The following is a 72089-nucleotide window of genomic DNA, read 5'->3' as shown; positions in this document are numbered from 1 at the left end:
GATCAAATTAACAAGATAGTAGGATCAGATGACCACAGACCTTCCTGTTACATTTAGATTTTCTGGTTTTGTAGTTTTGGGAATGAGGACCCAAGGAAATTTTCTTTGATACAGAAATCTTGAGGACACAGTGGAACTTAATGTGAAAATGCTTTCTATCGGTCAGATGCCTTTCCTTGAAGAACATGGCTAAGTTAGGCTTCTAAGTTCTAGAATGGAGCCATTCTACTCCACCCCATTCCCATCCTGGTATTTCAATCAAAATAAAGGAATCCACACCAACATAATACTTAGGGCCATTCTCTGGCCCTTCCATAACTTAGAACCCCATAAGGAGAAAGAGGCTTATACTGCTAGTGAATTTGAAAGAGGGAATACAATGGAGCTCCTGGATGGCTCAGTAGGTTAAGTGTCCAAAGCTTAGATTTGGCTTGGTCATAATCTTGGGATCCTGGGTTTAAGCCCTGTTAGGGCTCTGCCCTTACTAGGGAAGGTCTGCTTGGGCTTCTCCCATCCTCTCCCTCTGCTCTTCCTCCAGCTCACACTTGTGTGTGCGAGCTCTCTCTCTCTCTCAATCTCTCTCTAAAACAAATAAACTCTTAAAAAAAAAAAGAGGGAATACATGAGGTATGGCCCACCTCCTCTCTCTCTCACCAGTGGGAAGTTGGCGATTGCTCTACTCTGTCTCAGGGTTTACAGTCATGCTCCCTTCAGTGATAAGTCCTATGAGTTTATTGTATTCTCAGATCCCCACATCAGATTTGAGAGTTACATGTGAAGAAATTCTGAAGAAACCAAGGCACATGGTATCTTATCTCCATGGTTTTCCTTTAAGACCTCAGTTTAATTAATACCCAGTTTAAAATAACTTCTATATGTAGTAGCCTCTGTTTGTATGTTAGTAGTCTCTGTTTTATTTCTCAGATCTACATGTCACTGAGGGATTTTTTTAAAGCTTTGAGAATGTAACTACTATCTTTCACCAGAACTGAGACAAGTTAAAAATTGTCTTCTTTAAAAATATTAACATATTCTTAAAATGATACTCCTTGTTAGTTGGTAACTATGCTTGTGAATATTGGAAATTTAAATGGTAATCATATGTACTAAAATATGATAAACTTGATTGATGAGCAGACAAATAGAAATGGAGGCCCCAGTCAGGTTTGAACATACAACCTTCCTTGGATAGAAGTAGAAAAGAGCTAATCAGAGATACTTGGGACTACCTCAATTATTATTATTCAAGAAAGCTTATGCCTCAGGTGACCTAATCTTGAGAATTAGCATGTGTTAGCATGTAATCAAAAAGTATTGGGGCAATGGAAACTGGTAGAGAACCTGAAGAATGCTTTATATAAATAGGAGATGGTATTTTAAGAAAAATCTCTTTGAAAATGACTGAAGAGGATCTAGGAGAACAAGCTAAAAGAGAAAAGGTATGTACTTCAAAGAAATTCAAGGTTTCAGAGACTGTGATTCAAATGAAAAGAAAGAAATATACGTAGGACAAAATATACCAAGATTTCACTACTTTAAAGGTTTTGGCTGGACAAAGGGAAAATATTTTGATTGATAGCCAGGCCAGAAAAAGTGATCAGGGCTTGAGAAAAACTAACGGAAAAATATGGTGAAGATCAGAGACAAGACAGCCATAATTCTCCTGGGATGAAACTAGGACTCAGACTATGGAGAAATGCCATCTCAAAGCTACAGGGAGAAGGCATAGTAAAAGAGGATGGGAAACTGCCTTACTGAAGATTGTGATGATTATAACAACAGCTCATAAACTATTTCCACAAATGTAATAGACTATAACTAGCAGTGCTGGCATAAAATCCTCAAGTTATTGTTGAGTGAGTTTCAAGGTAAATTGATTATTACAAGTAGCGACATAGGTATTAACCATTATTTCAAGGAATATGTTGTGGAAATTATGTAAAATAAGAAATCTAAGGCAAGATAAATGATGGACAATATAAACTAGGGGAAGATAGGCAGGTCTCAAAGGTAGAATCCAGACCTGGATTAGATTTGGGATTGAAAGAAGAATAACTCTCAGGCATGAACATGTACTCAGGAAAATGAAAGCAGAAATGTTTTGACAGAACCAGAAATGAAAAGCAACATATTTCTTACTATAGGGGAATCCCAGCAGGGTCTGAGGCATATATTATAAACAAAAATGTAAAAGACCATTCCACAGAGAAAATTAAGCACAAGTGCTTTCCCCCAAATCTAAACAATTAACACATTTATACATCAAGAGGGACTCCAAGGAATATTGTGAGGGCAACATCCAAGTTGGAAGAACAGACAGAATTAGGTTGATAGTTGTTTAGGGATATCAGGAAATTGAAGACATCCATATATGACTGAATGAGGTCAAGCACTATTTGGAGAGCAAATAACTGGAGTTGCCCAAATTATAAATCAATGTATTTTGCCAGTAGGATTGCCTGTCATCAGTATAAACACCCCTACTGTCAGGAGAAAGCAGCATTGGTAGAAATGCTTTACACTCAGGGCATAGAAAGAAAACTTGAAATTAGAAAAAAACAGGCACTCAGATGCTCCAAATAACAGCAGGACCAATGATAGGGAGGCTCATTACTTCCCATTCTGGTACTTGGTTAGGGCTCTGAGCAACTGAAAGAATCCTCAGAAATTAACTTTTGATGTTGTGTCCTCATTTAGTGGGATTACATCTTCGCTTCTAGAGAAGGAGAACTTAGGAACATGCTCTTCTTTTTCTTTTTTTTCCTCCTCCCCTTCTTGGTCTTCCTCCCTTCTTGTCTTCTCTCTTTTTAAGGAACACAGAAATGTGTGACTTCTTATAGTGTAATAGTGTAAGAAATGGTGACAGGGGATTTTGCTTAATTTTAACGTTTTCTTTTTTAGATTGACTAGGAAATCACATATTTTAGTTTACTTTCTTTGGCTTTGAACATAACTTTATTCTAAAAAATCCGATAATGGAAAATGATTTGTTTTCAAATTGAGGCATAATTTTATTGAAATCTACATCAATCATGATGTTGCCATTTGGTCCCATTATGGAGTCTCTGATTGACTGTTTTGGACAAAGTGGTTCAAAATAATTTGGGATGGAAAATGGGAAAATTCTGGCCTTAGATACAGTATAGATCTAGCACAGATTTGATAAGTGTGCTTTTGTTATAATTTTAGATTTTTAGGTGGCAAAATCTCTATTATCTAGTAGTAGTCCCAGGAAGATAATCAAAGAGAGTAATTGGTTTTATGGGGAAAGTGGTCTTGATGAGTAGAGCAGTAGTGTTGATCTCCTCCATGGTGGAAGAATTGCCATACTTTTGGTTGACCATAAACTTAGTGGCTAGGCCCAGAGGCAGAAATACATGGAATATTTGGAGGACACTTCCTCCCAAGCTGAGATTTTCTTACATGGGGTAAAAAACCTGTTATTGTTGCAATTCATGCCCTTTACTATTCCAGACACAAATGGAATAAATCATAATATTGGTGAGTTTGAAAGAGGAACTAGGTTCAGGTAGCCAGCCCCCTTTATCCTCTTACTGAGGGACATGCTGACTAGAGACAATACTTGCATTTCGTTGCTTTTGGTTGTGCATACAGCACCGAGAAAGCTGACTCTTTCATGAAGGTAGGATTGGGGATACAGTTCTTGCAAATAAATTCAAGTCAAGGAATTGTCAATAGTAAGAAGTTATAGAAAAGTCAAGTTCTTCTTGAAGAACATCTCTGCTCATCTTGGAACATCATGAGGAACTCTGCCTAATCAATAGAATGATGATGTAATGGGAAAGCAATGAGGACTGACTGATATAGGTACAAAACTGCGCTACTAACTCCATAGGTACTAAAGTCAGGAGCTAATTCAAACAGAGAGAGTTGACATCCCAATGCTGGAACAGGCATTCAAAAACCTTTACAATGAGCCAATTGTACAAAGAGCCAATTGGCTCTTTACAATGAGCCAATGAGGACTAAGGCAATAGTTATTTATAAGTGCTGAGTGTAATGGTGGGCATTTTAAATATATAGCCAAGTAATTACAAGTATTTTATCTTAGAAATATAGTCCATTCTTAAGGGGTCCCACTTATGGAAATTACACTAAGCAAGAAAACCAGGATCCCTTCACTTGCATGTTCTATAAAAGTCAGGCAAGTAAGGCTGCCTTGAAACTTACGAAACTTATGAGTCTCTAGTTATAGTCTTTGGATGAGTAGTAATAATTTATTAAAATGACCACTATTTTCAGAGGAATATGATTTTAATGTACTTACCCGTTGTCTTTTCATCATATCAAGAAGAGGTACCATCTATAGAGAACTGTGCACTTATTATTTATAATTCAAGTAATATCTGGGTCAGAGTTAAGACAAAGCAAATTATATACACATGATGTTAAGTTACAAAGTAATCAATAAGACAGAATTAGTCATGAGGTGTGTGAGTAGCTCAGTTGGTTAAGCGTCTGCCTCTAGCTCAGGTCATGGACTCGGGGTCCTAGGGTAGAGCCCTAGCATATGGCTCCCTGCTCAACCAGGAGAATGCTTCTCCCTCTGCCCCTCCGCCCACTTGTGCACTCACTTGTTCACTCATTGTCTCTCTTAAATAAGTAAAATCTTAAAAAATAACAATTAGTCATGATTACAAATTTTTTTTAAACATTTATTTATTTGAGAGAGAGAGAGCATGAGAGGTGAGAAGGTCAGAGGGAGAAGCAGACTCCCCCTGGAGCTGGGGGTCCGACGTGGGACTCTATCCCGGAACTCCAGGATCGTGACCTGAGCTGAAGGCAGTTGCTCAACCAACTGAACCACCCAGGCATCCCCCATGATTACAAATTTTTAAAAGCCATTAGACAATGCAGCTATATAGAAGTTTGGCTTTTGATAGTGTAAAACTTACCTACTTTGTTTAATTCAGTTAAAACTATGTTTTTACAGATGTTTTCATATTTAAAAATGCATTAGTTTGTATTTAATAAATTATCACAACAGTTTGTATTTTTATAATAAGTAAATAATAAATTCACATTGAATACAACATGAGAAACTTAACATAATTGATTCTATACCTAGCCAGTTCACCAGTTTTCTTTAGTAACTTATTCAAAAAGTGACAACAAAAAGATTAATTTGTAAGCTGTAATTTTCCATCTCTAAATGATTCCTAAGTTTATAATTAATGAGCCTAAAGAAATAACCCTTCTTTCAGTATCAGTAGATGTGTAAAGCATTAAAACATCAATCATTTAATTTACCATGTTTTCACATTATGTTTCATAGATCACTGATGAGATCCTCTAACTTAATTTTTAGCAAATATGTATTGAATGATGCCCAGAGTATATCTCAGAATTTATAGAAGAATATGTGTCAATGTCACAACTTCCTCATCCATGTCTGATTGTTCTCCATCCTTAACAATATTCAGTTTATTTTTCCTAAAGAAATTCATTCCCAGGAGAGGTCAGAACTTGACTTTAATCAGCAAACTTGATAGTTGGGTGTGTTTCTTTCACATTCACATTTTGTTATTAACAACCAATTCATTTTTACACCTAAACTTCACAGATTAGTAAGTGAAAAGGCTTTTGTTAATAATTAATGACATTTTCTTTATTTGCTGAAGACTAAAATTCAGGGAGATGAGAACTTAATCTTTTCAACAATATCTAGGAAAATTCCGAGTTCCATTATATTGTACTCCTATGATATTCTAGGGCTACATATGTCTTATAGTCAAAATATTTTGAATTAGTTAATCAAATTTATCTAGTTTTTATTAAGCCTCCATATGACAAAACAGTGTAGGATATAGAAATGGAAACTATGTGGGATTCTTTTTTTTCCCCTCAGGTATTTCTTCAAGTAGTATATCCTGATTTACTACATTTCTTCCATTAATTTATATGTTCAAGAAATACTTCCTGAACTTTTACCATGTGTCAGCATCATTCCAGAATCTGAAGATTGAGCGATGTTGAAAAGACTATTATTGTCCTCTGTGCCCTTCAAATCCAGAAGACAGTCAGGAAATAAGCAATAGATAATTTAGTTTGAAATAACACAAGAATAATGTTCTTTAAAATGAAATATATGTGAAGTTACATTTATTTGTATAGTTTTTGTGTTTGCAAGTTCTGAATGTGTATCTAAAAGATGAATCAAAACCTGTTTTTCTCAGTAGGAAAGCAATGGAAATAATTATTTAGCTTTCCAGGAGAACTATCCCAGAGGAGGAAGACTTTTACAAGCTTCCTAAAGACAATGACCAGATCTATGTGGTTCATCAGGTATTCTGCAAACACAATAAAAGATTTTAGTATAAAAAGTAAAAGTTAAATACTCTTTTGTGATTTAAAAAGTCACATTGTGGCATATTTAAATAAAATCTATGCAAATTAGTATTTTAATTCTTGCTGACATTCTTACTGGGATCTCCTTGCTCATTCACTTCCCAGATCATGGGGAAGGTCATATCATATCATTGTTTATCTCCTAAAACCCTTCAAAAGTTTTTTCCTTTCTCCATTTATAGTTGCTCTTTCTTTCCTAATTTACTGAGATAACAAAAGTGATTAAAATACACATTTCATGAGTTTCTATTTTTACATCTGGCCACCTATCTACAGCCCCATTCTAATGATCTTCCTTCTCTGGTGTTATCACAGAGGAATTCCTTCTGCTCCTAACAGAAGTTCATCAACTTCAACATGAGTTTTCATGACTTTTGCCCATTCTAGGATACTGCTTCAGGGTCTTCTCTCTCGTACCATTAAACTTTCTCTCTTCACTGCACATCTCCCATCAGCATACGCACATCCTATCCTCTTTATCCTACTTTGGTCCTGCTTTGCCTTTCGCTTTCCTTTTGAGCAAAACTTTTCACAAGTGTTGTTGTCACTACTACTTGTTTCTCCCCTCTCCTCATTCAGGATTTTACCTCCATCAGACTTCTGAAAATGTCCTTTTCAAGATCACCAATGGGAGCACCTAGGTAGCTCAGTGGGTTAAGCCTCTGCCTTTGGCTCAAGTCACGATCTCAGGGTCCTGGGATCAAACCCTGCTTCGGGCTCTCTGCTCAGTGGGGAGCCTGCTTCCCCCTCTCTCTGCCTGACTCTCTGCCTACTTGTGATCTCTCTTTCTGTCAAGTAATTTTTTTTTTAAATCTTAAAAAAAAAAAAAGATCACCAATGACCTCCACATTTCTAAATCAATAATCAAGTCTTGGGTCTTGTCTTTTTTGTCTTACTTGGCCTTTCAACAGCATTTAACAATTGACTACTGTTTCCACCTAGAAACGTGCTTTTCTTTGATCAATTTCCAGGTTACTACATCTTTTTTTCTTTCTCCCACCTCATTACCACTCCTTGGTTTCCTTAGCTGATTCTTCCCACCTTCACAAATATTTAAACTTCAATGGTCAGTTGTCTTACCATCTTTCTTTATTCTGTATATTTACTGCCTTGGTAATCATTTCAAGTTATATAATTTTGTATACCTTTTCTTCAGTATATTTCATCCCCAAGTATATTTCACTAGTCTGGACTTTATCACTGAACTCCAGACTTTTATATGCAACTGCCTACTTGACCTTACCACTTGGATTTATAACTGGTATTTCAAATTAACATGGTAAGAAATTGAATTACTGAGCTATCCATCTCTTCCTCCAGGAAAGTAAAAGCTCTTATGCAGTCTTTCTTATGCTTATTTGGTAACCTTTCTATTCATTTGTTCAGACCAAACCTTGGGATGAATTTCACTCTGCTCTTCTCTACTCCATACCTTCATTCTACCCTCTTCTTTCTCCTGCTTCTGTTCCAACAGCAAATCTATTATCTCTCCTCTCAAATTTAACTCTTTCTCACCACCCTAACTGCCCACCTTAACAAACTACCCTCATCTTTCTTTTGATAATACCAAACTGCCACTGTAGTACTATTCCACAAGCAATGTGTTCTACATTCCCATCACATTTGGTATTGTCAGTCTTTTGTTGTAGATATGCAGTGACATTTTATTTTGATTTAATTTGCATTTCCCTGATTACTAATGAGTCTTCACACATTTTCCTATTAGCCATTTGGATACCTTCTTTTGTGGAGTTTCATTTTAAACTTTTTGCTAATACTGATTTTAAGACTTTTTAAAATATATTTTGGGTATAAAACTTTGTTGATTATATGAGTTGTAAATATCTCCTACTCAGCAGCTTGATTTTTTTTTTTCTCTTTATTGTAGCTTTTGGTGAAGGTAAGTTTTTGCTTTTGGTAGTCAAATTAATTGATCTTTCTATTATAGTTAGTGGTTTTCAATTTCATTTTATTTTCCTACCCCAAGGTTATGACAATACTCTCTTATACAATCTTCTGAAAGTTGTTACTTTCACATATAGATCTATAATCTCCCAGAATTTGATTTTTTGTATACTGTGACAAAGGGACCAAACAACAGTTGTTGTTGTTGTTTTGTTGTTCTTTTCATATGGATATCTAGTCTCCGTTTAAAGTAATTTTCCCCTGGGTTTCTAATATAAACAGATGAAAAACCCAGAAGTCATAAGGAAATATTGATAAATTTTACTTGATATTATTAAAATAGATATGGCTTTAAAATTTTTATCCTGATATCTATGTCAAAATCAAAGTCAAAAGATAAGCAAGAAACAGGGAAGTATATTTGTTGTATATATTATTGACCACCAGTTAAATTTATTAAGCTAGAGAATACTTCTTTGACTCAGTATGAAAATGATGAGCAACACAATGGTAGATGGGGGAGAGGGAAAGGAGTAGAAAGTTTACCAGGAAATCAAAATCAGTACATGAACACATGAAAACTTTTATTTTCTCCATAATTAAAAAAATTAAATATAGAACAATAATGAAATGCAATTTTACTGCTATCAGAATGGCAAAGGTTATTTGTATGTTAGAGTGTTCTGTTATTGAAGATGAATGAAAGCTGGTACTTGCATATTTTAGTGCTGGGAATGGAAATAGGTAATAATTTTTAAGATCTACATCTATATTGACTTATATGTTCCACTTGCACATGTACCCATCAATTTATTTTATCCTCACAAAGTCCAGTGAAGCCAGTACAATTATAATCTCATTTTATTCATGAGGAAACTAAAACAAAGGTAAAGTAACTTTCCCAACATCAAAGCTAGTTAAAAAAGAAGAAGAAAACAGAAGAAAAAAGAAAATGGGGAGGGTGCCTGGGTGGCTCAGTCATTAAACGTCTGCGACATTTGGCTCAGGTCATAATCCCAGGGTCCTGGAATCAAATCAAGCACTGAGTGGGATTCCTGCTCAGCGGGGAGCCTGCTACTCCCTCTCCCTCTGTTGCTCCCCCTACTTGGTACTCTCTCTCTATCAAATAAACTAAAAAAAGTTTTTTTTAAAGAAGGCCTGATTTGATTCTAAATAGTCTGACTCTGGACTCCAGCCTCTTAACCAAATTTTATTAACTTATATGGATATGTGAAAATTTTCATTATAGCATTATCAACATCTTATTTGATATAGGATAAATACCACACAATATAGAAATTTATTTAAAAGTACCTTCATGCAGTGTAATACAAAGTTGTCAAAAAAAAGTTCTATAAGCCTTTAAGTACTGATTAAAAGATACATAAGAATCTTATATAACTAACTGGTTAACTTTTTGGTTAAAAAAAGTCCTGGAAATCTGGAGTTAAAGGCAGATTTATTTTTCATTACACTATATTCTTACCTGGTTTTAACATTTTTACTATAGGCGTATGAAGAAATTATTTATATATTTTTCAAGAAATAAGCGGTGTAATGATTCAAAACCTGTCTCACTAATGAGGAAATGTGATAAAAACAAATGATCAACTCTGTCTGGACCATGTCCACCCTAAGGCCTACACTAGATGTACACGCTTTGTAAAGAAAGTTTTTTACTCATCTTTGCCCATGATCATTGTGGAATCCTAGGAGCTGTGCCTAGGGCAGATTTGATATTGGAAATAGGTGGTGATTTAGCCCTTCGGTTAGTTATTAAGAGAAAAATATAAATGTAGTTGTATCCATGACGTTTGGGAGGCAGTTTGCAGAAGTGGTCCAAAGCTGTGGGGCTTCCTGCCGGGTTCTGTCATGCCTTCCAAGAACCCTAATAGTTCATTCCTCAGAAGAAATGTCAAGCTGCTTGTGCTGTCAACAGAGCAGATGCTCTGCTGACGTCTTTGGGGAACAGTGTCAAGTGACTGGAAAATGGATGCCAAAGATGAAATAAAAATTCTTACCCTCATCACTAAATTTCATGTGCCCCATGACCTGGTGTCTGGTTATCTATGCCAGGCCTCAGAGTTAGTAGCATCTCCAGTGGGGGGACTCAACCATGTTACTACTGGAACACCAGAGGTCTTAGCTTTCTGTCTTATACTTTCACAAGATGTTCTCTTAAAGAAGAGAATATGTTTATTTAATTTGCTTTGTGAAAGTTTTTCCTCTTATCTGACAACTTTTACTTGGGACATATCCTTTTTTCTTCAACATATGCCTTAAAATTATTCTGTCCTTATTTCTGTTGTCTTTTTTTTTCCCAGTTGTTCTAATAATTACAATTCTTTTCATAGAAGGCTTTTATTAGGATCCAAAATATACAATAAAAATGCAGAAATTTTAACTTTTCCGCCTGTGCTTTCTCTTGCATTGCTTTATTTGAAATTTTTAAAAAATCATAAGGCTGTTCACCTTATAGAAAGAGAAAGTGAAATCCATGATTTCAAATAACTAGTCAGCTAGTCCAAATTGACACAATAAATTGGAGATGAAGATAGGCCGAGGGCTTTGGCTGGCTTTCCCGTATGCTAAAAGTTCTGCTAGGTTCTCTGTGATTGGTATTTCATCCTCATTAGAAAGTATAGCTTAGGTTTAAAACTTCAAAAAAACTGAAGTTGTGAATGTAGTACAATCATACTGCAGAAAATTTGTAGAATTCTGGACAACAGAAGGATAATGGAAGGGGAAGAGGAGAAAAGAGAATCATGAAGCAGAAGGGGAAGGAAAAAAACAAGAGGAAGAGGACCAGGAAGGAAAGAGGAAGCAAGAAATTTAAAAAAAAAAGAAAAAAAATCAACCAAAGACAAACACTATTAACATTTTCATTCTCTTTTAGGCATGCATTCTATTTTATTTTGTAAATTATTATGGTCATATCCTTTACATCTTGATATTGTCCAGAGCTTGGTAAAATCAGTTTTATACATTGATCAATAATCCTTAAATTGTCATTTTCTACCTATATTCTTTAAATAGATCCCCCATTTCTCTGTACAGGGAATTTGATTACCTTTACTTTTGCTATTATTATTCATATAGTGATTAAGTAATATGTAGTATTTTTTGATATTATGGTATTATATTATGGTATTATAATTCACATAGTGATTAAGTAATTTATGGTATTTAAGTAATATATGGTGATAGAGGAGGAAAACCAAGAGTATGATTCCTCAAAGTCAATGGAAGAAAATGTATCAAGAAGAAAAAAAAGTAATAGTGAAAATACTGCTGACAGGTGCTGACAGATAGTTACATTGTTTACTTTGTTTTTACCATGGACACAAATCACAAAGTCTCCCTGATATTTGTAGGAGGAAAAGACACAGACCTATGATAAAATGTAATAGTCCCCATCACACAGATTATATGTTTCTAGTACCAGAAAATATGACTAGTGTCTACTTTTCATATCAAAAGTTCATAATTCCCAGAACATTTATTTCACATAAATTTTTATTGGGGCACTGGGGAAAAAAAGGACAGAATTAAAAATCATTTGCATTTCTGTTTGAACAGCATGATTAATATGTCATTCATTCATTGACATGTAATTCAATATAATTTTCTGATAATCTTTTTGAATTGACATATAATTCATAGGCCATAAGATTTACCATTTCAAAAGCACACTCTAGAGATTTTTAGGTTCTGCAATCATCACAATTGATTCCAGAGCATTTTCATCATTCCCCAAAGTAAAGCCATATCCATTAGCAGTCACTCTCTAACCTTATTTTTCACATTTTCTCCCCACCCCACCAGCCCTGGCAGCCACGAATTCCCTTTGTCTCAATGAATTTGCCTATTCCGAACTTTTCATATAAATGGAATCACAATAGGTGGCCTTTTACATCTGGCTTTGTTGACCTAGCGTATTTTCAAGGGTTGTCCATGGTGTAGCATGAACAATACTTCATTCCCTTTGAATGACTTAATAATGTTCCATTTTGTTTATCCGCTCCTTGGTTGATAGACTTTTGAATTGTTTCTATTTTTTGCTGTTATAGTGTTGTAATAAATACATATGTAATTTGTGTGTGTGTGTGTGTGTGTGTGTGTAAGTATATGTTTTTATCTTGGATGTAGAATTAGAATTGGAAATGGTAGATCATATATTGACTCAATGTTTGACTTCTAGAACAGCCACACTTGTTTCCAAAGTGGATGTAGCACTTTACATCTCTACCAGCCTGGTATAAAGATTCGAACTTCTTTATCCCACAATACTTGTTACTGTCTGTGCTCTTTATTTTAGTCATCCTGATGGTGACAACTGGTTTTGACTTGTATTTTCTTTTTTTTTTAAATTTTTTTTTAGATTATTTATTTATTTATTTGACAGAGAGAGAGAGAGAGAGAAATCACAAGTAGGCAGAGAGAGAGGGGGTGGGGAAGCAGGCTCCCTGCTGAGCAGAGAGCCCGATGCGGGGCTCGATCCCAGGACCCTGAGATCATGACCTGAGCCGAAGGCAGAGGCTTAACCCACTGAGCCACCCAGGCACCCCAATGACTTGTATTTTCATAATGATAAGTGATGTTGAGTAGTTTTGACTTGTATTTTTTTAATATTTTATTTTATTTTATTTTAAAGATTTTATTTATTTATTTGTCAGAGAGAGAGAGAGAGCGCGAGCACAGGCAGACAGAGTGGCAGGCAGAGGCAGAGGGAGAAGCAGGCTCCCCACAGAACAAGGAGCCCGATATGGGACTCGATCCCAGGACGCTGGGATCATGACCTGAGCTGAAGGCAGCAGCTTAACCAACTGAGCCATCCAGGCGTCCCGACTTGTATTTTTTTAATAATAAATGATGTTGAGTAGCTTTTCTCATGCTTATTGGCCACTTATACATCTTCTTTAGAGAAGAGTGATTTCAAGTTCTTTGTTTACTTTAAAAATTGAGGGTTTTTTTGTTTGAATGACAGTATATAAACATATCTTCCCTTTATACTAGAGTTTATCAGATACATGATTTGCAATTACTTTTCTCTCATCCTAGATGTTGCCCCTCTATTTTCTTGAGAGTATTCCTTGAAATACAAATAGTTTTAATTTTGAAAAAGTCTGTTATTTATTTTTTCTTTGGTTGCTTTTACTTTAGATGTCATAACCAAGAAACAATTGTCAAATACAAGATTTTCACCAGTTTTATTCTAACAATTTATCGTTTCAACCCATCTAACTATTTCTTCAAGCCATTTTGAGTTAATTTTTGTATATTGTATGAAGTAGAATTCCAGCTTCATCCTTTTGCATGTGAATATCCAGTCATCCTCCTACCAATTTTTAAAAAGATACTTCTCCTTATTAAATTGGCTTGGCAGGGGCACCTGGGTGGCTCAGTGGGTTAAAGCCTCTGCTTTTGGATCAGGTCATGGTCTCAGGGTCCTGGGATCGAGCCCCGCATTGGACTCTCTGCTCAGCGGGGAGCCTGTTTCCCCCTCTCTCTCTGTCTGCCTCTCTGCCTACTTATGAACTCTCTCTCTCTCTCTGTGTCAAATAAATAAATAAAATCTTTAAAAAAAAATAAAAAATTGGCTTGGCATTCTTTTCAAAATCAATTGGCCATAAATGTATGGGTTCATTTCTGGAGTCCCAAGACTATCTGTATGTCTGATCTATATGTTCATCCTTAAACCAGTACCACACTGCCTTGATTACTGTAGAGTTGTAACAAGTTTTGAAAACAGAAGTGTAAGTCTTTCAACTCCGTTCTTTTTCATGTTTGTTTTAGCTATTCTGAGTCACTTGAATTTTCATATGTATTTTTGGAATAGCCGAAAATTTCTGGAAAATCTCTAGCTTAGGTTCTAGTAAGAATTGCAGATTCAATGTAGATCAATATGGGGAATATTGACTTCTAATCCATGAACACAAAACGTCTTTCCATTTATTTAGGACTTTGATTTCTTTCAACATGTTTTGTAGTTTTCTGTGTAGCAGTCTTACACTTTTTTGTTAAATGTATTCCTAACATATGCTAGATTTTTTATGCTATTGTAAATGAATTTATTTTCTTAATTTCATCTTGAATTGTTCTTTGCTACTGTGTAGGAATACAGTTGGATCTTACAACAATGGCTAATTACCAGAAACTAACCAAAATTTTCCCTTTCCCTCAATTTTTATTTTTATTTTTATTTTTGTTTTTTAAGTCAAAACCCTACCCCTAAATGTGATGGTATTAGGAGGTGGGATCTTTTTTTTTTTTTTAATTTTCTTTATTTATTTGACAGAGAAATCACAAGTAGGCAGAGAGGCAAGCAGAGAGAGAAGGGGAAGCAGGCTCGCCACTGAGCAGAGAGCCCGATGTGGGGCTCGATCCCAGGACCCTGGGATCATGACCTGAGCCGAAGGCAGAGGCTTTAACCCACTGAGCCACCCAGGCACCCCTCCCTCAATTTTTAACTAAAAGTTGCATTTGCCTGAACATGTATGTCTTTGCTTAATTTCTTTCTAAAATGAAAGAGAAATTCCTACTAAAATTATCAAGTATTTGGCTCAATTCCTCACTGGAAAGATGTTTCTTTTACCCCACCTCCTGAATGATGGCAGAAACATTAATCCTGGAAAGAAACCTTCGATTTCAAATGAGGATTTTCTATTTTCTCTTAGCCTACTTGTTTCTTATTTGAAGCCTACCTAAACCATGATTCCTGTAGCTGCTGGAAATACAGAGATGGAGATGGGAGATGGTTTGGAGTGGGGTGCATGTGTGTGTATTTGCACATGCGTGCACACTTATGCACAGGCAAATCTTTGATGATTTTTCATTTGAATATTAATAACAATTGTCAATCTGAAATTCTAACAGAATTTTTCCAGACACCACTAGGAATAGGGCTGACTTTGAGAAAAGCAATATTTCCTATAACAATTTTGCTGAGAAGGAAAGTTTATTTAAGCCAGTGACAAGGTAGATAAATGAAGAATGCATCTGTTTTAACTCTAATACCAGCAAGAAACCCATTAATTTTTATGGATTACAGAAGGATGTTAAAACAAAATAAAATTTGTTTTCCTCTTCTAAGAAGCTACTGGAATTTTTCTCTCTCAGCCTGCTTTAATTATGTGTGTGTGTGGAGCGTGATGGACTATTGAATCCTGACAACCTGTTGGATGAGATCCAACAACAACCAGTCAGATCAATGCAACCCAGACTGCCCTCATGGGACATGACAAGAGATTCGGCTGTTGTTTAGGATGCAATTACCCTGCTGGTTGCTGTAGAGAGTGACCTCCTTTACTCTGGTATTTACTGAAGCCAGACCTAATGTCTGGTCTCATTTCAAAGTCCTTGTCTGCAATGCCTATCCCAAGGCCAAGTACAGTAGACAGTGAACCACCATAGCTGCCAAGATTCAGTACTTTGAAAAGTGTCTTTGCCAGGAGATTATCATGCCTGTTCCCGTTAGAATCAACATTGCTTTTTCTGGCTCATTTACTGTAAAATGCAATTCAGCTTCAAAGATAACTACTTAAATTCACAAATGGTTGACAGCAGTAGGATTATAGTGTAGGCTCTAAACTTAAAAATAGTTTGGGTCTGATTACAAGTATTTCTGTCCTGAGAAATATTTAACAGCACAGGAACTGAGTAGAGGATATTAGTATTGGCTTTATCAGCTCAAGAATAAAGACACATTGAAAGGATGACAATTGAGTAATGGGATTTGGAACTAAAGCCACAATCTTCTATTTCAGATTAAGAAACATTTAGAAGAAGTAATGTATAGGTTTCATTAAAATTTATGCTATGATTTATTTTATTAAACTTCTACAGTGATTTATTAAATGTAATTGCCAAGAAGAAGTAGTTGAGATTTTCCCTATTTGGCTAGAAGTTAAGTACTCTTGAGTCTAAACTTGGGGGACGTGTCCTTATTAAAATGGAACTCATAATTAACATTTCTGTGCATTTTCTATAATCCAAACATGCAAGAGGGAACATTTAAATGCCTAGCAATTAAAATGAAAACATTTTACTTTTACTGGCAGCCTTTTAACTTTTCAGTTCGTCATATTTATAGTTATCATTATTAGACATCTGGAAAAATATAGTTATGCTTGCTATTTATATTAGCAACTAAAGACTTTGAATCACTTTGTAGACATGATCTCATTAACGCTCTCTACATCTCTGTGAGGTAAGTGCAATTATCTTCATTTTATTGAGTTTAAATTACTTTCTAAGGTGTCAAAGAAAATTGTGGCAGGATATGGGGAAAAAAAAACCAAGGTCTCTTAGTGTCCACTCTAATGGTAAATCCTGTTCAATAAAATCAGAAAGAAATGAATCCAGTTTTAAGTGCATGAGGCTTAATTTTCTACAAATACTCATTTGATGTAGCTGTATGAGACATAACATTTTGTAGTTTTGCCATTTCCAGTATAATTTATCAGCCTGACCCATATTCTAATACATTTGACAAACCAATGTTTTATCCAGTGACACTTCCTAAGTTTTCTGGAAGAAAGTTTTATAAAGAGGAGGAACAGAAACTTAACTTTCTCTGTGAATGTTGATTTTACTTTTTAAAGAAACTGTCATTTCCTTTCTAATTGTTTCTACTTTTTAAAATCTCTGCCATCCACAGACACACTTAAAATCTAGGCTTGGCTTTTAGGTGATTGTTTAAAATGCATTCCTCTTTACATTTTGGGGAAAGGGCAAGAGCTTGCCCATGTTCATCTTGTGGGTTTACTGAATTATCAGTAAATTCCTTTTCTGTAAACATTAGTCCTCACATACATGGTCCGTTGACCTTCAACAAAGGCATTGACACCATTCAATGTTCCAAGAATAATCTCTTCAACAAAAGATGCTGGTCAAACTGAATATCCATACACAGAGAAAAGAAGCTGGATCCTTACTCAACACCACATAAGAAAGTAACTCAAAATGGATTGATGACTTAAGAGCTTCATTAGAAAACTTATAGAGGAAAATTTCATGATCTTACGCCTAGCAATGGTTTCTTAAATAAGACACCAAAAACCTAGGCAACAAAAGGAAAATTATAAATAAATTGATTTTCATCAAAATTAAACATGTCCATCCATTAAAAAGCATTATCAACACAGTGGAAAGACAAACTGCAGAATGGAAGAAAATAAATTATATTTGGTAGGAGTTTAATATCTGCATTATATAAAGAACTACTGCAACTTAAATATAAAAAGACAAACCCAGTTGAAAATGAGCTCTAAAGACTTAAATTGATATTTCTCCAAAAAAAGGTATTCAAATGGCAGTAGCATGTTAAAAAAAAATGTTCAACATCATTAGTCATTAGGGAAATGCAAATCCAAATCATGTTGAAGGATCACTTCACATTTACTAGGATGATAATAATAATAACAACAACAACAACAACAATAACAACAATAAGTAAGTGTGGAGGCTGTGGAGAAATTGGAATTCTCCTGGGAATGTTTGTGGGAAAGTAAACTGAGATAGCCACTGTGGAAAAAATCAGTTCCTCAAAAAACAAAACATAGAGTCACTGTATGACCCAGTAATTCTAATTCCAGGTTATATTCCCCAAATAATTTGGAACAAGGACTCAAAAGCCAGTACACAAATGTTCATAGAAACGTATTCACAATAGCCAAAAGGGGGAATAACCCAGATGTTCATCTTTAGATAAATCAGTAGCTAAATGGATTTAATACCACAAATGTGGTACTATATAACAGAATGAAATAAAATATTATTCAGTGATAAAAATGAAATTCTGATGTATGCTATAACATGGATGAACTTTGAAAACATGATAAATGAAATAAGCCAGACATAAAAGGATGGATTTATGATTCCACTTATATGAAATATCTAAAATTAGCAAATTCATGGAGACAGAAAGTAGATTACAGGTTATCTGGGGTCAAGGAGAGGGAAGAATGGGGAGTCATTGATTAATGATTACAGAGTGTTTTGGAAATAGTGATATGATGGCTGTACAGCATCATGAATGAAATTAATGCCATCAAATTGTACACTTAAAAATGGTTAAAAGGGGAAATTTTATGTTATATATATTTTACCCCCCACCAAAAGAATATAATAATAAAACTTATCCCTAGCATTTCAATCTAAGCTGCACAAGGCCTATTCAAGTGAAAATCATATAGTTAGCTGTGTTTTCTAAAATGGAAAGCTCTTGATTTGCTTTTATAGTTAAAATAATATAGAAAGGGTTGAAAATTCTCTTGCATTTCAACCCCCTTTAATAAACATTTAATAGTTGCTAGTGTACTTGGAATCTCTTTAGCCAATTACATGTTGTATATAATAGAAATTATATTCTGTTATGTATGAGAACTTAAAGTTCTTCTAGGAATAACCTACATAGATTTTAATGTATGCATTTGTGGTAACTGTTTTGGTTGCTTAGAAAGCCAATTAAATTCTTTGTTTAGTCTATTCTGAATAGGTAAAGTTATATTATGGCTATGTTAACAGTATTTATTCTATGATATGCATCCACAAAATGCATACTTTCCAGCTTGCAAGGCAAAAAGCTTCTGCACAAATGTAAATTTAAGAAAACCTTTTTTTTTTTTTTTAAAGATTTTATTTATTTGTCAGAGAGAGAGGGAGAGCGAGCGAGCACAGGCAGACAGAATGGCAGGCAGAAGCAGAGGGAGAAGCAGGCTCCCCGCCAAGCAAGGAGCCCGATGTGGGACTCGATGCCAGGACACTGGGATCATGACCTGAGCCAAAGGCAGTCGCTTAACCAACTGAGCCACCCAGGCGTCCCTTAAGAAAACCTTCTATTAAAATATGAGGTTTATAGTAAGACATCTTCATAGTGAAAAATAAAACTATTATATAAATTCCCAGTTTGATTATAAAAACAAGCATTTAGCTATTGGTAGAGGAAAACCCTGTGTGTGTGTGTGTGTGTGTGTGTGTGTGTGTGTGTGTGTGTATTTTTTTTTTAATTAGCAAACACCTAGTATAGTTTATTTTGAATATTTTTATTGCTAACTGGCATAAAAATAAATATAATAATTCAAAACTCCTATATGTAAATGTTATATAGACACACACATCCATATCAAGCCAGAGTTTTCAGAAAGCTGTAATTAGTATTTCTTTATGTGAAGTACCCACATGCGTATATCTTTTATGATCTATTTCTCTCTGCTTTATTAAAAAAAAAATGTCACAGCCTTGAGCTATCAATGGGTCATGACTAACAGCCAGAGAACAGTGAAAAAGTCAATTTCTGAAAAGGATTCACGGCATGAAGTTCAATAGGAGGTGTATTTAATGGGTGGCTGTCTTGTTCATTCCCGTTGTCAGATGACAACCCAAACTATAATGATCAACTGAGTTGTTCTTGCATCTGTATGATTTTGTGCCAAGGAGAGATGAACTGAGATTCCTAGAAACATTTCCATTATCTGCGGAAAGTAAAAGTATTGTTCTAACTGGCATTTTAATTAAATAAAGGAAAATGTCTTTGAAAAAAATACTTTGAAAAGTACTATGGTGAGGCCTGGATATTGTGAACCGGTACTGAAGCTTCAGAGAACAGATAAAACCTCCTTCCTCCCTCCCTCTTTCTTTTTGCCTGTCTCTCCTTCCTTCTTCCACAGAGAAAAACTATTAAAGCAGTCACTCTTTCTCTTGCCTTGCTAAAAGTGTGTAGGACTTCCAGTCAGTGTTGATGGGAGAAGACATCTTTGGTTAGTTTCCAATCTTGCCAAGGATCCACAAGTAGATTCTTTATCAGACTGAGAAGTTTTCTTCTGCTCCTAGTTACCAAGAGCTCTTACTTCAATGGGTGTTAGGATCCAGTAAGTGCTTTTTTGCAATATATCCATATCATTTTGATTTTTTTTGTTACTCTTTGAATGATAGATTACGTATACTGATTTGTTTGAATGTTAAACCAATCTTGCATGCATGATATGAAACTATCTTGTTTGTGATATCTACCTATATTATGTTGTATTATTTACTAAAACCTCATTAAGAGTTTTTATGTCTATGTTCATGAGACATATTGGTCTATAGTTTTCTGTTCTTTTAGTGCTTTTGTCTGATTTTGATATCACAGTAATGATGGCCTCATAAAATGACTTGAGAAGTATTTTCTTCTTTTCTATTTGCTGAAATAAATGTGTGTGTGTGTGTGTGTGTGTGTGTGTGTGTGTATATGAGATGAAGTTTTAGAATGTAGGTGAGGTTCGGTGGGGTGAAGTCCAGAGCCAATGACCAAGAAAGAATTCTTGAGACATCTTTAGTGCAAAATGGTGGTTTATTAAAATACGGGGAGAGGGCCCATGGGCAGAAAGAGCTGCCAGGGATGGTGCGGGGTGGCAGGTTATGTACCATGGGTGTGGGGAAAGGAAAAGGGAGGTTCAATAGAACTTTCATATGCTAAAGAGGACCCACAAGATAGGCCTTGAGGCCTTGCCATTGTCAAGGTCATTTTTCCCTTCTTAGCAAGGTATTGACTTGACTCTGCTTACATTTCTACTGTGTGAGAATGTATAATATCCTTTACTCTTCATCCATTCTTGCTCCCCATTTTTATTTTAATTTTATATGCACAATTAAATGCATTTCTTTGCTTACCATTAGGTCTTTTGCAGGGTCCAAAGTCCTTTCTCCATTGACTAAAATTTATTCTCCAGAGGATTCCTAGGAAAGTCTTCTGAGCTGAGCAATCTGAGTCCTGCATTTCTTTGTTTTGATAACTTCTTGACAGCTTGACTGGTTTGAAAAATCTTAGGTTAGCCATTTGTGTTCTCAAAGTGTTATTTTTGTTTTGTTCTTAATTTTGCTCCGTTCTCTTCTTTCTATGTTGTTGTCTAGAAGTTTGATGTCAACTTGATTGTCTTTTCTTTGTAACTGACTTGGTTTTCTTGCCTGGAAGCTCAAATAACGTTTTTTTCCCTCCAATCTTTACAGTGCAGTAATTTTACTAGGATATATTTTGGGGTTGAATGTTCTGTCAATTTTTTTTTTTTTCTTCTGTAATGGGACTCATACTGTGTAGATTCAGACCTTTAATTTTTACAGATTTTTCTTGGATTATAATTTTAAATATTAAGTTTCAGTGTTTTCTTTTTCTTCTACAAGAAATTCAGTTATACGTATGTGACATTTTTTTGCCTTTTTTAAATATCTATCACTTTCTATGTGATGTGTTTTATTTCTTTTATGATTTTTTTATTCTCTTGTATTTAGCCAGAGTGGCCCCACCTCAGTTGAACAGCCATTTTGTTGTTTATGCAGTAAACTTAAACTGCTCCCCCCCGCCAGGGAAACTTACTTAAAAGCAAGTCTGGGAAACCAGTCCCAGGTAACAAAGCCCAAATACAAGGGTGGGTCAGGTCAGGTGGAGATAATAGCCCAAATGCAGGGACGAGTAGGGCCAGGTGGAGACATCCAATCAGTAAAGCGTGCATACTGTCTCCCTAGCTACCAAGGAGTGTGGGCCCTGCCTTTTGGGCGCCTTTTGGGTGCCAATTCTGACTAAGGTGATAGGCTAGTTCAAATAGCTACTATGGGGTGAATTGTAATTCAATTGGCCACCCGTGTGTGACCTAGCATGACTGTGCAGCTTTCTCTGTGTGTTACAATCTCATTTGCCACCTGTGTGTGGTCAGGACCAACTGCATGGCCTTTGCTCTATAAAAGTTAGTCTGTGAGGCAGGGAGGGGTCGCCCTCTCTGTAAGGGGTGGCCCTGACTGGTCCGTTTGACAGTCAGTTTGATTCTTGATGCTTGGCGAGAAATAAAGCTTTGCTTGACCTTCACTTTGTATCAGCCTCACTCCTTTGACCATGAACCCATTATTGGGGGACCCAACACTCTTGGTTCTTTTCATGTCATTTCTGAGTATATCAGTATATTTTCCACATAATCTACTTTTCCTTAGTCACCTTGAAATTTATGCTTTTCTACTGACCTCATTTTTTTTTTCCTTTTTCTCCTGAGTGTGCAACATTTTTATTTCACATCTTCCTGCCCCACCCACAATTTCCCTTCCCATTAACTAATTATTTATTTATTTATTTTTAAAATCTCCAGTTTAGAACTTTCATATCTGCATATGCTTAAGTTTTTTACTTTTCCAAGGATATTGCTACAAGTTTTTGCTGTTGTTACTTTGTGTCCATTTATTTGTTTGTTTTTCCCTGTTTTATTGTTGCTTGGGAAGATATTTTCTTTAGCTGAACTGTTTTAATTCTCATTTTCTGTTTTCTTCTTAAAGTAGCTGTGTACGGATGTTACTTTCCAGTTTTGTTCATATTTAAGTGTCTTCAGTTTTTTGAAAGTATCAAGAGAGAGAATCTCTATGGCAACTGGGTGAGGGACTTGGTTGTATTACCTGTTTCTTACATTGAGAGTATCCTTGTCTGTTAGTAAAGTGAAACATAGTTTCTTGATTGCTTGGCACATTTCCTTGGCATAGGTGATGTTGATGGCATTCTAATTTCTCTCAATTTTTTCCTTCATTTCCACCATTTTCTTCCCTTTATTTTCTCTCCTTTCATACCCTGCCTCTAATTGATACCTTCTGTTTGCAAGTTCCTTTACTTTTTCCTGGCAGCAATATTTCTCAAGATTGTCAACTTTTGATTCTTCAGCAGTTAGCATTCTTATCAATGCAGTAGTAATCATCAGCATTATAATATGTAACCAATTTCCACAAACTGTATACTTCATCCAAGTAAGTACATACACAACATATATACCAAAAACAATGGACTTTCTGTTACAGTAGTCAGATTTCAAGAAGATTGATTTATTTACTCAAGCAATATGCTGTGGCAATCTACCAGCACTAATAAGAGATAACAAGTAAAAGGAATCCCCAGACTTTCATTCTAAAAGATCCAAATAATAACCCAGTGGTTGTAGTGTCATAATATTTGTTTGGAGGCTGGATTTATAGTTATTTGCCTTAGTTCACACATCAATTGTGGAGAAACAGAGATAAGTATTTTGCTATTAAGCTGAGAAGTTAGAGCTAGACAGAATGCCCTAGCCAAGAAAAAAACAATTGGTTCTTGCACTCAACAAAATTCAGAATGAATGTTAGTTTTCTATGTTATTCGTGTTAGATTCTGTAATTGTACTACAATTGAAATAGTTTGAAGAACAAATACTTTTTCCCTAGTTGATATCACAAAGAAGGGGCCATTTTCATATGGACTGAGAAAATAGTTTGAAGAAAGTGTTCTCCATAAAACCCAAGTGATTAATCAAGTATTCACATATTGTTGTTCACAAACCTCTTTAAGCTTATGCTTCTAACATTCTTGACTTTCTTTTTTTTTTTTTTTTTTTTTTTTTTGGCACCTTCTTAGACTGCCCTACAGAAAGAGATGTGCTGGCTATAATTTACCCTTATATTTTGTTTATGTTTTTGTAAGAAATGTATGTCAATTTGGCTCAATCTTAACCTTAGAAACTTAATTCAATCTAAGGTAAACAGAGCAATCATAAAAATGCCAAAGTCAATTATTAAATTATTATCTGTAGTCTCCTATATTCCAGTATATCCAGAGATGTTCCTTAATATTTTGAACCTTGATGAATCATTTATCATATATTAAAATATTTCAGAAGTGTATTAGATATAATGGTGAACCAAGCAAAGATTCTGAGAACTCCTCATTTGCAACCATCTGTGAATTCCTCACAACTCTTTGAAGAAGTTTTAGCACGGCATTATTTTTTTGTCTATACTAAAATAGTATTCATCTTAAAGTACCTCAGGAAGTATGGAGATACTCATGGTCTTTCCACGCTTAGTAATGATGTTTCTGTTTTTTTTATCTTATCATTTTTTGAGGGTAAACTCATAATTCAGATCCAGTTTCAATTTCTTCTGTATGCAAACGATGGTCCCACTCTGTGCTTTAGCATCTAACATGTTGCTTGGCAAATAATGATCATTTAATAAATATTGAACCGAACATGTAACACTTTATTTTATTCTCCTTCAGAACATAACCACAAAGAGATTAAAAAGTACAGCTTGGGGAATATAGTCAATGATACTGTAATAATGTTGTATAGTGCAGATGGTAGCTACCCTTATGGTAGCAGAGTAATGTGTGGAATTGTCAAGTCACTATGTTGCATACCTGAAACTAATATAGCATTGTATGTCAACTGTACTTCAGGTATTTTTGGAAAATGCAAACAAAAAATAAGTCTATGAAATGGTATATCACCCATGTATCCTCATTCATAACAAATATTAATAATTTGATATCACTTCATTATTTTGTTTCTTCTTAAAAAGAGAGTGAGCAGAGCACAGTTGGGATTAAAACCTTCTGAGTTCTCACCCACAGGGATAACCTTTGATCTTCCTCAGATGTGATCTTATTGTGAGTTTAATGAGTATTCTCCCTTCCATATTCTTATGTTCTGCATATTTTTTAATAAACACTTATAGCATTGTTTATTATTTTTTAGCTTAACAAAATACATAAGACAGATATAAATTAATTGCTCTATGACTTATTTTCATAACTTTATATTATTTTAAGATGATATTATGTTAAGATTGATTAATCCTGTAACTATATAAAATGTACCTATTTTGTAGATATAATAGTCTAACATAAAATTTTTTTTTAAAGATTTTATTTATTTATTTCACAGAGAGAGAGATCACAAGTAGGCAGAGAGACAGAGAGGGGAGGGGAAGCAGGCTCCCTGCTGAGCAGAGAGCCCGATGTGGGATTCAATCCCAGGACTCTGGGATCATGACCTGAGCTGCAGGCAGAGGCTTAACCCGCTGAGCCACCCAGGCACCCTAACATAAAATTTTTATGTACTTGAATGTTGATTGAAATTTGGTAGATTTTCTGAATTTTGCTTTATTACTAAAAATGGAGCAATGGTTCTCATTAAATACATCTCCATGTGCAAATGTACAACATTTTCTATAGGGAACTTACCTATAAATTAAATTAGTTAAGTCTCTTTTAAAAAGATGATATGACATGGGTAGCTCATATCAGTTATATGAGATGAGCCTGGGTAGTTATATGACTGAGCCTGGGTAACTCAGTCAGTTAAGCAGCTGCCTTTTCGGCTCAGGTCATGATGTCAGGGATCAAGCCCCACATCAGTCTCTCTACATGGCAGGAAGCCTGTGTCTTCCTCTCCCACTCCCCCTGCTTGTGCTCCCTCTCTTGCTGTGTCCTTCTTTCTGTCAAGTAAATAAAATCTTAACAACAACAACAAAAACAAAAATATGATGTGACAGAGCATATGCATTTTTAACTATAATTTTTTTCAACTATAATATTTTTTCCCATTTTGCATTTGAAACATTTTATAACATTGAACAGCACTAGTAACTGTATATAAGATTTTTGTTTACCTTCATCACTGCCTACAAAAATTATTTTGGATTTTTTTTTGCCATGTATACATTTTTAATATACAGAATCTACTTCCTTAAAATTGTATTTCTCTGGTTATTGTATATAACTTTATTAACTGCCTCTTTTAAAAAATTACCTATTTCATTACTGATTTGTAGAAATTTATTTATTCTTTCAAAAAATTTTATTTAGTTATACATTCATTTCCCTTGCCAGAGAGTAGACATAATGAAGTCAGATGTTTTGTTGAATGCCTTCTACATTCAAGGCACCCTTTTAGGTCATAAGATTATAGCAGCAAACAACATGAAGCACTTGTCCTCACAGAGTTCATATTCTAATGGAGAAACAGAAAATAATAGGGTGATGAGGTGAAACTTAGAGTGAATGTATAGAAATTTCTTGAGAAAGAACATTCCAGAGGAAGGAAACATCAAGGTAAAGGATCTGAAGTGGAGACATGCTTGGCCTCTCCAGGAACAGCAAGGGCTAGGACAACTACAGGACAGGGATAACGGAGCAATCATTGAAAGTGAAGTTGGAAAGACAACTGGAGTTGGATTGTGTAGGGTTCTGTTGGACATGGTAATGACATTGGACTTTAAGTGTGTTGACAAATTATTGGTGAATCTCAAGGAGTGAGATATGATCTATTTGCATTTTAACAAAAGATCTAGATCAGTGGTTTTAAAGGCAGTGATATTTTGCCCTCCAGGAGACATTTGGCAATGTCTGGATACATTTTTTTTCTTTAACAATCAGATGGTGCTAGTGTCCTCTAGTTGGTAGAGATAAAGAATGCTACTAAGTATCCTAAAATGCACAGAGAAGCCAGTCCTCTCCCAACAAATAATTATCTGGCCCAAAATGTTAATAATGCCAGAATTGATGGCTCTGGTCTAATCATCTATAAATACAAAATCAGTATATTTAGGTATTATCTATTAGGGTAAGGCAGTTATTCATTTGCTAGTATTTTCTTTTTGGATTTTTCACTAGATCTCTAGGGGGTTTTTTGTTTTGTCTTGTTTTTGTTTTTTTCAGATAAAGTTAAAATGCAACTTATTTGGGAAAAAAATTACATGGTAAATTTAGAATAATTGACAATTTTATGGCATTTCATCTTCCCATACAAAATGTGGAGTATAAGTACCACATTTTTCTTTTTTTATTCTCATACATATGTGTGTACACATAATATGTATATGCATATATATTTGTGTATGTGTAATTTTTATACAAATTCATTAGAATTTTTTTATGTATCCCTATTATAGAACTTGACATATTGTATAATACTTTAGTTATACATTTGTTTCCCCTGCCAGACTGTAAAAATAATGAAGTCAGGTGTTGTATTATATTAATCTCAATGATGAGGATCCAAGATATGTTTATTAAGTATTTGTTAAGTATTTTGAGATCCTGAAATAACAACAATATATGAGGTATTTTCCAATTACTTTTTCTCCATAGCAATTATAGTTGTGTTTCAGAGAAGATAATATCAAATAGATATAAGAACAGGAATAACAGGGTAGGATGTCTCAAGGGTGATTTGATTAAGAGGAAGTGTATTGATAAACCAAGTATAAGATGTAGATGAGATGACTCACTGCCATATTCCTGACTCCAGGCATCTAGAATTTACACCCTGCCTTGACAGACAGGATTTTTTTCAGTATATTCAGGAGTATTAACTTGGGCAACTAGACTTAGTGTTTATTTTAAGGTAATGCTCAAAGTGTCTAAAATGTGCAGTTGTACCCATTGCTGCATGGTGTCCTGAACAAGCGGTGTTTGGAGTAGACAGCGACACAGCTCTTTTGTAATTATAGCATTAGTGATTCATGATTTTCCTTATCAGGTTCTCTTTGGTTATCTGTGAGGGAAAAAAGTGTGGTCTTATTAATCCTTCCACAGTATTTTTTCTTTTCTACTTAATTTCATCTTCCATCTTATTTTTCTCATTTTGTCTTTTTTTTTTTTTAAGTATAATTGACAAACAGTGTTGTATTAGTTTCAGATGTACCACCACTCAGGTTCCTACAAAGGTAACTTAATTCAGAAGGACCAGGATGTACTCACAACCATAGGAACTCCTAGAGATAAAGAGGTATCACCCATTCCACAGCTTCATTTTGAAAGTTATACCAAGTAACATTTGGCTATGCTTTTACTTCCTTAAAAAAAGGTGGGGGGAAGAAGACTAGAGGCTCATAAACTATAAAAACAAGTATATTTTGGCAATAAATATACAACAAAGAATAGAGAAATATAGAAGTTATTATCGCAATAAAAACTCGTGTTAGAAAGGGGAATGTTGAGAGGCTTCTAGCACTCACTAGCCATAGAAATCCTAAAACCCCAGTGGTCAGATTTCCCAGGTACCTTTATACTGAAGGTAGGAAAGGTTCTTCGATTAAGCCCTGATTCTGCTTCTTCAGAGGGACTCCCCAGTGTATTTTTTTCTATACCTCTTGACTCTGCTATTTTGCAACATTCTCCCTCTGCCTTCATCCTACTGGGCCACTCCTGAAAAGTCCATGGAGAACATTTTCTTACTGATGGTTGAGCAGTTTTCTTAGCCTGCTTCTTGCCTGTTATAAGTTGAGGACCAGAGGCATGTCATGACTTAAATAGTCTAGAACTCTTTAGATCAGTTGGCAGTGCATTTGAAAATACACCTTTCTCAGAAAAGTTTGTAACTTTCCCATGATTTGATACTAATCAACTCTATATACTAATACTGTACCTACAGTTCTTTTTGAGATATGTTTCTCTTTTATATTTAATTATGGCCTATTGGAGTTCATTAAATAGGCTACCCATACCATATTCTTGTCTTGGCAATAGCACAATTATGCAGGATTATTTTAAGCCTCTGTTTAGATCATGTTCACTAGCACCATATTCACCAAAGCTAGTCACATGTCTATGCATAACATCAGACAAGTACAGAAGTATATTCTTCCCATGTAGGTCAAAAGGAGGCAGTGAATATTTGTTGAACAATAATTTAATATACCACATCTACTGTAAGAGCGGTAAGCGGAGTATTTTTAGGGTTCCAGGGATGAAAGAAGAAGCAAATATCTAGTCACTGTAGTGAATAATTGAATCAGAGGCTGAACAAATCCTACGTTCAGTGATGTCACAGTTGGAGACAGAGACTAATTGTACTATGAAGTTCAGGAATTAGTCATTCTTATTGGCAGTGAAGTAGATACAATGGAAAGAATGGAGTAAAACCATATTTGAATCAAATATACTATGTGGCTTTTTATAAGTTATGAACCAATCTGTACTTAGTTCTTGTTCAATTAAAAGGGAATGATTATTGGGGTACCTGGGTGGCTCAGTCAGTTAAGGGTCTGCCTTCAGCTCAGGTCATAATCCCGGAGTCCCAGGATCCCTGCTAGGCAGAGAGTGCTTCTCCCTCTGCCCTTCACCCCACTCATGCTCTTTCTCTCACTCTCTCTCAAATAAATAAATAAATCTTAAAAAGAATAATTATTGTCTAGTTCATTTGATTCTATAGATAATATGTATTACAAAACATACAGAAATATATATATATATATATATATAGAGAGAGAGAGAGAGAGAGAGAGAGATAATGCTACATTTTTATCCTTATTTAAATGTTACATCCCTCCAATTTCTACTTTTAGCACACAGCGTATCTACTTTTGTTTTCTTTTTAGCTGACAAAGAAGATTCAATTTCAAAGAGAATTTTTGTTAACCCCAGTAGATGCAGTGAAGTATACAGGTGCAGTGGTAAGAGAAAGGAAAAATGTTATAAATGAAAGCCTTATATAATTAAAAATAACTATTTAATGCGATAGTAGGTAAAATTGAGTATATCCTGGGCTGTGATTGGGGAAATACCTTAAGCTCCATTGTGCATATTCAATCTACATCTACAGTGAATATTTATACCAACTTTAATTATCACACTGGAGATTTATAAATCAGGTTTCAATGATATTCTTTCTCTAAGGAAAAAAAAATAGATAAATTCCTTAAACTCTGGGATGAAGACAGAACTATAGATCAATTTTCGTGCAAAAGGCGCATCAAATCTTAGTAGATCAATCTGCACAATGTATTTAAAAGAACAATTCCCTAAGCTTTTGTGTTAAAAGGGTAATTTGGGCATAGGCCTAAATATCCCCCTTTTTGCTATAAATGTGTAGGCTACTATAAAAAATGCATAAATGCGCACATATACGTTAAACTATATATTTTCATTTAACAAAGAGAAAAGTGGAAAGGAGGGACTTACTGGTGAGTGGGAGGTGAGGCTGCACTGCCCTAGGAATTTGATATCACTATCAGGGTCTAGAGATTCAGTCCAAAAGAGCATCAATATTAGCTCCACGTACATAGGAATGGGAACTCTAGATCCATGTTCACTTCTTGTAGTGAAGCTGGAGGTGAGCTTCAGGACCCTCAAGCAAAGGGTAGTTTGAGTTATGTTCCTATGAAAACATTTTTTGATGCTGAAAGTGTGAATAACTTTTCTGAGACATGACAGAATCTCTAGTAACTAAAGACTTTTAAAAATCGGTTTCAGGGTGGGGTGCCTGGGTGGCTCAGTGGGTTAAATCCTCTGCCTTTAGCTCAGGTCATGATCCCGGGGTCCTGGGATTGAGCCCCGCATCGGGCTCTCTGCTCAGCAGAGCCTGCTTGGTCCTCTCTCTCTGCCTGCCTCTCTGCCTACTTGTGATCTCTGTCTGTCAAATAAATGGATGAAATCTTTAAAAAAAAAAATCAGTTTCAGGGTAAGTGTTCTTAACAAGACTCTTCATAGCCATAATCAGGAAACCATTCATAGGGTGGTCTTTTGTATCTAAGAGATATTTACAACAAATTCCAGTCATTTAAGATTATACAGAACTTATCTTTGACCAGAATGAAAAAAAAAACAAAATAAAACAATGGTTGACAACAAAATGAAAGCAAAATAACCAACCAAGCAAATAAACAATAACAAAAAATATATATGTGTGTGTTAATACAACAAAACAAGTTTCTAAGTAGTTCCTGGGATAAAATAAAAAACAAAGTGAAAATTGAAATGTTTTTTTTTTTCTTTTTAAATGCCTAACTTATTCAGAGTCAGTAGATTGGTAATTAGAAACAAAATCACAAGCTCACATGCATTTTAATACTGTATGAATATTTGAAAATGAGTTACTATACCTAAAAAAAATAAAGTCTCAATTTTAAGAACGCAAAAGAAAGGAAATAAAACAAGTTAAAAGTTACTGACAAAGGATAGGAATAGGCATAGAAATCAATGAAATAGAATTGAAGGATCCAAAAATAAACCCATGCATATATTGTCAATTGATTTTTCAAGAGTATATCAAGATAGTTAAATCAGGGGAAGAACAGTCTTTTCAACACATGGTACTGAGCCAATTGGATAGTCACATGCAATAAATTGAGTTTGAACTCATATTTAAAGCCATACACAAAGATTAACTTAAAAAGGATCAAGGACCTAAATGTAAATATAAAACAATAAAATAAGAAAATAGGTATAATCTTTATAACCTTGGGTTAGGGAAAGTTTCTTCAGATATGGCACTATAATCACAAGTACAATAATAAAAAAAAAGGTAAATTGAACTTTGTCAAGGCTGGAAAATTTTGTGCTTCGAAAGACAAAGTGAAAAGACAATAAAATGTGAAAAATATTACCATATATCTATTAAGAAACTTGTATCTAGAATATACAAATAACTCTTCACTCAACAATTTATATTATTTTATTTTAAGATTTTATGTATTTATTTATTTTAGAGAGAGAGTGTGTGTGAGTTGAGGGACGGGGAGAAGGAGGAGGGGGAAGAATCTCAAGTAGACTCCACACTGAGTATAGAGACTGATGCAGAAATGGGCAGAGCCTGATGCAGGGTTGATCCTTTGACCCTGAGATCATGACCTGAACTGAAACCAAGAGTCAGACATTTAACTGAGCTATCCAGGTGCCCTTTAACTCAACAATTTGGGAAAAAAATAACTCAAAAATAGGCAAAGGATTTGGTTAGACATTTCTCAAAGATTATGTTCAAATGGTTAAAAAGCACATGGAAAGATTATCAATACCATCTTTATTTTATGGCTCATGCTTTTGGTATCTAAAAAGTTCTTTACCTAATTCAAAGTCAAGAATTTTTTCTCCTATATTTTCTCTTATAGTGTTCTTACATTTAGACTATGATTTACTTATTTGAATTAATATTTGTATATGGTGTGAGGTAAGGTGTTAAGTGTGTGTATGTGTGTGTGTGCACTTGCCTATGATATCCAATTGTCCCAGCATCATTTATTGAAAAGATTATTCTTCCTCATTGAGTTGTCTTGGCACATTTGTTAAAAATTGATCAAATATAAATTAAACTTTAGAGTTTAATTATGATGTGAACTATCAATTCAGCTCCATTAATCTCAATGCCCATCCTTATGCCAATACTATACTATGTTAATTACTGCAGTTTTATAATATGCTTTGTACTCAAGTAACATAAGTCTTACAACATTTTTCTTCTCTTTCAATGTTTTTTTTTTTTTTTTTTACTATTTGGATTCTTTGCATTTCCATATAAAGTTTAAGATCAGATTGTCAGTTACTGCAGAAAATCCTACTTAGGTTTACAAAGGGATTTCATGAAATCTATACATCAATGGAAAAAATTGCTATTATTATAGTGATATTAAATTTTAAGAGTTATGACTATGGTATATCCATTTATTTAAATCTTTGTTCACTTCTCTCAGCAATGTTTTATAATTTTCAGCATACAAATCCTGTACTTCTATTGTTTAGTTTATTTCCAAATATTTAATTTTATGACATTGTTAATATAATTGTTTTCTTAGTTTCATTTTCAGATTCTCTGTGACTAGTATATGAATTAGTCTGAAACATAAGTAAGACTCAATTTTCTAGAATGATAAAATTAATAATATTTATTCAAAAGCATATAATTTTTATTTTATGAATTTATTGTGTTATTGTAAGGCCTTATGCATATAGATATTTATTAACTGTAATTAGATCTATTGATTTGGAGGTGTGCTATGTGGGTGAATATTCTTGCAGTGAAAATGTTTGTTTACTCTTTCTTACTTTCATGTAACTTTAGTTTTGACTCTGTTTTTCCTTGTTTCTATTCAAAATTATGGAAGTGTATTTCCATGGAGAATGGATGGATAGTTTTGGTGAGGCTCCAGCTATATAGCTTTCTTGTTTTACATAACTATCACTGCATCTACCATTGATCCCACTAACATAGATTGTCATAATCCACTCAAGTAGGAAGAATTCTAACTGTCCTAAGCACTTTTCCATGTTTCAACATGAAACTTACTTTAGGACTATTACAGGAAAACAGTTCCTCTTCTGTTTGATTAAAAAAAAAAAACTGGCAAATTTAATTGGTAGAGAACTATTTGCAAATAGAACTACCAGATAAAATGTACTGCAGAACTATTTTCAGAAGTCCCAGAAAATTCCCCAGCATACAATGAAATTATCGCTGATCTGGAAGTCAGTAGACTTACACTATGTATAATTCAAGAATAACCAAAGAATTAGCTATGGTCTTAGTATCCCTACAAGCAAAAAGAATAATTGGAGCAGAGCCCATATGAGTCCAATTTAATAGTCATAAACTGTGAGCTAAACTTTCCCCAAGTCTTCTTAAAATTTAAGCCAAGAAAAGTCTTTGGCCAATAGCAATCAGGGGGAAAAAATGAGAAAAGTACTGGAAAAAATATCTATATACCTTCACACTAGTCCTTATAATATGTTAAGCTAAAGGAAAACAATAAAACCTAATGTTCAAGGATACATATTTGTCATAGATATGGAAAGCAATTAGCAAATAGTTATACCTTGTTTCTCAGTAATGCCTAACCTAAACATAACCAAACTGTAGCCAAATTCTTATTATAATAGATATATGCTCTGCTTTCTTTATGGTCCCCTCTGATTAGCATATCCAATACTTGTTTTCACCTAGAAAAAAATAATTTATCTGGAAAGTTATGCCTTGACAATGATTTTTTTAGATATAACACCAAAAACATGATCTCTAAGATAATTGATAAATTTGATTTTATTTAAATTAAAAACAATTTTGGTCTATAGAAGACACAGTTAAGAGAATGAAAGACAAGCCACAAACTGAAGATATATTTTCAAAGCACATATCTGATAATGGTCTTGTATTCTAAATATACAAAGAACTCTGAAAACAAGAAGAAAACAACTCAATTAAGCAAGGTGTGAAACATCTGTCCAGATAGCTTACCAAAAGTTGCACAAATGTATGTAAGTATACGAAAAGATGCTCAATATAAGTGTTCATTATGGGATTCAAATTGCACTATCTATGAGATCTAATTCCATAACTATTATAATAGGTAAAGAAAAAAAAAAAGACCATAACAATTATTGGCATGAAAGCAGAACAGGGGCCATGTTCTGATTGCTGGCGGTAATGTAAAATAAGAAAATCTCTTTGGAAAATACTTGGGCAGTTTTTTTTAAAAAGGTTAACATGGGTTCTTCATAAGATCCAACAATCCTGATAGTAGACATTTACCTATATGAGTTGAACACCTATGTCCACACAAAAACCTGCTTGAAAATGTTTATTGTAGTTTATCTAAGGCTGGAAGCAAACAAGGTGTTCTGAAATAAGTAAATGGATAAACCAACTGAGGTATGTCCACTCAATGAAATACTATTCTATGATTAAAAAAAAAAAGAAGAACTATCAAGCCATGAAAAGACATGGGTGGATCTTACATGCATATTGTTAAGTGAAGTAGCCAGTATTAAAAGGCTACATCTTGTATGATTCCATTTATATGACATTCTGGAAATGGCAAATCTATAATGCAGGTAAAAGTCAGTGATTTTAGGGTTTTAAGGGTTGGGGAGAAGGCTGAATTGATGAAACACCAGGGGTTATTTTATGGCAGTGATATTAATTTGAATGATTCTGTAATGTTGGATATATGTCACTATGTATTTCACAGCCCATAGAAATTTACAGCAGAAGGAATGAAACAATGCATGCAAATTGAAAAGAAAATATATTTGTGCAATCAGAGGATCCTATGGTAGAATGCTGTATGTGACAAAACTATCTACTTGCATTGCAAATTTATGGAAGAACCTTATTGGAGAATGTAGAGGAGTAAGTACTGACCTACGTAATTCAGAAATAACTTGATAAGGCTAAAGGTCAAAGGAACCGCAAACAAGCACTGCATTCTAGCTTACATTCTTTTCTCATAGGGGTGCAGGTTAACACTTCCAATACTGCTGTACATGTATACAGGATTTGAACAATTAAATAAATGAAGAAGGTTGGAGCCAGGTTTCTCATTGTTAGAATTGGAGGTTACAAATAAGGGATAAAACTAGCATGTGATAATAATGGATTAGAGCTGAAGACATCTGTATGAACTCATGTTTAGTAGATGGTGACACATAGGGTTGTTTATGCTTTTCTGTATATACAGAAATTAGTTTATACATATGCATGTTTTTGTTCTTTTAGCTGAGCAGGCCTAGAGATAGCAACACCCCAGTATGCATTAGCATACCAAGGGCCTAGATCCTGGGTTCTAAAACTCTTCTTTAATAAAAGGAACTGAGGCTTCTTGGAGAAATGGCTGATTCTAGGACTTTGACAAGATAGACAGGTAGATCGACAGATAGATAGGTATAGTCATAGATATATAGAGAGAGATAGGTGGAAATATCTATTTGTCATCAATCTACCTATTTTCCTAACCTACTTTTCTATTGATCTATGTTCCTAGTGTCTTCTAGTGTCAGAATACAGCACAATGATAGGAAAATGTAAAAGGGACATAAAGTCAACTGAAAGAGCTCCCAGTTGCCAATATTGGAAATTATTTTCCTAGCTGTACTATTGTTGTTGCTTGTCGGTTAAACTCTGATGTTCCTCTGGGAGAATAAGCAGTTGAGAAATTCTGGGTCAACATGGTAGATTTTTTTTTTAAGATTTTATTTATTTATGGGACACCTGGGTGGCTCAGTTGGTTAAGCGGCTGCCTTCGGCTCAGGTCATGATCCCAACGTCCTGGGATCGAGTCCCACATCGGGCTCCTTGCTCGGCGGGGAGCTGCTTCTCCCTCTGCCTCTGCCTACCATTCTGTCTGCCTGTGCTCATGCTCTCTCTCTCTCTCTCTCTCTCTAACAAATAAATAAATAAAATCTTTAAAAAAAAGATTTTATTTATTTATTTGACAGACAGAGATCACAAGCAGGCAGAGAGGCAGGCAGAGAGAGAGAGAGGGGAAGCAGGCTCCCTGCTGAGCGGAGAGCCCAATGCAGGGCTCTATTCCAGGACCTTGGGATCATGACCTGAGCCGAAGGCAGAGGCTTTAACCCACTGAGCCACCCAGATACCCCAAGCAGGTCATTTTATAAGAAATCAGTTCATACAGGATCCAAAATGGGACGGACCAACAGTATAAACAGGTGTTTTCAATGAGATTGGGTTTTTTTCTTCTTAGGTTAAATCACAGGTACAACAATCCCATCATTCTAAAGCTGGTTTTTCAATAGTTACATTCTATTTTTTTTAGGCGAGGGTTTCTTCCTTTGATATCTTATAGTCTTATATTTTAAAAGTTAAAATAAGGTTTTCAAGATTGATTGGAGGGGAACGAAAAGTAAAATATAGCCTGAAACCAAACATTTAGACTTTTAAGTTATTCTTGTTTTCTTGATTTTTTTTTTTTTTCTCTTTAAAGGTGAATGGAGTTGTCACTACAGAACTATGCTTTTTATTTGTCTCTGGAATGAACCTTGGTAATTCCACAAAGGCTACTGAGAGCTTTTAAAGAACAAGAGAACTGCATGCCTCCAGGGACTTGTCAGTACTTAGTATTGCTTGTTTTCTGTTCCCTTTGTTTTCAGTAAGAAACAAACTTTAGAATTTAAACAAGAAATACAGTCTTCATTAAGTATGAGCCTGTGTGGGAACAAAAGAAGCTAGAGACCTTCCATGGACTTCGACCCAGTGGAGAATAAGGCTGGGGGTTATAAATGCCAGGACTGGGTGCTCTGACTCTTAAGATGCTTGTATCCTCCCAGAAACCTTTACACAGGTGTTAGAAATGGAGGTAAATCTGGAAAATTTGAGACCTGCTCATTTTTCTATACCTGTTCATTGCCCTAAAAGACATACATGAAGTTAAGTAAGAGGCATGCTTTCTGGAGTCTTCTCCCAGTTACTGTCTGCAGAGGGTGAGTGGGCTTTAATAAGGTTGTCCAAATCCCAAGACTGTTCTCTTTGAAGACCATTTATGTAGCATGTTTGAATTTATAGTATACTTTCATTATATGAATTTCCCTCTTTATTCTAAAAAAACCTTCTCTTGGGATGCTTTGGTGGCTCAGCAGGTTGATCATCTGTCTTTGGCTCAGGTTATGATTTCCGGGTCCTGGGATCTCCTCATATCTGGCTCCCTGCTCAGCCAAGTGTCTGCTTCTCACTCTCTCTCTGCCCCTCCCCACTCCTGTGTGCTCTTTCTCTCAAATAAATAAATAAAATCTTTATTTAAAAAACACTTTTTTTATTACCCAAATCTTGAATTTAAACCCCTTCATTTTTTTTTAAGGAGGGTTTACCTCAACCCTACCATCCATTATCCAGTGAAACTAATATCTTAAATATTAAGTACATTGGTTTCTTTTCAAACTTTCCTATTTAACAGCTCTAAAATGTGAAGCCTATGTTCTGAATTCTTGCTGTGTTCTAGAACTTTATTTCCACAACCCATCCCATGAGTATCGGTCCTGGGATGTCCCATCGACCCAGAGGTTTGTCATATGCAAAATCAAAATTGTCCTCTTTCCTTACAAACCTGCTGCTTTTGTCTCTAAAGGCATAATGCAGTCATTCCACGAGAAATCATGGAGTCATCCTAGTCTCTTCCTTCTGTTCCACTTTTACATTTTATTAGCTTCTGAATCCTCTTGAATTCTACTACTGGTAGATTTATTCAGTCAGTTCCCCTTTCATCATCCCCATGGACCCTACTCTGGTTTAGGTTCTCTCCTTAGAGTTTCCTGGTTGATTTTTCTCATGCAGTTTTTCTAAAGTGAAAGTGTATCATGTGATTCTGATTCTTGATAGTTTTTATAGCCTCAGGAATCACATGACAAAGTACACCCTCTTAGTCTCAAGGACTCCATATATTTACAATCAGGCCCCTGGCTGCCTTTAGCTTGGTCTCTGTGGACTTCAGGACTCACCCTCTAAATGTACCTTATACAGTCTAATGGTTTTTGATACTATTGAGTGATATATTTCAGAATATTATTCTCCTCATTTTGAAAAAAATAATGGTTTTCATTTCAAAGACCGATTTAACATATCATTTAGTTGGTGAAGTCTTGTACTACTTCTCTCCATTATCCCCTTGCAATAAAGTTAATCATTCACTTCATGTGCTTTAAAAGCATTTTGTAACCCCTTCAATCATTCCCTCTTGTTTTTCCTCTATCCTTCCAGAGTGGAAATGGGGTTCCCATCTGCCATGTATCCTGTGGTTCTCTATGTGGTCCTTCTGACCTCTGTTGTGAAGACTTTCAATGAGCCCTTAGTTCTTCTTCAGGAGGAATTGTTCAATATGTAGGTGTAGATTCATCATGTCCATAAGAGGAGGAGAGTTCAGGGTCTTCCTATATCACCATTTTGGAACCCCTCTGATCTACTACTTATTATTGAGGAAATAAAAACTGTAAGACAATAAGCAAGTGATGTTGTTCAATGTAAATAAGAGAACCAAAATTATCAAAATCATAATAAATTCTTAAATGTTTATCCTGTACCAGACTCTAGTCTAAGAACTTTACTAAACATTTTCCTTGTATAGCACTTTATAAATACATTAACTTATTAAATAGTTAGACTAACTCTAATGGATAAGCACTATTATTATCTCCAGGTTACAAAGAAACAACCGAGTCATGGAAAGATTAACAACATGCTCAAGGTCAAAGAACTAGTTACAGAGCTGGGATTTCAAGGCAGTTTGTTCCATGGGATATGTCTTTAACCACTCTACTATACTGCTCCCTTGTTGGAAAAACAGGATTCAGGGGATTGAATTAAATACTGAAGTTAGAACACCTGGGTATCCATACACTGATATTTGATCACATAGGACATATCAAAGGTGAGGATATAAAAAATGTGAAACTATTTAAAGATATTTCCCATTTATACAAATCACTTAGAGGAAACTATAATTATTCTAGAGATAACCACTTATTAATATAGACAACTTAATCATAGTTGTTGACCCATGTGTTGTTTTTGAGAAGGACAGCAGGTTTAATTTATTAAAATTCACTGTGTAATGACCCAGAACCACATTGTAACAACAGGTGATTCAACCTGTATAAAAATAAACCCAATGGTATTAATGAATTGAGGAATCTCAAGGCTTTGGTGTGAGGTGGAGCTCTGAACAAAGGGTCCTTCAATAGTCATGCTTAACATGCTGTGATTTTTCAGTCTAATTTTATGTGATATAAAGGATTTGTTCAAGGACCAAATTCATCCTTTGAATGTTTTGTAAATCTTATTAATTACATGTTACTTCCTTTGTGGTGATGGGCAATTTTCTTTTGTTTTGCTTCTTCCTTCCCCAGACAAATTCATCCTAATAAGATGCTTGTGCGTTTGTGTAGTTTAAATACCACACTAAACTTCAATGTCCTTGATTTTGCTTCTCATATTTGTCATTCTTGTCAAATGCAGGCAGATAACTCTCTTTATGGATTAGCTTTATTTGTGCCAGTACCATGCTGTCTTGGTGATCACAGCTTTTATAATAAAGCTTGAAATCAGGCTACATGATGACCCCAGTTTTGTTTTTCTTCTTCATTGCCAATTTGAATACCTTTTTATTTCTTTTTGTTGTCTGATTGTCTGATTGCTGTTGCTAGGACTTCTATTACTATGCTGAACAACAGTGGTGAAAGTGGACATTCTTGTTGTGTTCCAGATATCAAAGGGAAGGTTGTCAGTTTTTCCCCATTGAGGATGATATTCGCTGTGGGTTTATCATAGACAGATTTTATGAAGTTGAGGAAGGTTCCCTCTATCCCAATACTTTGAAGGGTTTTAATCAGGAATAGATGCTATATCTTGTCAAATGCTTTTTCTGCATCAATTGAGAGGACCATATGGTTCTTCTCTCTTCTCCTATTGATTTGTTCTTTCACATTAATTGATTTGCAAATGTTGAACCACCCTTGCATTCCATGGATAAATCCCACCTGGTCATGGTGGATAATCTTTTTAATGTATTGTTTAATGTATTGTTTTAATGTATTGTTGGATCCTGTTAACTAAGATCTTGTTGAGAATCTTGGCCTCCATATTCATCAGGGATATTGGTCTGAAATTCTCCTTTTTGGAGGGGTCTTTGCCTGGTTTGGGGATCAAGGTAATGCTGTACTTCTACAAATGTGAGTTCACTTCAGCACATTAAAATCCCTTTCCCTTATAGCCACTCTCCACTTTTCTCTGTGGCTTTCTTGTTGCCCTGAAATCTTGTGTGCACCTAAAAATTACTCTTCTTGCTTCTTCATGGACTTGGTCACATACAAAGGGATCTTGGTTATGTTCCTCATAGTTCTATCCAGAGCCCTCTCTCCATACTATGATGCAGTGGGTGATTGCATTCAGGCTCATGGTCCAACACACATAAATATGTCTATAGTTTATAATGATAGATGTTTAGATCCATCCTTTCTTAAAAAAAAAAAAAAAAAAAAAAAAGGACCCTGGATGCTCTTACCCTGGGAAAACTCACACTCTGGTGGGAAAGAAACAAAGAGAAAACTATAAGTGAGAAATATATGAACACACAGTAGAAGGGCATCCAACACAGTCTGGAGTGTCAGAAAGATTCCAGGAGGCTGATATGTTGGAGATGAGTAATAGGAACCAGCTGAGGAAATAGACAAATGGTGCAAAATCACTGAAGGCAACAGAGTGGAACTGCATGAAACTTAGTCTGCCAGTAGTACAGTGAGAGGATGAGGCAGAGAAATGTGGCTTCAGAGGTAAGCAGGGCCAGATTCTAAAAGGCTTACCTTTTGAATTCTGTTGGCTTCATCCTTGAGAAATAGAACTCTTAGCGTAGCATTGAGATTAGATTTTAAAGTAGCAAGACAGGAGTCAAGACTGGCAATGAGTTTACTGTAGTAGTTCACATCACAGAGATGGGTTGAATTAAGGTAGTGAGCTATTACATTGGAGATAACTAAGTGGAGTCAATAAATAGCTTAAAAGGTAAAACTGACATTACTTTGCAATTGGACACCAGGTATATGGAAAAGGAGATCTCAATGATATAAAATTATACTGCTTGAGTAATGAGATAGATTCCCTGTACGAATGTAGGAGTTTGGGTTGGAAATGGAAATTAGGATTGCATTTGAAATATGCTAAATAAGTGTTTCTAGTCAACATATATGTCAAGATGCCCAACAGGTACTTAGCTATTTGGGTCTAGAGCTCAGAATGGGTATATGGGCTCAAGATTTGGTTTTAGATTTGGGGAGGAGCTGATGTAAAGAGCATATGAAAAGTCAGTAGTTGATTCTGAATATACCTCCCAGACTTGAAGGAAAAGTCAAGGATGTAAAGGATATGAATGCATTTGTTGTTAACGGACACACTAGAAGTTGAGACAGGTCATATCTTAGTTCCTCATGACACAAGAACTAACGATATCTAGTAGATGTGAAGTGGATGGGACTGGATGGTGGCCTGAGGACACTATTAGATTTTGGGATGGTAATGAAGATAATGGAGAATGGAATTGAGTAAAATCAAGTCAGAAAGGTGCTAGATGGTACAGAGGGCTATGCTTCGTGTGCAGAGTAGAAACTCATTATGGAACTTTGTGGGGTGACAGACAGTGATGTGGTCCAGTTTGTGGCCATGGCCCTGAGATAGAGATGGATGTTACCAACATCAACATGCTTATTTATAAGCACACCTATAACATAAACCCAACTTTCTGATGACTCCTGTAGTATGTGCTACCTTTGAAGTCCCTAAAATAATCCCATATCTCATTATCATTTCCATTTTTAAGATAAAAAAAAAATGTTTATAGAGAGTATTTGCTCAGGGAAACCCAAAAAGTCAGTGGTGAAACCACATTACATGTGGACAAACAATCTGTTTCTTAATTTGGTAAGCTTTCTTTCTTCATAAAGTGACTTCCACTGTGTGAGTGGCAATGGCCACCAATCTCTAGTCAGAGCCAGTCTCTGATCAGCCTGGTGACACCTGCCTAGGGGCACTGGAGGGATTTCTGCCCAGGGCAGGGTTGAATATGATGACCTCTGAAGCATTATCTCAAGTTGAAATTCTGAGTATCCCTCTTTTAAATGCCAATGACAGTGTCTTTTTTTTTTCTAATTTAATTTCACGACGTAAAATTCCAGAGGTGTCTGAAATTTTAAGTAACTTAATTGCCTTCTTCAGTTGCTGCTAAGATGAAATATGAGTTTGTTTAGTGTAGTTGTATGTGTGTGTGCACAGAGCCAGAGATTTGACTTTTGCTCTTTATTGCATTTCTTAAACTAGCTACACTTGGCAATTCATTTACATCAATAATTGAAAAGCCATCAGTCTCCTTTTGTCTTAAACTTCTTGCTATGCACACTAATGATATGCATGATTGGCTATTGCCATAAAAATGCACCATAAATTTTTTAAAGATAATTCAGCTACAGAGAATGAATCAATATGAACTATAGTGATAACATATGAGACAATCTCTAGTGCCACTTCAAAGCAGTTAGTGTTCCTCTTGATGAGAACATATCATTGCTTCTAGTTGGGGTTTTTAGGCAGGGGTTTAGAATTTTCCTCTTTCAAAACTTGCCATAGGTACTGTGTGCTCTTCAACCCAGTTTTGTGTCTCATGCCCCCTAATGCTATTGCTTTTGTTCTGTGCTTTCTGGTTTCTACCATTCTTCGGTGTCCTGTAAGTAGAAAAGACCTGTTGTGTCTTACATGTGTCATAAAATTGGGCATGGTAGACTGTATTCATTCATTCATTCATTCCACAGGCTGTCATTGTCCTTAAACTGATAGTAGTTTCATATATGTGATTATCCATTAGAACACTCAATTTGCAATAGAAATCCATGATAGAAATAACACTGAGACTGGTCAGTGCTCAGACAGAGGTGCAATGTTTACACTGAATGAGGATATTCTGGGCCCTAAGCATGTGATGATTTGCTTATTTATTTATTTATTTTTTAATAGAAAGCTAGGCAATTCTATTTCTAGGTAATTCATCAGCTTGGAGATCCACCCTGGGGGAAAGGTTCAGAAGACTGAAAATCTCCTTGTCCTAGCATTGTCTGTCTTAGGTCAGGAACAGCAGGGTTATTTATAGAGATTAAGTGCCACACTTCATATTTTAAGTGTGACACTTAAGAGCATGTGGCCCATAATTAACCACCGTTTCTAAGGAGTTATTTTTATGGAACATCCCATCATCGGATGGGAATGCAGTTCTGCTTGGGTAACAAAGATTTCCAGATTTCTCTCCATTTTGCCTTATAGAATAACCTTCTGTTGAAATGCACATTTGAGGCATGCACACACAGACATGCAAAAGCACACACTTTGGAACTCAGTTTTGAGGTATGTGATTCACTCTCTGGAGCTGCCCTGCATGTATTTGCATAGAACTAGATCCAAACATTGTTTTTTTTTTGTAGTGGAGTAAATAAGTGTTCTTAGACCTCAAAGCGATTTATTTTTTAATTTCAGGAGCCAAAATCCATTTATTATATTTTTGTTACCTAAAACTATAATCATTGATTAAAGGGATTTCTTGATTTTTTTTTAAATTTTTTTTTCTGTTCCTGATCTCTGCTTATATCCCTCTCTCTCATTAGTAGATCTCCATTCTAAGATATGGAGGGAGTATGTCTATAACTATGTATACTAGGTAGTATTGTTTGGCATGGATAGCTTTAAATTGCATACATATTATTGTGCTTAACTCTCACTATATTTCTTATACTATTCTTTAAAAGTAGAATTTTGAATCTATTTATAGTTCAGTGTATTATATCTAGTTCTTTGTTTCCATAATAGATTTCACTGCATCCACAATATATTGCTTATCCATTTTCCTCCTAAGTATCCCTCAAATTTGCTTACAATAACATATGCATATAACCACACCACACTGCAATCAGTTGCTTTGTAGAGATCTCCTGATAGAGCTTCTCTGAGGTGTGTGTGTCGGGGAAAGGAAGTGGTTAATCATAAGGCATAGCCTTGCTTAATTACATGAAGTACCTTTTGATATTTCCACCATGGCTGAGGACTGACATGACGCATGTGCTTGAGTTCTTGTCTGGTCACATCTTCACCAGTACCTGGCATCATGTACATTTCCAATCTTAGCTCTTCATATGAATGCTGCCCAGTATGTCATTATTGTTGAATTTGTCTCATTTCAGCTTAATTTGAATGATGCTTCAGAGAACTTGCAGATATTTTAGCTTACATCCCTGTGGCTTATGTTTGCCCATTTTTCTGTTGGATTTCAAACCTATTTTTTCAGTGTTAGGAAAAAAAGATGTTTAGAGGAGTCATACCAAAGTAATGGCAAAAAGTCAGGACTCTAGGGTCAGGCAGAGTCCTAGATTCCTGGATTCAATATTTACAAGCTACATGACATTACACAAATTGTTTAAGCTTCTATTCTTTCTTCTGCATGAAGTGGATAAACTTTTAGGAATGTAGCAGTCAACTTAGGTATCCTTTTACTGTTGCTGCTGTATGGCCCACAGTGACCATTTAAAATGTTAACTGATGTAATTTCTGTTAAAGAAGGCCTCATATTCTCTACTTTCTTGCCTCCCTAACTTATGGAAAATTTTTGCCAGAAGTGTCAGAGTAAATGACGTTAGACTACCATCTTTATATCTATTGTTACTGTTACTTTCTTTTTCTTTTTTGACAAAGTAATATTGTCCTGAAGTATAATTTTTGTCTAATAAAATGCACAGATCTTAAATGTTCATTTCTATTCTTTTTGACAGTTTCACACTTGCATATAACAACCATTCAAAACCTTTCAAACATTTCCATCATCTAAGATAGTTTCTTTACACTTCCTTCTGGTCAACCATCTTTGCACTTACACCTCTGACCAAATTGTTATTTTGATTACCACATGGCAGTCCTGCCTGTTCTTGGGCTTCATATAAATCTGTGTGTACTCTGTCATGTCTGGCTTCCCTGGCTCAACACAGTGTTTTCTCTCTTTAAGTTTTTTTTTTTTTTAATTAACATATAATGCATTATTTGTTTCAGGGCTACAGATCTGTGATTCATCAGTCTTACACAATTCACAGCACTGACCATAGCACATACTCTCCCCAATGTCCATCACCCAGCCTCCCCATCCCTCCCACCCCCGCTCCCTCCAGCAACCCTCAGTTTGCTTCCTGAGATTAAGAGTCTTTTATCATTTGTCTCCCTCTCTGGTTTCATCTTGTTTCATTTTTCCCTCCCTTCCCCTATGATCCTCTGTTTTGTTTCTCAAATTCCTCATATCAGTGAGATCATATGATAATTGTCTTTATCTGACTGACTTATTTTGCTTAGCATAATGCCCTCTAGTTCCATCCACATCATTGCAAATGGCAAGATTTCAGTTTTTTGATGGCTGCATAGTATTCCATTATATTTATATATAATATATTATATAAATATATATGCACTGCATAGTATCCCATATTATATATATGTATATATATACATATATACATAAATTATGTATGTACATATATACATACATATATACCATATCTTCTAATTCACTCACGTCATTACAATTGTCAGCAGTTTGTTCCTTTTCATTGCTAACTAGTACTCTACAGTATGCACATACTGCAAGTAGTTTATACACTCTCCTGCTGATAGACACTGGCTTATGTCTGGTTTGGAGTCATTATGAATAAGGGTACTAATGAAGATTCTTTATTAGAAACTGGTGTGTGTGTGTGTGTGTGTGTGTGTCTACCTATGGTTTAATCTATTTGGGGAAAATAGGAAAGGATGGACTAACTGGGCTTGGGATAGATGTATGTCTAATTATATTTTAAGAAACTACTAAACAGTACTTCAAAATGATTATACCATTGTACATTCCTAGCAAATTAATAGAGTTAGCTCATCCAGGCCTGACACCTATTCTCTGGGACATAGTACAGGCCAAGCCAATCTTCACACACTGACCATTGATATATGATTATACCATTTTACTTCCTAGCAAAGTAATAGAGCTCCAGCTATTCCACATGATTGTCAACATTTGAATGCCTATCTTTTTTACTTTAGCCAACCTACTAGGTGTGAAAAGGTTCTGTGGTTACAGTCTCATTCATTGATGACTAATTCCCTATTTGTATTTATTAGCCATTCCCCCTGCAGCGTTGGTCCAGGGAATCTTTCCTGCCCTCCTCTCCTTGTTCCTCTGACCCCTCCACCAGCCCTCCCTCCTCAGCTCCCTGTTATCCCTGGAGAAGGGGCTCTGTTGGGTGTCGGGGGTGCAAGGGTGGGGCTGGTGGGGATCACGTCTTCATTTGTGGAGTATCTACTCAAATCTTATTATGCATTTTTGTTTACATTGGGTTGTCTTCTCTGTTGTTGAAATGTAAGAGTTCTTTATATATTCTTCATACAAAGTCCATCTATATGTATATCCATATGTATATATATAAAATATTTTGTGATTATTTCTTCTAATCTGTAGATTGCTTTTTAAAATTTAATATTATCATTTAATGAGAAGAAAATTTAATTTCAATGAAATTCTATTTTTCTCTCTCTTTTTTTTTTTTCTTTTTTGCTTTGTGCTGTTAGGGTTTATTTTCTATTTAAGATACCTTATTCCAATGTCATGAAGACATCCTTTGGAAGTCTTTCATAAGATTTATTGTTCTAGTGTTTATATTCAAGATGTTTCAATCTATGATTCATCCTTTCTTGCTTGGAGTAGAGTAGGGGTCACACATTTTTCTTTACAAATGTAATTCCAGTTGTTTGAACATTCCTTTTTATTTCAAGACTTTTCTTTCTTCCTATTTAATTAACTTGGCCTTGGTAAAAAAAAAAATCAATTGAATATTTATGAGTGATTGTGAACTCTCTACTCTGTTACATTGATCTTAGACCAATGCCAGACCTTATTATCAGGGATTTATATTAATCTGAAATCAGGTAGTATTAATCTTTCAATTTTTCCAAGATAATTTTGGCTCTTTTATTTTTTTATTTTTTTATTTTTTTTTGACAGAGAGATCACAAGCAGGCAGAGAGGCAGGCAGAGAGAGAGGAGGAAGCAGGCTCTCCGAGAGAGCAGAGAGCCCGATGCGGGGCTCGATCCCAGGACTCCAAGATCATGACCTGAGCCGAAGGCAGCGGCTTAACCCACTGAGCCACCCAGGCACCCCTTGGCTCTTTTAGACAATACACATTTCCATGTAAATTTTATAATAAGTTTGTCAATTTCTTCAACAACAAAAGTTTGATGGGGCTTTCACGGCAGTTGAATTGTATCTATAGAAGGTTTTTTTTTTTTTTAAAGATTTTATTTATTTATTTGACAGAGAAAGAGATCACAAGTAGGCTGAGAGGCAGGCAGAGAGAGAGAGGAAGGGAAGCAGGCTCCCTGCTGAGCAGAGAGCCCGATGCAGGGCTTGATCCCAGGACCCTGGGATCATGACCTGAGCCGAAGGCAGTGGCTTAACCCACTGAGTCACCCAGGCGCCCCGTATCTATAGAAGTTTAATGAGAATTGACATCTTAATAATATTCAATCTTCTAATCCATAAACATGACTTATCCCCCTAGTTATGTAAGTCTCTAATTTCCCTCATCAATGTTTGGTAGTTTTCAATTTAGAGGTCATGCACATCTTTCATTAGGTTTATTCCTAGGGTTATGGGATTTTTGATTATTTTGTAAATAGTAGCCTAATATAACTTTTCAGTTGTTTGTTGATATTATTGGAGATATCAATGTTATGTGACTTATTGTTCAGTAACTTTTTAATTAATTTTTTTTAATGTTAATTCAGTAAAGTTAACATATAGTGTTGTATTAGCTTCCGGTGTAAAACATCTTGACTCAGCACTTCCATACAACACCCGGTACTCATCACAAGTACACTCTTTAATCCCCATCACCTATTTCACCCATTCTCCTCTCCCTCAGCCCCCACCCCATAGTCATGTTTGTTCTCTGCAATTAAGAACCAATTGGGCATCTTGATTTGTCTCCCTTTTTTTTCTCTTTGTTTGTTTTCTTTCTTAAATTCCACATATGAGTGAAATCATAGGACATTTGTCTCTCTCTGACTGACTTACTTTTTAGAATTTCTTTTCAGTATTGGAATTATGCTGGTCTCCTGAGACTATTGGGAATTGTTTCATCTATTTCCTGGAAGAACTTCTGTAGGATTGTTATTATTTTTCCTTAAATGTTTAATAAAATTCATGGTGAAATCATGTAGACCTGGAGATTTCTATATGGAAATGTCTATGATTATGATTTAATTATTTTAATAGCTATAGCGCTATTATAGTTTTTCAGTTTTACTTGTATCACTTGTTTTTGAAGAAATTCACTAATTTTATATAAAGTATTGAAATTATTGTTATAAAGTTGTTTCTAATATCTCCTTATTATCCTGTTAGTCTTTGTAAGCTCCATAGTAATGTTTCCTTTGTGCATTCTTAATATTAAAAATTTGAATTTTGTCTTCTGTTCCTTGATTAGTCATCCTGGGTTTTATAAATTTTACTAATTTTTTTTCAAAGAAACATCTTTAAATTCACTCATTTCCATATTGTTTCCCCATTTTCCATTCAATTAATTTTCACTTTTATTCTTATTACCTTTTCTTTCTTGTTTTTCACTTACTTTTACATAGTAGAATATTATTCATTTTATCTTTTTCTAACATAAGCATTTAAAGCTATAATACTCATTATAATTAATACTTAGCTGCATTTCAAATATTTTGATAGTCTGTATTCATTATCATTTACCTTGAAATATTCTCTATATTTCCTTGTGATGTATGTTTTATTTATGAATTATTTGAAATGGTGTAAGTTTAATTTTATATTACTTGGAAATTTTCTTCATATTATTGATTTTTTAAGTGAATACTATTGTAATCAGAAAATATGTCCTATTACAGTCACATAATTTATTAGACTTGTTCTAGTGTTTATCTTAATGTTACAGTTCCTTTAAAAGTAATGTGTATTTTTCAGTATCAAAGTGTAAGGATCTGTAAATGCCAATTCAGTCAAGTTGGTTGGGAGCCATTTATTGATTTGAAGTTTATTCCTACATCCACTATTCTTAATGACATTAGGTATAAATGTTCTGTGAATTACTGAAATTGTAGATTTATCTGTATTCCCAATATGAAATTTCTTTATATTTCCCTTTAGTTCTGTCAATTTTTTGCTTTTTTTTAAAATAAATATTGAAGTGAAATTCATATAACAAAACTGATCATTTAAAGTGAGCAATTCAGAGGGATTTAGTACATTTTTTTAAACTTTATTTTTTCAGTATTCCAAGATTCATTGTTTATGTACCACACCTAGTGCTCCATGCAATACGTGCCCTCCTTAATACCCACCACCAGGCTCACACTTCCCCCCACCCCCTCCCTTCTAAAACCCTCAGTTTGTTTCTCAGACTCCACAGTCTCTCACAGTTCATCTCCCCCTCCAGTTTCCCCCAGTTCACTTTTTCTTTTCTTCTCCTAATGTCCTCCATGTTATTCCTTATGTTTCACAAGTGAGTAAAACCATATGATAATTGACTCTCTCTGCTTGACATATTTCACTCAGCATAATCTCCTCCAGTCCCATCCATGTTGATACAAAAGTGTGTATTCGGGGCGCCTGGGTGGCTCAGTGGGTTAAGCCGCTGCCTTCGGCTCAGGTCATGATCCCAGGTCCTGGGTTTGAGCCCCACATCGGGCTTTCTGCTCAGCGGGGAGCCTGCTTCCTCCTCTCTCTCTCTGCCTGCCTCTCTGCCTACTTGTGATTTCTCTCTGTCAAATAAATAAATAAAATCTTTAAAAAAAAAAGTGTGTATTCATCCTTTCTGATGGAGGCATAATACTCCATAGTGTATATGGACCACATCTTCTTTATCCATTCGTCTGTCAAAGGGCATCATGGCTCTTTCCACAGTTTGGCGATTGGCCATTGCTGCTCTGAACATTAGGGTACATGCGGTCCTTCTTTTTACTACATCTATATCTTTGGGGTAAATACCCAGTAGTGCAATTCCTGGGTCATAAGATAGCTCTATTTTTAATTTTTTGAGGAATCTCCACACTGTTTTCCAGAGTGGCTGAATCAACTTGAATTCCCACCAAGCATAAGAGGGTTCCCCTTTCTCCACATCCTCTCCAACGTTTGTTGTGTTCAGCTCCCACTTTTATCTAGTTTTAGAATATTTCCATCACTTACCCATTTAGCCGTTCCTTACCACAGCCCCTGGCAACCACAAATCTGTTTTCTGTCTCTGTGGGTTTAACTTTTCTGGATAGTTCATATAAATGGAATTATACAATATTTTTCCTTTTTCTTTGGCTTCTTTCATTTAGCATAAAGATTTTGAGGTACCTCCATGTGTGAGTACTTCATTCTTTATGGTTAAATAACATCATATTGTATATCTATATTATCTGTGTCTATATCTATATCATCTATATATATACACAATAATTTCTATACAACATAAAAGAATTGTCATATATAGTATATTTATATATTTAATATAATATATAAAAGAATTGTGTCATATATCATATATACATATATGTGTGTGTGTATAAATAATTATATATAATTGTTTTATCCACTAATCCATTGACCAACATATGAGCTGTTCACACCTTTTGGCTATTGTTAGTAGCATGCTACAAATGTACATGTATATAAACTTATTTAAAGACTTATTTTTAATTTTAGGAGGCATATACCTAGGAGTAGAATTGTGGTATTATTTGATAATTCTATATTACACTTTTTAAAGAATCACCAAATGCTTTTCCACAGTAGTTTAGCATTTTTGCATTCCTGCCAGCAGTGTAAAAGTGTTCCAATTTCTCCACATCCTTGCCAACACTTGTTATTTTCCATATTTTCATTATTACTATCCTTTTGGGTATGAAGTGGTACCTCACCGTGGTTTTTATTTGCAATTCTTTAATGACTAATGATGTTCAGCATCTTTTCATGTACTTCTTGGGCCTTTGAATATCTTCTTTGGAAAAATGTAAATTCAAGCCCCTTGCCAATTTTTAAATTAGATTGTCTTTTTGTTGTTGAGTTATAAGATATATTCTAGGTAACAGGCCCTTATCACATATATGATTTGCAAATATTTTTATAGGTTATGTAGTTTTTTCATTCTCTAGTTTGCCTTTTCAACTTATTGGTAATTCCTTTTAAAGCATAAGAATTTTTAATTTTGATTAAGTCTTATTTATCTAATTTTTCTCTTCTACATGTCTTTTTGTGTTCTAAGAATTCATTGCTAAATCTAAGGTCATGAAGATTTACTTCCATTATTTTCCATCAGTTTCATGATTTTAGGCTGTATAATAAGTTTATGATCCATTTAGAACTACTTTGTGTACATAGTGTGAGTGGTCCAACTTCCTTCTATATATAGATATTCATTTGTCCCAGCACCATCTGTTGAAGACATCCTCATTGAAACTCATTTGATAGTAGCTATATTGGCATACTTATGGACTCTAAATTGTATTCCACTGGTCTCTCTATCGTTATGCCAGAACCACACTGTTTTTGTTTGTTTGTTTTATTATTCCTGCTATCTTGTAAGTTTTAAAATCAGGAAGTATGAATTAGCCAATTTTGTTCCTTTCCAATATTTATTTAGCTATTCAAGACTGCTTTAGTTCTGTATGAATTTGAGGATCAGCTTTTTCATTTCTTCAAGAAAAGACCATTGGAATTTTGATATTCTTTGGATGGAACCTGTTAATCACCTTGGATTATATTAAAATTTCAACAGTACAGAGCCTTCCATTTCATGAATATGAGATCTTTCGATTTTAGTCTTTAATTTCTTTTTTATATGTTTTATAATTTTCAACATGCAGGTTTCTCATCCTTAGTTGAATTTACCCATATGTATTTTACACCTTTGGATCTATTGTAAGTGGACTTAGTTTCTTAATTTTCTTTTGGGATTGTTTAGTTTGAGTGTATAGAAACATGACTATAGAATATGTGTTCTAGCTTCAAAGGGTGGTGCCAGGAAAAGTTGATTAACTTAAACATTGGGGCTTGTTTTTGATTTGTTAATGTAGATCTGTGGAATGCTCACAGTATTTCCCGAGCCCCTCAAATTTGATGAGACAATCTTTAAATTCTATCTCCCCTGAGGATCTTGTTAAGGTTTGGTTTTAGTATTCTTTTCTTTGTTCATTTTGGGTTTGTTTTTGTTTAGTTTGGTTTTTGGTTTTAGTGTTCTTTACAGTGGGTATAGGGTAGGTCTGACTCTAAGGGGTGACTCTTATTCATAAGAAGCAGTGTTTCTGTTATTTTAGCTGGCTGCTAGGGCTGTTGAGAATTTGTTAATGAGGTCTCTCTACTCTGGCACAGCCTGTAATCCAACATCCGTTTTTTTTTGTTGTTTAAGATTTTATTTATTTATTTGACAGAGTGAGAGAACACAAGCAGGGGGAACAGTAGAGAGAGGGAGAGAGAGAAGCAGACTCCCAGCCAACCAGGGAGCCCAATGTGGGGCTTGTGCTATCTGTTTTCCACTCCCTGAAAAACAGCTAATGACTGCACCCATTTTTACCATTGTTACGACAAGAGAGATAGTCTGGTAAAAGTCACTCCATCATGACTAGAAGTGGAAAGTCCATCATAATTATTTTAGTTTCCCTGTCTGTTAATTCCATCTAGGCAGACTCTTGAGTGTTTTCTCTCTTGACCATGAGGTGCATTCCCTTGCTTCATCATGTGCCTTGAAATTTTTTATTGAATGCCAGTCATTTTGTGTAGAAGGACAATAGAGATTCAGATAAACAATGTCTAACTCCAAAAAGGGTGTGCTGCTTCTTCTGTTAAGATAACATTGGAGGAGAAGGTCTAAGTGAGTTTAATTTTTTGATGAATTGGATCTGGCATTATTGTAGGTTTAACTGATTTAATTAATTTCTAATTTCAAAATTGTGAGGGCCATAATAGGATTTTTCCTATAGGATAGCTTGGGATATGAACACTAGAGATATTCCAGGGATCTTTTTATGCTTTACAGACAAACGTCCAGCCTCCTGAATGCAAGGAGAGCCCTCTGCACTTCACAGACTAGCTCTGAGCTTTTAGGTTGGTGAAGAATTTTCTTTTCATCTAATTCCTACCTACCTCCTTCCTGTGCCTTCAGAGATATCTCTCCTCTTTGCTGCCTCTTTCCAAATTTCAGAAGACAGCTGCAGTATTCTTGTGAAAGAGGGATTTCCCTCAGCTTTCCTATCCTGCATGTAGCCTTTGGCACATTACCTCCTTGCATATGATATGGGAATGAGTTTTTGTGTGGTTGCTGGCTCAATCTGTGACCAGGGCTCCTTAGAATTCTCATTCATTTTGCCAGGCCCCACATGTATTTCATAAATTTGTAGAAATTTGTCTTTTTCTTTAACATCTCAGCCTATGGCAAGTTTGTTCCTTTTGTGCTTCTTTGTTAGGGATTGCGACAGTCATGGGTCTTTTTTTTTCCCCCATCAAGTGCTCATGACTACTAGAAATTCATTTTGTTTAGACTGTTTAGGCTATCCAGTGAGTTCCCAAAGAGTTACCTTGTTCTCTTTGTTACGTAGAAGCAATGTTCTCCTGAAAATATCTCCTCTGTGCTTTTGGTTTTGTATATATGTATAGTTATTTCTAAAATTAGGTTTCCCCAGAAAAAGTCCGAACCGAGATCCACCACACTTTTAATCTTTAGATAATCACATATAAGTATTCACAAATGCAGTGTTCAAAAGACAAAATTCTCAGCATGATCTAGTTAATATTTAGGGGTTTGGGAAGTTTAAATACAAGGTAAATATACCTTAGAATCCTAGAGACCATGTATAACTATTCTTCTTCTAGGCTATGAACCCTTAGAATTCTCCCTTCTGACTACTTAATTTACTGACTGCATAATCTACTATACATAACTTCTCCTATATGACAACTTCCTAGGATAGCCTTTTGCCTCTCTTGAATGAAGCAGAAATGATGAAGGAATGAGCAAGATCCCAAGTGGGAGAACTCTACAGAGGGGAAGGTAAAGGGATAGGGAAAAAGGTAAATAAGGGGAGAGGCAGAGAGTGGAGCTGGTACATAGGCAATAGAATAGGCAGGGAGGCTCTGGGGAGAACACAGCCAGGCTTCCTAGCAGAGAAGGGAGATGATGGCTAGAACCCAGTAACTCAGTTCCCATGAGTCCTCAGCATCATCTGTGGAGAAAGTCTGAGCAAAGGAGGGGAGGATGCTGGCCTGTTCCCGTGAGTTATTTCTGGATGCATTATTCATATTTGATAAATCATTTAGAGGCAGCTACTTTATTAGCTTATAAAGCACATTATATGGTTTTAAATTGTTAATACAGGCTGTTGTGATGCATATTGTACCTCAGAAAAGCCATGCATCACTTTAATTCATAGCCTCATTATAAAGCTTGTTACAAAGTGCTGCATTATTGCATGAAGGATAGTGGAGTAACATTTCTGCAAGAAACCTGAATGTTTTATTTACATCATCGGTGGTTTGGTATAACCTATAAGAATGCTTTGGAGGATGGAACCAGATTAGTTTCTGAGTTTTGAGGACAGATACCTAATATCTGCCCCCTCCAGACTTATCTTAATCCAGACTTAGCATCTGGTTCAAGGCTGCATATATAAGTATCCAGAAAAGTCTTGCTTGAGTGATCACTTCCTTGGATGAGTTGCTTGTCCATTTTTCTAGGATCCCCAGAAACATTGGTGGAAACCCGAGCCTAGGAATTGCTTCTTATTTATTCATTTAAGAGACATTGATCTCCATCCACTTGTTAGTTACTGTGCTAAACTTTGAAATAAATGGTTAAGAGTATAGCCTTAGTCCCTGATTTCATGAAGTTTACCAGTCCTTCTGTTAAGGAAGAGAAAAGGGTAGATTTTTGCTGGAGTACCAAGATTGAGTTACAATCTATAATTTGTAGGTGACATGGGTAGCATGTGAGTAAATATCAAATTTTTAAAAGTCTGAGTGACCAACAGACCCTCATTCAAACTGAAATTCAGACCACCTCCTCCAGGAAACCCACCTTGGCAAAGATGTCAAACAAATCTAATTTGGAATCCTGGTTCACTTACTGGCCATTTGTCCTTGGGTAGGTCATGTAGCCTCATTGGCACTCAGAGTTCTCATCTGTAAAATGAGAATAATTATTGCCTTATCTCACTGGATCACTATGAATATTGAAGACTTCTCTGAGAGTTTGAGACATTTCAGGTGCTCAATAAATTGTTGGTGTTTTAGTCATTCAGCAACTGAAAGCAGAAGGTAGCAAACTCACCTGAAACATGCTTAGGTATACACCATGGCATTCATAATCATGAAGTCTCACAGATGAAATTATATTTTAGGCTAGTGTTAAAGACCCTGAAAATTAAAGGCCCCCTTTAGATCAAGTGTAATCTAATTCAGTATTTGTGCCTTGGCATCTTTCTCCCCTTGTGAATTGCTACTCTGTGGATGGCTTTCTAGAATTTAAAGGAGGGCATTGCCTCTCATTTGAAACCAAGGAAACACTAGGTAGCTCATGGTGAAGGTTCATATTAAAGAATAATTGGAAATGATGTAGGTTGGAAGAGGAAAAGTATTGAGAGGCATTAAAATTAGTTTAAAGAAGGCGGGGTTGAAGAGAAGATAATAGGCAGCCAATGCTGCTACCCAAAGACTTAGAGAAAGTCATTAGAGCTTGACTTTTGGAAGTCATGTGGATCACTGTGTGGTGGACCACTGAGTGGGTGGTGGGGGCTAATTTAGGGAAGACCAGGTGTTGACCAGTTTGGCTGGTAAAGCAATCTTAGCATCTTCCAGGTTCTGCAGTTACTGCCTCTCCCAATTTTCCTGAAACCTCAACCACCAACTCATGTGGGACACCCAAGTCCCATGTTGGCCTAGTCTTCCCTCCATAACACAGGGAAAAACAATGCCACCCACAACTCTCATTAAGAAATATGGCTTTTCTAAGTTTCTTGAGGATCTCTAGGAAAAGCAGAGTTAAGAAAACTTTGAAAAGGAGAGAAAATTAATATCTGAGTGATATTATACTAAACTTTGGAATAGAAAAATGCCTTCTTTGTATATAATAAAATGTCCAATAATATTTGTCTTTATGTTTATTGTTAGCATATAGAATAATGGAATGTAGATATCTTTGCCCCCAATCACCTGCATGCTGTAACTTAAGTCTTAGTATAATTTTTTATGGTTTATGAAACACTTTTTTGAATGTCAAAAACAGAAAAAATGACTCACATATTTGAGAGTTAATGAAGCTCAGTGTTAGCTAGTCATCTACATTAAAACTAAGGATAGAAGAGGAGGGAGAATATGTCCAAATACTTTTTTTAGATGATATCTGGGCTAACAGGTGAATATCCAGACCAAGTAAGCTTTCTTATCTGGCACCCTTTGATTTCAGAATCCGTGAAACAGAATAAAGGATAGAAGTGCCAACATCCCCAGGATCTTCCAGAAAATAGTTGCTAACATTGGCTGACTTTCTTCTAAATTTTTACTCATAAACCCGGCAATTCTACATTATTTCACTCTAATTTCAAGACTTTGGCATTTTTAGGGCGCCTGGGTGGCTCAGTGGGTTAAGCCGCTGCCTTCGGCTCAGGTCATGATCTCAGGGTCCTGGGATCGAGTCCCGTATCGGGCTCTCTGCTCGGCAAGAAGCCTGCTTCCCTCTCTCTCTCTGCCTGCCTCTCTGTCTACTTGTGGTCTTTGTCTGTCAAATAAATAAATAAAATCTTTAAAAAAAAAGACTTTGGCATTTTTACTAAAGTAAGAGGCAGATGAATGATGAATTCCATTCGTATTCACTTGGTGTTAGATATGGCAAGTGAGCAGAAAAACCTACAGTCTTAATTGAAATGCAGGAACTCATGGGTCCATACAGGAATCAAGACACAATCAACACAGCATCTGTTTGTCCAAATGATGTGCTCAGGAATAGACTCTTCTCTCTCTCTCTCTACCTCTCAAAATTAAAATACTTAGATAGAGAATGCCTTCAGTCATCTCCAAAGCTATATTTACCAAGTTCAATGAAGTTTACCAAGAGTCATCAGGAAATAGTTCCCATGGGGCAGTTGGGTACTATTAAAGAAATAGGATCTCCTTCAGATTTTGAACTGTAGATGGTTTATCAGTCCTTCTATTGCTTTCTCCAAGCCCTCAAGAACTCTAGGACTTGGCTGCTATTTTCTGCTCTCTTGTTGGGGTTCTTCTTCCACCCCAAAAGAGGAACAAAGGAGAATAGTTTCCTAGATACCATTTTTGTTTCAAGACAAAGCATGCAAGCTCCTCTTACATTTGTAGTATAGTAGTGTATACTACTAGTAAAAACAAACAGGGAGGTTAAGAAGGAACATAAGACACATATGCACATGCGAACACACACAAACATACACATACATATCCTTTGCATTTCGGTAGCTCTTTACACTGTGTAGACTCCCTCTATAGACAGGATCTCATTGAGAAGGGGAAGCATTACTATCTTTACAGTCTTACTCCCTACCTTACAAGAGGACATGGAGGTCCAGAGGGTACAAGAGGATTTACTCTGTAGCTAGTAATGGTGAAACTAGACCTGCTAGTAATGCTATGGAGTCTTGTCTGCATGGCTCCTTCTAACAGAGCATGAGGACTATTTAAAAGTACCAGTAAGAGTTTCTCTAGAATTTGCTAAAATGGTAGTGGAATTAAGCTCGTTTTTATATAATCGCTATCATTTTGAAACATTTACCATTTGCTAAGTAATATATGTGTATATGCATGGACCTTTGATTCTAACAACAGACTTACAAGGGAGGAATTTTCTTCCTAATTTTATAGACTGGAATCTTGCTTTATTCCGACTGCACATTTCTGAATCATGTACTTAGTCCTCTCTTTTCCCTCATGCTCCATCGCATGCTTTCTCACCACAGGCCACTCTATAGGATGTCAGATGCCATCATAGTCCTGCTCTTCTAGGCGTTGATTTTTCCTATATCGCTACGGGGAGCAGGGAGGTATGGGCTGGGAGGTGGGAGGTGGCTTCTCTTCTCATTCCTCACTCTCTGCCCCCATCTGTCTCTTTAGAACCATCCTCTAAGGGCCGTTTGATATTCTTATGCAGCAGTCACTTTGTATTTCTGTAGCTTGGCTCAAGGCTGCCATGTAGTTACCCTGGTTGTATACTGCAACTGCAGGGGGCGCCATTTACTCTTGTAGTTACTGCCAAAGACTATTTTCTGGAAGATGGCAATAAAGGGTCTGGAGGAACAGGTGGTTTTTTGTCCTTCATAAAAATGCACCATTTCAGCTGTGTGGTGACCATGGTTTGGTTGTACAATCTCAGGCAAGGGCCACAGTTCAGTCATCTGGCTGTGCTCCTTGCGTATCCGAAGTCTTTTCCCATGATCTGAACAGCACATTGTTCTTGTTCCAGATAGATAATTCACAATGTAATTATTGCAGGTTATAGGTATATATTACTGTCTACACATAACTGGATGCAACATTTAAGTCAAGTCTAAACAAGCACCTTGTTGTCAGCAGAACAGATTGCTTTAGATTTGTCTTCTGAATGACTGATATATTTCCTTTGCATTTAAAAAAAAAGTTTGTAAAATAACTAAACTGTACCAAGTATGCTTATTAACTCCTTAAAAAAAAAGATTTTATTTATTTGACAGAGAGAGACCACAAGTAGGCAGAGAGGCAGGCAGAGAGAGAGGAAGGGAAGCAGGCTCCCTGCTGAGCAGAAAGCCCGATGCAGGCTCGATGCAGGGCTCAATCCCAGGACTCTGGGATCATTACCTGAGCTGAAGGCAGAGGCTATAACCCACTAAGACACCCAGGTGCCCCATTATTAATTCCTTTTTAAAAAAAGACATTTCCGGGGCACCTGGGTGGCTCAGTCTTCGACTGAGTCCTCTGCCTTCGACTCAGGTCATGATTCCAGAGTCCTGGGATGGAGCCCTACATTGGGCTCCCTCTTCAGGGTGAAGCCTGCTTCTCCCTTTCCCACTCCCCCTGCTTGTGTTCCTTCTCTCGCTGTGTCTCTCGCTGTCAAATAAATAAATAAAATCTTAGAGAAAAAAGAAAGAAAGAAAGAAAGAAAGAAAGAAAGAAAGAAAGAAAGAAAGAAAGAAAGTTCCCTTCTTTCCTTGACTACAGTTGCTGTTAATATGTTTTTCTAATCTTTTTCCTGCTTTTTTGATAATTGACTATTTAAAATCTTTATATTATTCTTTGGGAATGTGAGCTGCTACATTCTTTTATATGAATATTCTGAAGTTGAGTGACCACACCTCTTTGTTGGACATGCAGAGAATTTCCATTTTCATTTTGCTATTATAAATATTATGAGCATTTTTTTGTACATCTAAAGGATTTTTTTCCTTTAAGATAGATTCTGAGAAATGGAACCATTTGGTAAAACAGCTGAAATATGTTTAACAATCTTGAAACACAGAACTAAACTGATTTACAAGGAACTCTGTTATTTTATTCTCCTAATAGAAGCATTTAAAAAAGACTGCCTCATTGCACCATCCATCACTAACCCTGAAACAATTTGATAGCAAATAGAATACCCATTTTTTATATGCTTTTCTTTCTTATTTTCTGGAAGTGTTAAATATTCTCTCACATATTTATTAGCCATATTATATTTATATTTCTTCTTTTTAAAACATTTGTTCATGTTCATAGTCCATTTGTCTCATATTGTGTTAGTGCTTTCCTTATTTATTTTCAGGGGTACCTTAATTATTAATGACATTATTTATTTGCTTATCATATATTTAAAATATATTTCTGTGTTGAGATTTTTAATTTTTTTTTTTTTCCAGCTAAGGGAGGCTGCCACCCTGAAGTCATCACAGAGGTCAGTGAAATGTTTAGTATCATATGGCAGAATGGTATATATTTATTGTTTAAAATAACACCTTAAATTATCTGGAATTTTGGGTCTATGCAACATGTATGTCTGTGGTGTTGTTTCACTTGATTATCCAAACAGTCAAATTTGCCATCTACTTTTACTGAGTATCCAGCTTTTTCCCATTTGTTTGTGGTTTTCCTCAATTCCGGGGGAATCAGCTCACCTCATTTCCATCTGCTGACTCTGCTCTTACCACTCCAGCTCATCCCCAAAGGACCCCACCTTTCTTCCCTTTGATTTGACTTAATCCTCTTAATAATCATCTGAATTTTTTAAAAGAAATTTTAAGTAGACTGTGTACGTGAGGTCAACATATTAGTACCCTGTTGGATATTTAATATTTTAAAAATTTCATTGCATAACTGCACATCTTATTGCTGTTTTCTTACCAAAAAAAAGAAAGAAAAGAAAAGAAAAAAGAAAAATACCTGGTAAGCCTGCTTAATCAGTAATTATATGCAGGTAGATTAGGAAAATATGGTAGGTAAATAGCCATCTGCATCTCCCTCAGAAGGAAATATAAAGGGAAAACTTTTTGGTAATTGGATAAATTTGGAGTTCTATTGTTATGTTACCTGAAAGCACTGAGTTCTCTTAATTTGTCTGATAGTCCCTTAGGAGGTAAACTCCATAACCATAAATATGAAAAAGGGTAGGTTTTGAGGCTTTGTGGAGGATGGATGAGCATTAGGAGAATGGGAGTCTTTAGGAGAATTGACCAAGGAGAAAGAAGGCTGAAGTCAGAGTTGCTGTAAATCAAGTAAGAGTATATGTGAGTATAAATCAAACATTGTTTTATTTCATCTATTGGCTCAAAAGTGAATCTTAGCTGTTGTTTGGCATTTAGCTGTCTACATTTTAGCTGTTTTGATAAATCTATGTATTTATTCAAATATCTCTTTTTTTTTATATTTTATTTAAGGAGTCTGAAATTCTGTTCTTTAAAGGTATCAGAACTGTTTTCCCTGACCGAATAATGGGTGCTGCCCCAGATCTAGGAACTCTCAGTTAAAAAAACTCTTTAGTCAATTCCCAAGTGCTTCACTTATTGTGGGAGGTGTTATTGTGTGGATATAAGGAATTCAGACTCTAGAATCAGAAAATAAGTGTTCTATGTATTTTTCTACCACCTGCTTCTCAGACAAACTCTATGCTTCAGGCACAATTCTTCATAAAATAGGTGAAGTAATCATTTGAAGAAGTCAATCTTCAAACCACTGTTATTTGAAGTTTGGGTTGGGGTCAGGTAGGGGAGAAGTCAATGATATCCCTCGTAGAGTTCTTATTCTGGTTCTGAGCATGCGCAAACACTTACCATACATGAGCCATGTTCTAGTAATGCCTAGCCCTCTGGGGAATGTTAAATGTTGCCTTATTGAGATGTGGAAGAGATGGAAGGTTATACAACCTCACCGGGACAACATTTTATCACAGTAAGAAGAAAAGTTTGCATACAAGTTCTTTGAGAGCTCAGATTGTTCAGAGCTCTGGATGTCCCTTCAGTAGATGAATAATTAATATTTGTTAAACTGGAAATCAAATCCCCTGTGTTTGACCTTGGTAAATAATCTGCTCTTGAGTCTTCATTGGATCTATCATGCAACGATGAGGGCTGAGGGTTGTCAGGACTGTTTTAAGCCAGCTCTTGTGGGTTTCATTTTCTTTATGGGTATTAATGGAGAGAAGGAGAAGATACCCCTTCTCTAAGCTCCATACCAGTTCTATGATGCTGAAATTCTCAGACTCTATCCCTAGTTTACTATGACAAAATCTTGCTCTCTGAGAATACAAAAGGTGGCACCAAAGCTGGGCTGGGCACAAAATGGAATCAATCTGGAGGTGCAGAACTGTCCTGTCTTGCCCTAGGCCCTGAAGCCTAACGCACATCCTGTTTTGCTTCCTTTCCCTTCCAATTACAGGGAGTTCTGCTGCATTCCCACTGAAAGATAAACAAAGCATTTATCCCAGTCAATTTTAACAACCTTCCCTTTGTACATTTGCATACAGCTTAACTTTCATGCAACCGTGGGAAGCTCATAAAATCTCAGCCTGTGCTGACCATAAAAAAAGAGGTATTTTTGTATGTTGTTGAGTTTGTATACTTCCTAGAGGCACTAGAGGAACTGCAGGAGCCTTTAAAACTAATTAACAGCCCCCTGTTGGGGACATGGCACTTTGTAGTGATTTATCATAGGTGGGAGTGCAGACCTGTGCTAAGAGAACTTCCAAAGCTGTGTGCAGACCTGAGGGGATTTGTGAAGAGGTGTTATTTACCACACACCTCCTACTACCCACTTTTTTGGTGGAGTGTGGAATAGAAATATTTAATACATCCCCATCTTAACAGGAGAGGTAACAACAGGTAATTATTTATTACCATGCGGCTACCACAGTGATAACCTCCCAGAACTTAAGATGTGTCTCTCCTCCCCCTACAAATGTGACTGTGTGTTTTGGAATGTCAGGTAAAAGTGCTGTTCTTGCACAGCCTGTGGTACTTCTGACGTGTTTTAAAATGTGTGACTCTAGGGGCGCCTGGGTGGCCCAATCATTAAGCATCTACCTTTGGCTCAGGTCATGATCCCAGGGTCCTTGGATGGAGCCCCACATTGGGCTCCCTGCTCAGTGCAAAGCCTGCTTCTCCTTCCACCATTCCCCATGCTTGTGTTCCCTTTCTTGCTGTGTCTCTCTCTGTCAAATAAATAAATAAAATAAAATAAAAAAATAAAATGTGTGACTCTAGAACCTGGTATATTTATTGCTGCCATAATGTTTTGCGGTACCAACAGTTTCCCTTTCTCCCAGTAGTGGAATCATCTGATGCCATGAGATACTAGATTTTTAAAGCACCTTTTCCCTCAGGTTATTTTCTAGCTGTAGACCCAGACTTATTTTCAGTGGCTAATTTCCCCCAGAAGTCCCTGAAATGGACTCATTAAAGACTGGGGGGTGGGTTGAGTGGGGAGGGCAACACAATTGTTTCCATTCCCACAGACTCCTTCCTCAGTGCTCCCTCCTCACACAAGGGAGTTTATTACTGATCAGCAGGTAAACAAGAGAAAATGAAAACTGAAAATAAATTTAGCACAGAACAAAAACCCACACAAGCATTTCCAAGGAAGAAGATCCAGAATGACTGGAAGAATTTTGGATCCACCTCTGTCACGTGCTAGCATCAGGAGTTACTACAGCTTTAAATCCTCAGTTCCTTCATCAGTAAAATGAGAATTAATGGGAATTAAATGACACAATCTTCTTTAGAGTCTTGGCATAGTCAGCATCCCACGGAAAGGTTGAAAATGGATTTATAAATGAAAGAAGCTTTGACTGTAGAATTCCTGGCATCGGACAATTTCACCACATTTGAACCACTGTTCTTACTCTGATGCACTACCTAGTGCATCTCAATGAGATAACAAGTAGGCTTTCACTTTGTCCCTCATTTCCCATGCCTTATCACCTGTTCCATTTCTTCCACCTAGGCTTTCAGGGACTCTCCACCCTTGGCTCCCTGTCTACATTTGCCCTCTGAAAAGCCATAGGAACTCACCCAGGCTTTTTAACTCATTCCTAAATGTTTCCATGATTATTTTAGTCTTGAGCCTTGATTCAAAAACCCTCATAGCCAAGAAATGAAAGGCTCCTGTGTGAATTGTCCTATAGCCATTCAAATATTCAGATTACCTCCACTCGAGGTGCCATCTTGAACTGTAAGAGATAGAGTCAAATTTATTCCTATCTATAGAAGAGCATTAATTTAAAAAAAAAAATATATATATATATATTTTCTTAGTATTTCCATTCTTTGTTAAGTCTGAAGGATAGGAAGTAGAAGGAAGAGAGAGAATATGGATAGAACACAAGCACAGATAGACTTCATACAGATACATTCTATTAAACAAGCAAAATTAACTTATAATTCAATTACATTTGGATATGGCAGTTTTTCACCAAAACAAAACCATTGAGGAATATGATAACATTTAGGAAAACTCATGAACAAATGAGACATTGAAAAAGGAAAAAAAAAATAACAATAGAAAATACCACCTTTTATTTATACACACTCTGGATATTTTAAAGATTATTTTTTTATGACCAATAAAAGACTGAATCCCACAATACTTGTGAAAAGAAAGCAGGCAGAGTATTTTTATTCCAATTTATGGATAAAGAAACAGGTTCAGGGTCCAAGGTTATGCAATAAATAAGGAGTTCCTCTCTGAAGCAATTAGGCTTACAGAAAAAATGATCAACAGAGTCTAGAAGGTTGGTGTTTTTGGTTTTCTTGTTTTTTTTTTGAGACTGGGCGATCCGAAATTCAATCCAGAAAAATACATTAGGGTAAAGCAAATCAGTGGAAGAAAAGAAAAAGAACATTTCTTTTTTTCTTGAAATTAATTAAATGCAACTGCAGTTATCATAATCTGAATATGCAAAAACTGAAATTAGCCTGTACTAGAAACTCACAGTACCAATTTGGATTTATAAGACTTATAAAACAGTGAAACCTGTTTTGTAGTTTTAGATTAATATGCCAACTTTGTTTTCTTAAGTTTATAATAATTGAATAAATAGATGTCTTAAAATACAATGATATGGTGATGTTCATTATATACTTTAAGGGAAAAATATGAAATGAAATGTAATTCTGTTCCTGTTTAAAAATACATGTATTTGGGTGCCTGGGTGGCTCAGTGGGTTAAGCCTCTGCCTTAAGCTCAGGTCATGATCTCGGGGACCTGGGATCGAGCCCCGCATCGGGCTCTTTGCTCAGCAGGGAGCCTGCTTCCCTTCCTCTCTCTCTGCCTGCCTCTCTGCCTGCTTGTGATCTCTCTCTATCAAATAAATAAACAAAAAATCTTTATTAAAAAAAATACATGTATTTACTTATATTTAGCATTCAACAATAGCAAAAAAGTCGGAAATTGCAACATGAACCTTTTTTCAGCTTTACTGAGGTATAATTGACAAAATTTTAAGATATTTAAAGTGTACAATGTGCTGATTTGATATATGTAAACATTGTGAAAAAAAGCACAAATATTTAATAGCAGCTATCTAGGAGTGAAGGGATGATGGGTATTTTTTTTCTCACATATTTACCTGTGTGTGTGTGTGTGTGTGTGTGTGTGTGTGTGTAAGAATATTTAAATTCCACTCAGCAAATTTCAGTTACACAATACAGTGTTAACAGTGATGGTCACCATATTATACATTAGATCCTCAGACCTTATTCATCGTGTAACTGAACGTTTATATCTTTTACTTCCCCAACCTAAAGTTTCTGGCAACTACTTTTCTACCTTTTGTTTCTATAAGCTCGATTTTAGTTTAGATTCCAAATATACATAATACCATGTAGTATTTGCCTTTCTCCATCTGGCTTATTTCACTTAGCATAATACTCTCCAGTTTCATATATGTAGTCGCAAATGACAAAATGTCATTCTTTTTCAAAGCTAAACAATACATGTGTGTGTGTATATATATAAAATTATATATATTTATTATTTTTATAATTAATAATTATCTAATATTAAATTTAACTAAAATACAATTTTAAAAATTTTATAATTTTTAAATAAATTTTTAAAATAATTTCTTAAAATTTTAATTAAAAATTGAAAAAGTAGGGGCGCCCGGGTGGCTCAGTGGATTAAGCCACTGCCTTCGGCTCGGGTCATGATCTCGGGGTCCTGGGATCGAGTCCCACATCAGGCTCTCTGCTCGGCAGGGAGCCTGCTTCCTCCTCTCTCTCTGCCTGCCTCTCTGCCTACTTGTGATCTCTCTGTCAAATAAATAAATAAAATCTTTAAAAAAAATTGAAAAAATAAAAATCAATATTAGATTAAAATTAATAAATAATTTGTTATTATTTATTAATTATATATCACACATTTTGTTCCATTCAGTAAAAATAATGTTAACCTCAAATATTTCACAGTCCAAAGAGAAGCCTGCCTTTGCCTGATCATTTTATTCTGGAGGTTATAATATGGAGCCAGCAGTATGATTTTGGGGCTGAAGTCACAACATTTAGATCATGGAGAATCATACCAGAAGAAAAGCATTATGCTCTTCATTGGTTATTAGAATTCCTTTCGTAGGTATTCATTATGGAGCCTTCTTTTCCTTTGCAACAAATTGCTGAGAATTTTTTTGGAAAACCTGAAGTTTTTTTGGAAATTTGGAGAGAAAGAAGGAATACCTTTGGAACCAAAACTCCAAATCCTTCCTCAGATTCAAAACTCAGCCATCCCACTTACTAGTTTTGTGCTTCAGGCAAGTTTTTCAACATTTCTATGCTTTAAGTTATAGAACTGTAGTGCCTATCTCCTAGGTTCAGTGAAGAGTACAGTGCAGAGTACTTAGTGATCACAAATAGACTCCCAGTTTCATTATCAGTTGGCATGTCTGACGACTTGACTGCAAGCCCAAGACAATGGCAGTTCTGAGGAGAACAGAGAGAGATGCATTAGTAATTCATAAAATGAACGTAATGGCAAATAAAAGAAGCTTTAAACAATGTTGGTATTTAATATCTCATTTATTACACAATTCAGTTCCAGCATTTCTAGTATTGGTTTCAGCAGCTTAGTGATGACACCAAAGACTCAGGAGTTCAGTTATCTTCAAATATTATTTGTTCCGTGCATGATGCATGTTGCAGCTCTATACCGAAAGCAGATGGTGGAAACCAAATTATAAGGAAAAATTTTCCTAGGAACAGTACCTCATCCCTCGTCACCCCAAAGATTTTACTTTATGCCTCATTGCCCAGAAATGGGTTGTGTTGTGCAGCCACCCATAATTGTAGAAGGATCCAGAAAACAAAAATATTGTAAAAGAGAACTGGAATCCATTATTCATTCTCTCAAACTGGGCACATTGTTTTCTGAACAGAGTAGAGGTGTCCTGAGCATGGATAGAGGAGGATGAGTGGGTCACTCTGAGTATGCAGTGATTGTTACCCTAAGAGCTTGGTATTCAATGGTGGACATGGCCTATGAATGTCCCATCATTACACTGTGGCATATTTTGTTTTGCTTTCTTGGAAAAGGTATTGCAAATGTTACTCTTTATAATATAGCTCAACTTGTATAACTAGCTGTAAATTCTGGGCAAGGCATACTTCTAGGTGGTATGGAGAAGTACCTGCAATTAAATATATGCTTTTAATAATAGCGCTGCCCATCTGATGATCAGTGTATCTCAGAGGAGTTTACAAAGAACTTTGGGGGTTTTGGTGGGGACCTTTTTTTTTTTTTTCCTTGCTTAGGTTTTAGCATGAAGACTAAACTTTCTTAATTGATTTTATTACTTGTTTCCCCAAAATCTCATTTTGCAATGCTTTGCATATTACCACATAGTTTCAGAGCCCGAAATTATCCCTGATTTAGATTTATGGGAAGAGTTTGCATATTTTACAAACATGGATTTTCTTCTAGTTCTAACAAAGTGCATTTATTTTGTGTACAAACAATATATCTGTTTTGGAATGCTTTTATTTAAATTCTAATGATTTATGGGTACTGTAACAGTTTGGCTGTCCATGTAACATTTTATCTGGCCCTTTCTAGAACCCTAACCCTTAATTGGGCAAGACTATACTGCAGAAGCTCGTTGATCGCTATCATTTGGCTTCTGCATTATCTCTAGGTGGGGGGGGAAGGGGGGTAAGTTTCTATTTAGTTTTTGTTTGCTTTTATTATTTCCTTCAACTCTCTTGCTGGTTATTGTATTCTTGTATCATTTTGAAATTTATAGTCTATTTAATAGCATTTTTATTTTTTTATGATTATGTCAGTCTTACCCATAAGAGGGTCTTAGGGAATATGTTTTGAGTTTCTTTCAATAGCAACCACATCTAGAAACTACCTAAATGAATTATGAGTTTTATTTTTTTACCAGAGGGAGCTATGAAACAGAAATGATTTTAGATGTAGATTATAATAATAATTTGGAGACATCTTTATGATGTGTGAGTTTCATATGACTCTCAAGCCTAGTGCTCCTTTGATTATTACTGTTCTAATAGAACACTGCAAAACTTCTAAACGTATCCAGTAACAATCTCCACTTCAGGGGTAGGTGCAAGGAAGTGGGGTGTGCTTAATACCAAATCATTCACCAAAATGTCAAGAACAGTTTGTTCAAACGACCCCAAAGGGTAACACAAACTGGTTGTTTCTTCTTCAGAGATTAGGTGTTTACAAGGATTAAAACATTAAACTATCATTATTGGGGGGAGGAGATAATTTATTGGGAGGATACAGGGATGTTTCAGGGAAGCACAAAGTCCTCTTATGTAAAACCAGATCAAGGAACTAGTAAGTTATCCTGGAACAAGGCATCCTCCTCTCTGACCCTCTCACTTACAGAAATGTGAGAGTGGGTCATCCTCATGGATACAGACATATAATGGTAGATTAAGACATCATAATTAGTCACAATTAAGAATATATATACCATGTCCCAGACCTCCTTCCAAGTGCCTTACCTATATTGGCTCATTGGATAATGAGCCAATGACCCTATGAAAGACTAAACTGATCAGGGAGAAGTTAAATAACTAGCTTAAGGTAGCATCTACTGGTAAATAATAAAAAGTGGAGACCTGATTGGACCCCAGCTACCCAGCTTCAGACATGAGTTCTGAATTTCTGAGAAACACAGTCTGTTTGGTCAGTCTGGGTGAACAGCTCAGTTGACTATGAAGAGGGCGATGGGGTCAGATTGTTCGGACCTAGGCATCTAGGTCTCACTGTGGTGAGGACAGATCTTATAGAGGGGATATGGCTAAGTCCCTTGCAAAAGCTGTCTCTTTATAATTTATAACTGGTAATAAAATATCCACATCTGGGGAGGTCATTCACACAGTTTCCAGTACTTCTCCATATGTTTCAATTATTAATTTTAAATCAACTTAATCTATATTTCCTCAAGAACAATTTCTCAAATATGAATTAATGGCAATGCATATACTTTCTAGAGTCATTTTATTTGTCTTTTTTGCATCCATTTCTCTCCAGATTAGAGTAAATTTAGAAACCAAATAAACACAATGAAGATCTAGCAGTCTAAAGTTCCCATTAAAGATAATAGCTAAAATTAATTACCTTATTTAATCCTCACAACAAATCTATGAGGCAGAATCAATACTATCCCCATTTTAACAATGACGAAACTGAAGCAAAAAGGTTCAAATGAATGTTCCAGGCCTCATATACACAATATATCTGTTTTGGAATGCTCAGGACCTGGAACCCAGGTCCAAATTGAGTCTGAGCACAGGACCTGAACTTTAAACAATTACACTACATTAACACATGTGCCTGTTTTTACTTACTTCAGCCAGTATTTGGGAGGTGGGGGGGGCAGGCCCCCATCTAAAAATACCATAGCAGTCTCAGACATAAAAGTGGTTCATAGAGCAAGATCTTTGCATGTGTATGTGCATCTGCTCATCCTTAGAAGAAGTACTTGCCGTGAATCTTTACAACATCACGCACATCTGGTAGCACTTGCCTCATCTCAGGGAAATGTAGGAACTGGAAGCAGTTTACCTTTGTGGCTGAGATGGGAGCCGGGTCTGAATTCAGGCCACTGAGATTGGAATGCTAACTATATTTCTTAAGCGCTGTGTAAATTTGAGCAAAGAACCAAACTGCTCTACACTTCCTTTTTTAAATCTGGGTGTTGATGCCTACCTCCCAATTTCTGTGGGGACTAAATGAGGCATGATGCACACTGAGTTAATTTGGCTGCTAATTTTAGGGCATCCTCTTGCTTAGTCTCAAGTGCTTCCTGTCTCTTCCTTTTCTCTACCTACCATGGTCTGCACTGGCCCTTGCACACTCTAGCATTAGATCTACTTTAATTGTGTGGCTCTTCAGTCTGCTGTCCTGTGTATCTTCTGCTGTCAAATTGTAGCTTCTGTAATAAATGAGTGAAATACAAGAACTCGTAAATCTCCCTGATTTCTCTGCATAGGAAGGCTCAAGAGGCAATACTGTGATATTTTAGCTGGTCTTTAGATTTGCAGAAAACCAAAGAAATCATCATCTACTGGAAATAGCTTCCAAGGAGAACCCAGCAGAAAAGAGAGATGTTAGGTCATCTCTGGCTTCTTGAGAGAACTATGAAACATATTCAGCCATCATTGATTTTTTGCGGGTGGAATATTTAGAAAATATGACACTTTATATTCTAAAATTGTATTCTATGATCAGAATCTGTGAAGTCTTTTTTTTTTTAAGATTATTATTTATTTATCTGACAGACAGAGATCACATGTAGGCAGAAAGGCAGGCAGAGAGAGAGGAGGAAACAGGCCTCCTGCTGAGCAGAGAGCCCGAAGCAGGGCTCAATCCCAGGACCCTGAGATCATGACCTGAGTCGAAGGCAGAGGCTTTAACCCACTGAGACACCCAGGTGCCCCACAGAATCTGTGAAGTCTTAAATCTGAATTAATAATAATATAGATCTAATTTCTATTGTTCTTGAATTTTGTAGAATACTCTTTTTATATTATTATTTTTATATTATTTATATTTTGTAGAATACTCTTTTATATTATAAATTTTTCCATCAACCCTTAAAAAATGAATGAAATATTTGTTATGATCTCTATTTTATAGATGGGAAAATTGGTTTCCAGAAAGATGAATGGCTTCTCACTTCGTTGTTTAAACCAAGGGCTCTCATGCCTTGCAGCATATGGCTTGACAGCAAAGAGTTTGGAATCAAAGGGACAGGATTTCATCTGAGCTTGCTGGGTAGCAAAAATAAAGATAGTAACACCTCCTTCCTAAATGGGAAATGTGTTTGGCTGCAAGTACCAGAAAGCCAGTTTACAGAGATAGAACTGAGTTGGGGATTATAGATCCCACACAAAAAGAGATGTGGACCCTGTCAACTGCCAGGACTGGTTTCTTCCTTTGACAGTGTTGTTGACAAGCAGTCTGCAGTTCCCTTGGCTTTTTCCTATCCTTGTCCCCTCTTCCAGAGCTTCAGACATGCTGCCTAAGGTCTGGGGTAGATATAAGAAGGATGAAATTTTCAGTCTCTCTGTTTCCTTTCATAGACAAAACAAAGGCTTTTCTTCCTAGAGCCTCCCCATGGACATTGCTGCTCTGCCACAGTGTGCCCTGTTACTTGGCCACCACCGGCTGCAAGGGACTCTGGGAAAAAGAGTGTTGACCTTGGGGCTGGCAGGGGTGCTGCCCACAACTAGAACTGGGTCATTATTAGTAAAAAATGGGGGGTGGATCTTAGCAGGGCCTGCAAGTGTGTCTATCTCACATAGCTTTTAGACATAGTTTATTCAGTATATATCTTTTTGTTATAGAATAGGTATGTAATAAATAATATTATAGGTAGTGGCATTTATAAGATTAATAATCATATGATGGAAGCACTGTTTTTCTTTTCCATAGCAAAAAGCACCTTTGAAAGAAAAATGGTAGCTGCTAATAATTATCAAAGTTGAATGTTACCTCATATTTTTATATTATGTTGAATTCTTAATATCTTTCAACTTGTTTTAGCCTCATAATATTCCTGTAAATAATGGTGGATAGTATAATTATTATGATTTACAGACAGGAAAACTGATCTCCACAGAAGTGAAGGGAATTGCTTAAATTAATGGCAGGGCATGTGTTTTTACTTCAAATCTTGCGGTCAGATCTGAATATCATGTACTAGTACTCAAAGCCACTCCTTTCCCCAGACCGATAGAGGGAGTGACATAAATGATAAGTAATAGTCACTTTGTTATTGATTCATTACTGAAAAATTAAAGATAGATAATACTCTCTAGTAATAGGATCCCTTGTGATTTAAGAAGTATTTCACTATCTGACATTCAAAAAAAAGAAACAAAAGTAGACATTTGATTGGTATATTTGCTCTCTATAGGCGGGTAAGTTTGTGACCCCCTAATTAACTTAC

The sequence above is a fragment of the Lutra lutra genome, chromosome 9, assembly GCF_902655055.1.
Source record: "Lutra lutra chromosome 9, mLutLut1.2, whole genome shotgun sequence".
NCBI lineage: Eukaryota > Metazoa > Chordata > Mammalia > Carnivora > Mustelidae > Lutra > Lutra lutra.
Note: the sequence above shows the minus strand (reverse complement) of the source record.